The sequence below is a fragment of the Micropterus salmoides genome, unplaced genomic scaffold (assembly GCF_014851395.1).
Source record: "Micropterus salmoides isolate LMB-PRFRI ecotype aquatic unplaced genomic scaffold, ASM1485139v1 Ms_hic_scaffold_14, whole genome shotgun sequence".
NCBI lineage: Eukaryota > Metazoa > Chordata > Actinopteri > Centrarchiformes > Centrarchidae > Micropterus > Micropterus salmoides.
Genome location: NW_024040485.1, coordinates 16,676,602 through 16,732,847, shown reverse-complemented (window position 1 = coordinate 16,732,847; position 56,246 = coordinate 16,676,602). Strand labels below are relative to the sequence as shown.

The following is a 56,246-nucleotide window of genomic DNA, read 5'->3' as shown; positions in this document are numbered from 1 at the left end:
ATATAAATTACATAATTATGTGCATTTTTGTTTAATAAATAAATTAAGTTGTTATAAAAAGAAAAGCTTCACCATAGCTCAACATAAATTCAAAATATTTTTTGTCTCATGCCAATATATTACTTTTTGCCCCTGTTCAGATCTCCTAGTTTTTCATTCAACTAACCGTCATTAGATCTGGTAGGCTATATATCCAGCAATCATAATGTAAATGCATACAGTATGCATGCAGTACTTACAATATGGTCCAGAAACTGGGGTATCACCAACAGTGTAATAGTAGATTATTGCTAGTGATAGAAAAATATACTAATGAGGAAAGAAAAGATAGATAATATGGCAGAAAATCCAGAAGCTGTTGTCTCTTTACTCTGGAGCAGCCAATAAACAGTAAGACCATCATCACCTGGACCCAAACCTCAGATGGGGTGCCTTCTTAGTTTGCATAATTAAAGAAGTGGGATAGGGTGACCTGCACCTGAAAGTATAGCACAATAGCTTTGTGAATGTATGTAGGAGACTTGAACATACTGTAGGCTGGTGGGGAAGGTGTGTTTGTGCTCAAACACCTCCTCACATGCTCAGATGTGTGTCTTAGTGTGTTCACACTTAAGACACAAGATGAGAGTCACGCTACATCCTCGGCTGCCTGACCACCGCTTCCTGTAGTTCTTGTGGCACAGAGATTTGGCTTTGGAGCAACATGGAGTTTTGTATTTTAGGTTGTCTGCCACCAGCAGTTGGTTTCAGTCAAACATTATGTTGCTATAACAACCCTAGTGGGTTGTTATAGCCACATAATCACAGTTTAATAGCAGTCAAGCTAACATTGTTACATCTACCATTTTGTCAGATCTGTGACCAAGCAAATATTGGAGATGGCCATGCTCATGGTAACATAATATAAAGTAAAATAAATACCTACAGCCGACAAATTGATTTGAATTTAATCAAATGTAAGTTTTAGGGAAAATATGCCCCCTATATGGTGTGAAATCACTTTAGTAGGCGCAAATTACAGACGAAATAAACTACAAGTAGCTGGTTAAAAGCAAGGGGAATATGGACATATGTTGTGCAAGTAAACTTGCGTTGCTTTATGTTATTAGCTTTCCAATAATATATTACTTATCAGACTTTTAAATAGTGAGTTTGCTAGGACCTTCATTAGCAGAAAGTCTGAGGTAAAATACGTGCTTGCCAGCTAGCTAGCTAGTTAGAAATGTGAGCATATGTGAGCTTATAACCCCTCAGAATTTTACCTCAAACTTTCTGATAGTGAAGTTTATAGTTGGCTGAAGGGGCTATCCAGTATCTAAATAACATCTAACTTAAAACGATCAACCATAAAGGGTGACTGGGGGTGTGGAGGGGGGACATCTTACCCCAAACACACTAATTTAGCATTTTACTACTGAAAGCAAAAATATCTTTCTCTCTAAACAATTGCATAACTTATCTTAAGGCTCTCCTTAATGTAAATATACACGTTTATAAAGATTTAACACATTTTAAGAAAATGTACAGCTTATTTTAAATATATGAAAAAATTCGATCAACTTAAGACAGAATGGCTTTGATCAAATAACTTCAAAAATTGTGATGAAACAGTGGACATTTTTAGTTCAGTGAGGCTAGGGGAGGCCAGAAGAAATTTTGTGTTTTTTGTTAGAATTACCGTGGGGGCGTCTTACCCCATGTGAGGGACTTTTAGCTAAAATATAAAATTTTCTGCTACCTTAGGCTTCTTCACTACATTTCAGAGGAAAATATTGTACTTTTTACTCCACTATACTTATCTGACAGATATAGTTACTAGCAACTGATTTTACACAAGAAACATCAAATAAGCTTATTAAAAACAACCCATAATTAAAGAATAAACCAGTGGTTCCCAAACATTTTGGCTTGTGGTCACTTAGAAAAAAATCTGTCTGCTTGGGGCCTCTTGTCATGTTTCAGATGTTTATGAGTTGTTAGCATAAAATGTATGTAATTTAAATATTTTTCTGTTTGAGGCCCTCACAGGTCAAATTATCCAAAGAAGCAAAAATAGATTAAGTCCAACAAAAAGAAAACAGATTTTATGTATCAGAGCCAGCAGCGTAACGCAATTGTGAATGGCAATGGTGCAAATATTTTTCTTGTGCCACTTGCCTCAAAAAGCATGTTCGTGTAGCCTATACACGGGCATACAGACCATAGCAGACACACACGCAGGATAAGATGAAGTCGAGACTGTTCTCAAAGTAGGGGGTGGGCTCACCAGGTGGAAGAATAGAGCCTGCGCAGGAGAGCAGATATGACCAAGGGCGAAAAGTGCATATAAAGTAGTAGACCTGATTGTTTAAGGAATAATATCCAAATAAAACATGCAGCCCAAGTGCTAAATGCAAATCTTTCATCCTGTCCTCAACTCAAACCTGCTGTCTCCGACTATCAAACAACTGAAATAGCTTTAGCCAGGCTACAGTAAAAAATCAACATAAAGTAGCTGACACAGTATAACCCCAGAACAAAAAGTAATTAAGAAAAGCACAGCAACTCATTATGCCAGCACAGTATGAATGAACGTATGATGGCATCTGATCACGATCCACATGGCAATTGTTGCTGTCCTTCATGGGCCCTTATCAGCTGGGCCCCGGTGCAATGCAATGCCTTGGTACTTAAGCCACTGATCAGAGCATTGTTTTTTCTTCTTTTCTCTCCTATTAATTGTCTCAGGACCCTCAGATTTATCTGGGGACCCTTTGGAGGGGCCCGAACACTACACTGGAAACAACTGTTGCTAATAACTAAAAATATAATAATGTAAAATAATACATGCACATGGGGCCATTTTTCTGTGGAACAAGTTTATACATTGTATTACTTCTGTACTTTTACTTCAGTAGGATTTTGAATGATGACTTTTAATTGTAATCAAGTACTTCTTTAAAATTGTTGTATTGGTACTTTTACTTCACTAAAAGCTGAGCTCTTCTTCCAACTGCGTGCTTGCAAAACGTAACTATCTTTTTATAATATCTAATTATTATTATTATTAATAATATCTAATTATTATTATTATTATTATTATTATTATTATTATTATTATTATTATCATTATTATTATTATTATATAATTATTTTCTGATGTGTAATCACTATCATTGAATTTGTTGTTTAATACTGTTACTGTAATTTTTTTTTCTTCCATTTAAAAACTTAGATAGCTACAGTAGAAAGATGTATGGAAACAGAAACACAACACATAATTAAATATTCAACATGCATTACATAGAGAAGACCTACACTACCAAACTTATTGTCTATCAATAGCTGTAACCTCAGTGCCTCATGGGGGGTGGCTGCCCCTCACTCAGTCCAGGGCCTTTGTGTCAAGCCCAGTATTTCTGCCTCTGTTATTAAGGGATTAGTCTGACAGGCCCTGCTGCAGATGAGCATATGGTGAGTGCATAATCAATAATGGAAGGCTGCACAACTGTAGAAGAAGTCTCACATACTCACAGTATGCACAAGTTCACCCTGAGCAGTGCAAAATGTTGTCAACCATGAAACAACAGAATTTGGTGACACCATCCATCAACTAGGGATAAGTACATTACCAGGTTTTTCCTGCCTCTGCCTGTGACAGAAGACTTTGTCTGGCAGAGATCTTGCACTTGATTGTGTGCTTGAGTGTATCTGTCTGCAGCTAATCTATTGGATACTGCATACTGCTGACCATCAGCCTAATATTTCTTTTTGCACATTTATGATTGTGCGCTTAAGGACCTCTTGTGGTTGCGGTGATTCACAATTTTGAAAAAACTATTTTATTGACTATGGTGAAGCTTAGATCTTAATTTTTTCAGCAGTATTCACCATTTTACGGTATGCATTACAACCATTGGTGTTTAAAGAGAATTTCGGTGTTATCTTGAACCGGAGCATCTGCTGGTTAATTCCATACATGAAATGTTATGATCCACTGAACAATACGATCGGGCACGATACAAGATTAATAAATCCCCTTTTTTATTGTCTTTGCCGTCATCTTGACTACAAGGGAGCCGAGAGGTACAATTGAATTTGCAAGGGCTGAGGCAGGAGTTTTATTTGTGATGTTACGACAAAATGTTCTAAATAAATATATGATATAAATAACAATGTTATTTATATAGAATAGAATACAATGCAACCTTATTGTCCAGCTGAGGCCGGAAAATCATGTTTGGTCTCAAATAAACATCAATATGTAGGCTAAACGTCCCATTTAATGTTTCCTTGTTTACAGCGAACCCAGGACGCTCGGTTACAATACCATTACACTATTGTATGCATATTAAAGAAAACTGTGCCTATACTATACAAAACACTTTATTAAAACTTTGCATATATCTATATAAAACGGATACTATACTATACAAACCTTTATAGTTGAAGATTCCCAACAGACATGTTTTGAAACATAAAAATACTCTGTTTTGAATACTAATTTGTGTCTGATGGTTTCTCCACAAATAAGATCAATTAATAGACACAGCTAGCTAGTTAGCTGCACATTGTGAGCAGAAAAAACATCTAAGTGAAGAAACAATTAGCAAAAAACATTTTTTAAGTGGTTAACTTGAAGAAAGAAATTCTTCTAAGATGGTGGGAAAGTAGGTGGACAATTTTTTGGCCAAACACAGTGACTTTGTGGAGTCTCTATTAGTTAATATAGCACACAACATCCCATCCTACATATTTAACAAACAAGATGTTACATATTGTTTATTAGTTAGCTTTTGAGGAATGATGAAGGCACTTGCAAATGACAAGGTCATACAATATGTAAACCATACTTATTACCATACTCTATTAAACGCTTCTTTTTTACCTTTAAAACACAAAGAATGCAGGTTCAATTTGCTGGGTCAAAATCTACCTACCATGTTGGTAGGTAGATTTTGTTAAATTTGGAACGAGCCAAGGTAACTGTCCCCATTCCAAGTCTATGTTAAGCTAAGCTGGCCAGTTGTTTACTCTAGCTTCATATTGAACGGACAAAGATGGGAGTGGTATAAATTTTTTCATCTAACTCTCTGCAGCAAAACAAATAAGCGCATTTCCCAAACGTTAACATACTCCTTTAAGGTAAGATCCAAATCAAACGGGTAGAGAACTAGATACTGCAGGCAGAGGCAGAACTTAAATCCAATCATAAGAGAAGATCTGTTTCAAAATTGTCAGCATAAATATTTACTTTTGGACAATCATGTTTTGAAGAATATGTTCCCCGAGGAAGGAAATTGACCCTAATTGATGAAGGCAAATAAAACACATCGCAATAAGATGTTGCATAAGTTTTAACACTCATTTATTTATTCTCCTTATTTTTTTCTTGACAACTTTTGTTGTTACATGTCCACAGACATGAGAGAGAACTCCAGAACACTCAAAAGATAAACGTGAGAACTGAGATTAAGACTTCATCACAGGCTGTTTCTGCTTCTGTCAAGCAGCTCAGAGCAAGAGTGGCAGACCTGGGATTATCTACCCAGTCCATGATGACCGCCTCACCCACACTGAGCTAAAATGTGCAAAACTGATCCCTGATCAGCACTCTTTACTCTGGGGTGAGAACTTGACGAAGCAGCAGGCCAGTTATTCTTATTCATCATGGTATACAGAGGAAGAGAGAGTTAATATCATCTGTGTGATGAGACCCAACACAGAAAATCTCCATTTATATACAAGACAGAGCCAAGAGGAAGGTTTCCAGTTAGTCATTACAAGGATCATGAATGACAATACTTTACAAGCAGCACTTCAGCGGGGAGGGCTGTTGTCATTAGCAAGCGGTAAGGCAGGAAAGAAGGACAGAGTACAGCAGAAGATAAGTGGATCTGCATGCTTCGATCCAGAGCTATGACATTTAAAAAGCAGCCAAATATAAAATAATCAACTCATTTACTTTTCAGTGCAGTTCCAGTGCACTAAAACTGTCTCACAAAGTGTTTTTTAAGGTGATACCCTTGAATTATTAGGGCTGGAAGCATTGCAAGCCATCTGCCAATTGTAAACAAAAAAACCCTAAACAATCAATGCAATTTGATGCAGTGTTGGTGGTTTGATTGCTGAAGCAAAAATGGCACCATTTCAGAATCTAATGTTCTACTCCTTTCAGGACAGGGTCATGATATTAAAACAACAACAAAAAAAAAAACAGTCTTTTCCATACATTCTTAAAACATCATACAAAATCACAGTAAATAAAGATGCTTTTGTGCATGAGTGCAATATATTTTAAGAACATAATCCATCCTTCAAAACCTTATAAATAAAACTTTCCATTTGTCTTCTGTTCCAGCAGGCAACATACAGGATATATCTATAAACATTTTAAAAAACAAATAAAGGTGATTATACCAAGATGACCCAAACACTAATCCCATTTAATTACTTGATAACAGACAGAACATCATTTTAAAAACAGATGAAGCCATAGATAGCAACAAATCTAAAGTGATTTTTTTAAGTATTAGGCTGCATTGCTCAACAGGTTGGTTGGCCTGTGGCGTACAGAGTCCTGAATACTGTTAACTGACTGTAAATTAGGTTTGACAAAAAGTTAGTCATAACCAGTCAAACGAGTGGAAAATGGGAAAGACGAAATGGTTGGCCGACCATGTCTTTGAGATTTACAAAAGAAGAAGGGGCTCTCCTGTAGAGTGAAAACAGATATGGATAGTGATCTTTTAAATGCAAATAATATAATAAACATTCAAAAAAATGTGCAATGTGTCTAGCAAAGGCAAATAATTGTTTAGTTCAATTTAGCTTCCACAGATAATATTGATTTCAAACCAACATTTGGGGTCATCTCAATATAGTGCAAAATAACAGACCGCAGATAAAAGCAACTAGAAACCATTTCTGGACATAAATGTCATAACAACAAGAAGCTAATGATACTCTACTGGTTTCTGACACAAGCATCAGGCTGTCAAATATCTAGCCGCAACAGTACAAAAGCTAAGACGGGGATTACTTTTAAATGGAACATTTACAGTCAGTGATAATGATATACACTGTACTTTACTGTTGTTACAGGCTATACCAACATACTATATAACATCATTGATAATATTCACTCTCCAAAACATAAATCAATATAAAAAAAAGATCCATCTACTTTTACTCTACATAAAAGCTTAATCTTGGACATACATGTAACTAACTATGTCAAAGACAATGCTGAAGGAGGGAGAGAAGAAACAGAGGTGAAAAGAGGGAGGCACTATCTGGTGCATGGACAACGATTTTGTCCACTCAAAGCAACTGCCTTCAATAGATTACAGGTCCATGGTCAATTACAACTTTCCATTTAGCTACTAGACGAGACATAAATATTAAACTTATTTAATATAGCAACTCAGCTGGCCCATAACTACAGACAGAATAAGTGCTTATTTGATTAAAGCAAAACTACCCACATCCTGTACAGCTGTCCTCCTAGTGTATTTAACATCGAAAGTTAATTTACATAATTCATTAGTTTAAAGAAATAGATCAATGTTTTGGAAAAAATTCGTTCACTAGCTTTCTTTCCGAAAGTTACATGTGGAGGTTATGCTTTTAGCAATGCTCCCCGAGGAAGGAAAACACATCAGTATGGTGGCTGCGAGGATGGTGCACTCAGGTTTGTACAAAGAAGACGGTTAGCTTAGTGCAGTATTAAGACCGGAAACAGCAGGCTCTTTTTGAAGTCCGGCTACCAGCACATGAAAAGCTCACCGATTAACACATTATCGCTCACATTTGTACCTTTGTTTGTCCTGGAATTCAATGCGCCTTGTCAAGAAATAGTATGGCACATAACAAAATTTAACTTTGTTACAGATATAGTGTTATTGGTGAGCTTTAGAGCTGCTGGTAAACAGATTTTGTTACATTTTGACAGAGCCAGGCAAGATGTTTTCCCCTGCTTCCGGTATTTATGCTAAGCTAATGGACTGCTGGCCATAGCTTCATTACCATACCGACGGTTCAGTTATCAATCTTCTTATTTAACTCTTTTTTGGGAATAAGTGTATTACCAAAATATTGAACCATTACTTTAACATGCTAAATGTCTGCCAACTGCATAGTGGACAGTGATTTGAAAGAATTAAAACAAGTAATGCTTTGGTTAAAACAACTGAGTAAATGATACATTACATTAACTCAATAAAGACATTAAAGTGCCATGCAACAAAACAGGTGAGTGGCCCTGTCACAAATAAATAAGTACCTACACTAGCAACAATAAATAACATTATTCTTTATGGTTCTATGCACAAGGGATCATGTAAGAAAAAGCACAAAATGCGAACAAAGACATGAGTTATCTCTCCTTATATTGGATTATTTTGCCTTAGTCTAGTCAACAAACTCAGTTTTCAAGGAACCAGTAAAAAAAAAAAAAAAGCAACACAACAACAACCACACACCCTTTTGTCCTAAAAAATCCATCATGCTACTTCAATGTTAAAATGACTGATCCGTTTGCTATCTGAAACCTCTGCAGTGAAACAAATACTCTATGCTGTAGATACTAACTGAGGTAATGTACAGTATATGATGGATGCGTGTGGCGCTATCATCCCTTCACTTACACAGATAAATATCTGGGTTCGATGTTTCCTCTCCCTCATCCAATGCCGTTATTGAGAAATAGATGAATAACTGACTAAAACTGGGACTTATTTTCAGTTATTGTGAATGACCACATACTAACTCTGTACAAGGAACCGGTAGCCTCACAGATGACAGATTTCTACATAAAAACTAATCAAAACTAGCCCAATGCCCAGAAGAGGTAAGTTAATTAACGGGTTTGGGTGGTTAGTTTGGCTTATGTTTCTTCTATAGGAAGGGTGCACGCCATGCAGGGTTTTGAGGTGGCGACTGCAAAAACACAGAAAGGACAGTTTTGTTGGGTTTCAGGATGAGCAATCAATTGATGTTAGGGACTGTGGCGGTCGCCACATAGAAGGTTATTTAAATGGCTGTATGTATAAGTTTGTTCATATGGTCTATGTTCATTAGAGCGGGACGGTGAGCGGAGCTTTTAGATTGTATTTGTTTGTTGTTTCCCACCAGGCCAGTTCATCTCTCACATCCTCTGAGCAGACGGGACCGACTGGACCGACTTTCTCCGGGAGAGCTTTGACCTGAGGAGAGGAGAATAAAGTAGCTTGTAAATCTGTGTATAGCTATATCATGATTTATTTTGCAGGTCCTGTAATTTCCTAATACATTCCCTGGAAATTTCCTGAAAAGAACTACATAAATGGGCACTAGTGAGAAAATAGAGATCATGTTCTGAGGCAGTAGTTTGAGTTCAGTTTATTGTGTTGAATGTATAGGCAGTTATTGATTTCTAGTTGAATATTCATGAAAGATTTTGTCAAATCTGCATATTTTCCATACCATTTTTGACGAATAGCTTGCTCATCTGTGGACATATTTCACATTTTGGGATATTCAGCTGACCTGCTGTACACTGTCTAAAGCACTGTCTAGGCCAGTGTTTCACAACCTGGGGGTCAGGACGCCTCAAGGGAAGAGCAGAAGAAAAATATGGGGGGCCACCAGATACTTCTGTCTAACCAGCTATTGAATATTTCTTTCCGATTTTGCTTTCGTTCTTGTGAAGTACTGTAAATATTCACCTCTTAGGCCTATAAAAATCCTTCAAATGAAACAACCAGATAAAAAATGACCACTCTTTGGTTAATGTGCTCAGACATTATGTTCACACTAAAACCACAACCTGCGATGAGGGGGTCACGGGTAGACACAAGCTAAGAAGGTTGGGAACCACTGCACTGGGTTATGTTAATTGAAAGTCTACCTCCATTTTCCCAAATAAGTACGTGATACTAAATTACAAAGTGCTTTCCAGGAATCTTTCTTATCATTTAGTTACACCTCGGTTTCTTTCTTGGAAAATTTCAGGGGACCTGTATAAGTGTTATGTCTGTGTTGCTAATAGCTGTTTAAAACAGTTTTCCATGATAGTTTAGGTGATGTTTTTCCTTTACAGTTTCTACACCACTCACCTGATGGTGCCGGCTAACAGAGGGTTAAACGCGTACAGCCAGTCGTGCATCTCTTTGTCATTGGTAGCCTGCAGCAGTATTCCACGGTGCTCAGTGCACACAGCAAACGTGTTGGGAGTCTGGACACATGAAATATCATGAGGTTACTTCAGTTCATTTAGATATTATACTAAATACTATTTATTTATCTATCCATCTTCCATCTATCTATTCATCTCATCAAGCTCCGTCGTACCCGCAGTAAGGTCTGTTTGTCTTCACTGTATTCCACCTTCGCAGACGACAGGTTGATGACAGCTCTCTCAACGCTATCCCTCTCACTGCGGTACAGGTAGACGTAGGGCCTGCGCACCACCACGTAACGCTTCACCCAACCACTGGTGTGGGGCTCCAGGAAGTGCAGGTAGCCTTTCTTTGACACAATGGGGCTGCATACGATGAAAGAAATACTAATGTTAGGACAAAATGAATAAAACTTGACCTTTCTTAAAGGCTCGTTGTTCCCTGAATGACAGTAGAGTTTGCACCTGACAAACAATATGGCAACTTTATCCACAGTGACTGAAAATCAAGTATCGTGTGTGTGGTCTGACCTGACACGAATCTCCTGTATGTCAGGAACAAAGGTGCATCCTCTGAGAGCTTTCTTTCTGTCCACTGGGCTGTATGGGTCCAGATCTGGTGTGGAAGCTCCTGAACTGGGTTCAGTGTGTCTACACAACATAAACAACAATGTTCACAATGTGACAAAAGAAACATGCCTGGGCCTGTTCATCTAACTCTTTTTCACTATTCACTACAAAAAATTTATGCTGCTGTATACTTCACTACATTTCAAAGGGATATATTGTACTTTTCACTCCACTACAATATGTTGATGGCTTCACATATTGGTTACTTTGCAGATAAGTTTTCATACAACATGACCAGTTTGTAAGACTAAACTACCAAGTAGCATAAACAATATTAAAATACTGTTCATGTTACTGCATCAGCATTAATTATCCAATATGATATCAGTAATAATAAAACTAATGAGTACTCTTACCTTTGATTCCTGAAGTACATTTGGCTGACAATACTTCTGTACTTTTCCTTAAGTAACATTTTTAATGCATGACCTGAGTGTTTTGACATTGTGATATCGCTACTTTACTTAAGCATATTATCTGAATACTTCTTCTATCCCTGCCACCTTCTCTTGTAAATGTTTGCCATATGATGATATCACCAGTTGACGCCATTCAAGAGTCATTTAGCATATCTGAAACACCAACAACAAATTCTTTATTTATCTTCTCAGGCACAGTGGCGGCAAGTATCTAAAACCTCACAAACCAGTATTAAACTAATCCTCCGCCGAATAACAGCACGTAGTTACATACCTAATGTCATAATGTCCCTCGACGAGTGAGGGGCAGGTAGAGGACGGAGTGAGCGTGCTCAGTCCAGACGAGCAGGAATCTCTCATCAGCGACGCGGACATCTCAGAGAGCTAAAACACACATAACCACACACAGAAACACATCCACAACAAATCACGCACGGAGAAGCACACATGCAAGACAAGAGGGACAAATACAGATACAGACAAAACACACCAGCAAACAATTAAGCACGTACAACACAGACATGCATTCAGAGAACAATTCAATCAGACAATTTGTAATTTCTAGCAATGTACTGTAGAACCATCTCTGTACCATTGTTATACAAAAACCTATTTTCTAAGAGCCCCTTGCTGATTAACATGTTAAAGAGGACATGCAGGAGTAACATCAGGTTAGTGGAAGCCTCGCAGAGTCTAAAGAGGAGGAACAATGAGGGATGAGCACGGGTAAAGGAGGAGGTTGGAAACAAAAATATTTTTAGGTATGGGTTTGGGAAGACAGTGTTAGGAAGTAGACCTGAGTCACTATTATCTCTCATCCAGCTGGTTCAATCAAAGTCTAAGAATTATTTGTGAATAATATTTAACTCATTTATACTGAGTGGAGGTAAAGACCTAAGACATAACATGGGATTAGGTTAAAGACACCTAAAAAAAGAGGAATCTGTTCTGAAATAAATGACTGAATAATGAATGAAAGCAATGGCAGAGAGTGGCTGAAGTGCGGGGCTACAGTATTATGTGGTAAACGCTAAAGGTTCAGAAGGATTAACGGGCCTGGTTAGAGGGCCTAGGCTGGGGCTCACCTTGCTCTCACTGGCACTGCTGCTCACCTGGCTGTACTCTCTGTTGAAGGTGTGCATCAGCAGACGCAGACACTGAAAAGAAGATAGTGAAAGACAATTTTTTTTATAGATAATGTTGAATAAAACCTGTATCTGATCAAAACAACTACAAAACAATAGTTGAGCTGAGACAAACGTCCTGGTGGCCTAAGAGACCAGCAGTCACCTTAGCAGCCAGCTCCCTCTGCCTCTGGTTGGGGCTGTCGGGGGCAGGGCTGCTGCCGGGACTGGGGCTGAGGACGGGGCTCTTTGCAAAATCGCTGATGTCGCTGCTCTTGTAGAGTGCATCCTGTCCTGCCTGCAGAGTGGCCTCCAGCTTCTCCCTCAGCAGCAGGTAATGCCTGGTCTTCTCCACCTGAAAACAGTGGCAGATCCAACTTTAACATCAACCTTTGCGGTCTGGAGGGGCTCAAAGGGTGTTTATTTCTGGTGACATTTCTAACTAGATAAATGCACGAAAGACTCACTTCTTTTGTCTTTGTTCCCAGTTTTCAAATTAAAATATTGCAGTTGTTTTGCAAGTGGTAAATGTCTCTTGGAGTATCTATCAAATGTAGTTTCTGTATATTGTAACATTGAGATTAGGTAGTGCAGTTTCTGAGTCATCCTTTATTTTAGATATACAATACCTGGTTTGAATAGATTTGAAATCATCATCTAATCAAACAATCATAATTTAAGTCAAGTGAAAACCCTGTATCTCCAAATTGGTGATCTTTAATTTTGAGATAAACTGAAAGATTAACTGTTCCTTTATGAGTTAAGAAAATTCCCCTACTTCTTGAGCGGAATAAACCATAAAAACAGCGAATTGACTGTAAAAGCTGCAAATAGAGTTGGCTTTCTCATAAAAAGGTGAAGTTTTGGATATACGTGGTTTTCACAGGACAGCGACAACTTTAGCAAATCTGAGCTGGTCTAAATTTAGATTAACTTTAGATAATCTGCACCTGTCCAGTAAAGACACTTCCCCAGCATATGTTTTCCAGGTGTCACCTCTCTTACAAACTGACCTCCTGCAGTAAACTGAGTTTCTCCAGCTCCCACTGGTGGTCAAGGATGAGGCTGTCACTGCGAGGCCTCCATCCAGCCAGGTTCTCCTCTCCTCGGACATACGCCACTGAGGTGTCCAGTACACGCCTGCGACGACGCTGCATGCCTGAAGAATAAAATTGTCTGTCAATATTGTTGATTAAAATACAACTCCCAGTTGAAGAGGAAATGCTTTTGTTATTTTTTCTGATCATTTTCTTTGATTTTGATCCCACCTGGACTTCCATTGTCCGCCACATGGCAGAGGGTGACTTCGTAGACTCCAGTGACACGGTTGCTGAGAATGACAGGTGAGTTTTCAAAAGTGAATTTGAGAGAGAAGTAATTAATTCAACTACCAATTCAACTGCCTTTTTATTTAACATGACAGAGAGGTTGTGTAGTCCATAATCAGAGTAAGATTCAGACTGTGTGAATCCATGAACCTGTACCTCTCGGAGGGCCGGAGGCAGCCGGTGCTAAAGAGGTTTCTGATGGAGCGAGAGGCCGGCAGCTTCGCATCACGGGAATAAAACACCATGCAGAAATCTTTGGTGATTACTGTTGGCTGAGTGCAGTTCTCCATCTAATTAAAATAGGAAGTAACAAATCAGAACCCATTCCTAACTTGTATTTATGTTCAGCATTGACAGAATGTTGCAGTAGAAGTCTACATAGAACTAATGAATTAAAACCAAAGTCACTAGCATTGCATGTAATCTCCAGTACCTCTAGATAAGCAGAGAGGGTGATGTAGATCTTCTCCCCATAGGGAGTGACTCTGTTCAGAAGCAGAGAGTTGTGCATGGAGCTGTCCCATGCTGCCTCAAATCGATAGAAAGTTCTGCAGCGTGAAAAACAAACAGTTTATCGACTGTATGCATGATTTTTAAAGAAGAAAAGAGTCAACGTGATTAATAGCCTAAGGGGCAAATGGACCTTTTGTTATCAGAAATAATAATTGAAAAGATTAAAATGATTGTCATTTATACCTATGGTCAACTCCCAAGGACACGCTGCCATTTACAAAGAATAAAGAGAAACAGGACACGAGTTAGAAACTTTTAACTGCAGCTGTTAAAAGTTTGAACCCAGCAAATAATACTGATCCATGCACACTAAAAGTGAAGCCAAATAATATTTGACTATAAGAGAAGTGAAGCAATGTTAAAATTACGAATCAAAGCAACTGAACTGCAAGCAACTGACATTGAGGGTCTAAAGATAGAGGGTGTCACATGCTTGTAAAGCCCAAAATCACAAATTTGTGATATTGGGCTATATAAATGAAAATTGACTTGATTTGACTTAATATGTGTATATGATTTAGGTTTATAAATAAATTATAAGAGGAAACTGTTGAATATCATGTAGAAAATACACAGAGAGGGGGGAAAACCACTCAGTAAATTAAAAATCAGATTAAAATTCATACTTGTCATTGTGTTTTGGCCAGAAGTATCCAGAAGACAGGATGTTGAGGGAAAGGATGTTTGGGTCTATGATGGTCTCATCAGCCTCTGGCGTGTTTCGTATACGACCTGGAGTCAAACAAGTCATGCTGAGATTAATAAGCGATAAAGGAGCCATTTTTTAAAACAAAGGAGAAACACTTCTTTGAAGATCCAACGACTTGGTCAAAGATGGTTTTGAATTGTCCTTATTACTCACCAATAACCAGCTCCTTCACCTCTTTCCACTCAATATCATTTCCTGTTTCATGAGCGATGGTTACTGTGATCCTCCTCTGAATGCCCTGTGGAGTCAAGAGAAGAACTAGTTTGTTTACTGGAGTCCCAGCAGAGATAAAACTAAATGTAGATAAAAGAGCTGAATGGATTTGTATTGTATTTTTATTACAGGTTTGTGAAACTTCACTACATCACTAATAAACATGCTGGTTATTTGGCGTGACGCGGTCAGACCTGGTGTAAGAGGAACGTGCCGTGGCAGGGCATCCCACCTCTGTGGTCAACAACAGCTGGGATGTAGCTACAAACAGGGAAATAATCTGTACATTAAATGTAAATACTCAAGTGTTTAACCGAGATTAGGTTCATTTTGACTGCACAAACAGTGAATATGAAGGCCTCGCTTTATGGTGTTACCGTGGAAACACAGTCATAAACATATGACTCACTCTCCGTTTGCTTCCAGTTCACAGATCTCAAAGAAGACCATGAGGTCATATTTGGCGTGACAAGGACCTGCGGTGGAACGGGTCAGAGTGCTGAGCTTTGTGGCCGGCACTGGAGGAAAAAACAGATTCATGTGTGACAGAGAAAGACAGATTGTACTGTAACAAAATATTCTATATATCATGAATATATAACACCTTTTGATATACTCTCAGGACCATAAATGTCACCACTAACCTGGTTTGGATAAGGGCATCACCCTGGGGAACTGCCTCCTGGAAGGTCTCAGTGGACTAAAAGACAAAGAAACCAAACTTGAGGAAACTTTTCTTTCCATCTGGAAACATATCAAATCAACAATTAGTCATCAGCAGGTGAAAAGGTAAAATTTCTCCCTGACCTGATCAGGTCTTTGCAGAGCGGAGGGAAGGGCTGTTTCTGATAGTGGCCGAACACCTCGAAGACGATGGGCTGAGTCTTGATGTACTCCACGAAGGACTTTGTCACTTCCACTGTGATCTAACAAAGAAGAGAGCAAATACAACTCAAATACATAACTAATTCTGTAGATATTTTAAAAGACGTGTAAAAAAACATAGCAGAAGCAGTTATCAGTAATATTTGTTAATAATAGGTCTGAATGTAGTGTTCGGTGTTTACATTCTGAACATGGTAGAAGCCCAGCGGAGGTCCTCGGCCCGTGTTCTTCAGCGGCTCAGTGGAGAAAGCTTCGTCGTGGCGGTGGATGAAGCTGAAATATGTGAAGCCATTATCTAGACTCTTCTTACATTATGTCAACCAAAAACATCTGACTACTACACAAACATTTACAATCAGTGAAAATTTTAATACACATTATTGTTAATTGGAAAATATGGTCAGTCATTTTGTTTAAATCTTGAGCAGCATCTTCAGCAGCCAGGACTCGTTTTGCATCTTGCTTGTTGAGATCATTTTTCTGCAGATTATCTAGTGCCAAAGCAATTTCATATGAGATTTAATAACAACGTACGTCAGTTTAAATTATTTCTTTTGCATTCATTAGACCGTTCACAGAAGAGAGAGAGAGACTGCTGACAAAAACAAGGATGAAACCAGAGGCTTTTAGTGAGACTTGCATATACGGTACAACAACATTAGGACTGACAATATTATTTACAGGACTGTGGTGAAGATACGCTTGAACTTACTTGAACTGGCAGAAGATGTCGGCGTACTCGGCTGAGATGCTGGAGGCCTGTAAGACGGTGACTCTGAAGGTGAAGATGCTGCCAATCTTCAGGTGGGACAGAGCTTTCTCCGGGGAGAGGTCCAGGGGAGATCGAGACCCAGCACTGAACTCTTCGCCGGGCTGGGGGGAGCCTCCAGGGAGGCTGCATGGGACAGGGGAGGAGACACAGAAACACATGTATCTGGTATTTTAGATAATTTTCCTATTCATTTTATGAATTTATTTCAGCACTGGTGTACCATGTACATCAGATGAGTTAACTTTGAAATAAATGAATGTGTGGTGTTTTTCCAGGATCACACTCTTGTAACATAGTAAGACTTGGTTGGCACTGAGGCACTGTAATTGATTTCTGTTTCAAAAATACATAATTTGAAATTCACAGCTATTTGGCATTGAGTTCCTCCCTTAGATCTTTATGAACTGTGAGCACCAACCCAGGAAAAGGTCCAGCAATTGCATTCAACTCTTCCATCATCTTAATTCAAAGTCGTGACCTGCAGACTGTTGGACTGCACAGGTGTCACCTCACCTGGACAGGTGTTGTTGTTGACTTCATCTGCAGAGATTCCCATCTCTGTGTTCTGTCCTTCTCCCTCTACAATTCGCAGCTCCTCCTGGGATGTGTTGGAGTGGGAAAGACCACCAGGACACGACTCAGTCTGGAACTGGGACCAGACAGAAAACAAATCAGCTTGGACCCCATTTACACTGAGCATTAAGAGCAGACATTCGGAGAGAAATTTAGATTGCAACCCTCTTCTTGCTTTTAAATTACATGTCTGATATTCATGACTAATTCTATATCTGCCTTTTATTGGTTGTAGAGGAAACATTCACAGTACACCAGTACAAATAACTACCTTCTCAAATTGTTTGTCTTCAAAGGATATCTTGGCAGTGCCTGACTGCCTCACACCAGAGCCGTAGTCAGGGGCCTCTTCATCGGCTGAAGAGAGGCAAAAAAAGAGGACAAGATGTTGAACTACTGTCAACAATCATTTCTAAACACTAAAAAACTCAAAAGAACAGCATCCGACTGTCATAAGACTTTGTTCGTACCTGAGATGGCCTGCACAGCCACTCTGAGGAAGCCTTTCACCTCTCCTTTCTCACTGACAATGGCCACGCGATGTACCAGGGGCACCGGGTACAGCAGGTTACTCAGGTACACAAAAGCTCTGAGGAGACGGAGGAAGTGATGAGGTGTGTTCAGTTTTTACAAGCATTTATTTATGCAGGATTTAAACCAATAATGCATTAGTTGGTGACGGACCTGCCGACCAGACGGAACCAGGGGAAGCGGTCGTAGAAGGGGTCGCCCCCGGTCAGAGCGTGGTCACAGTCCTCCACGGCGCTGCTGGGGAGCTCTGCCGCTCGGTCGTACATTTCTCTCATCAGGTCCAGCCTCTGCCTGCAGGGCCAGCATAAAAAGAAAAACTTAGCAGTGGGCCTGTCAAAACAAGATATAAAGACGGCGCTGAAATACATGTTAAAGTAAATGAATGGCGCTATTAGAGAATCAAAACAAAACAAAAAATTGTCGTTGCAGAGGGAGATGTTCCTATCGAGTGTGAGGTACAGACTGTACTTTTTACAAGACAACAGGAAATTAGAAATAACAGTCAGAAGTGTTTCAGGGGTGACATGAATTTTAATATTCTTGTATATATATATATATATATATATATATATCTTGTATATAATATTCTTGTACTTTGCATGTGTCAATATCCACATTGCTTTTTTAGTTTTGTGTATTATATTTAATCCTGCCAATACATTATATTTTAAAGGGGTGGTGATGGCGCATAGATAAGTGCAGACCTCAATTCCCACTGCAAGACACTGTAGTAGCAACCTCTGTAATGTATAGCAATTGTAGTAGCTAAATGAATAAATGTAAAAATCAGCACAATATTTGACAAAACCACTTTACCTGAGTTTCTCCAGAGTCCAGTAATGTGTGGCTCCGTTCTTTTGATCTTGTACCTCAACGGCTACGATGGTTTGGGGGAAAGGTCGTCTTTCCCTCTCTGTGGCCACACTGGGGGGCAGCAGGTCGGGAGGCAGGGGGGAGTACAGCGTGTCTGTCAACAGGACAAACTGGAACTGCACCTGAGGAGGACATATGAGGTAAAACATGAGTGACTGTCTGTTTATATCCTCCTGTTTGATATCAGGGGTATCAAACTATATATATATATAAATAATATATTTCTTAAATTAAATAATATGTTTACAAGTAACACAGATGAAACGCTCACCTGTACAACATCAGAAGGATATCTTAGCGGCAATATTCAGAATACAAGTAATTTACTCGATCTTATGCTTTTTATAATACAACATACACTCTGGAGGGCTGGTTGGAGAAAAAAAAAAAAAACTGGGTGCGATATGAATCTGTCAAGTCCAGATAATGCTTATCGTGTGCACCTCTTACTACCTGGATGGTTGGACAGAGCATACAATCAAAATGCAGCACTGTGTCACTGTGATGACTCACCAGACTAAATCATTGTGATAAGTGCAGAATGGCCACTGACACACACTTAATAATCTGCAGTCTTTTTGCAAAAAAACATTTATTGTCCACTACTGAGAAGATTTCACCAAGGCAACAACGAAAGCCAGATTTGAGTTAGTCTTAACAAAGACCATGTATATGGAAATGGTTTGGATTATGTTACTTAGATAAATCTGTCTTATGTTTAGCTAAAACTAACAAAAAAACATAAATACAGCAACAAACACCTTTTTCTTCAGCTCCACACTGATAGCATTGGCCTCTTTGAGGAAGATGGCGTTGCCCCAAAGCAGATCCCTGAGAGATGTGAACTGGTAGAAACGCCACTTTCTGAACGCCCACAGAGCCAACTCAGTCTCTCGCGGTGTCCAAGGCACTGGAGAGCAAGACACATGATCTCTGATTGAGTACACAAATTAAAAGCCTAGTAGAGAAGATAGTTTGATGGGTTAGTAACAGTTAAAAGTGACAGTATCACCTTCCTCTTCAGGCTCCTCTTCTTCCTCGGGAGACTCCAGGTACCGAGAGTCCACTTGTTTCTGAAGAGCCTCCAGTTTACTCTCATAGTCCTGAGAGAAAACATATGATCCAGATCAAAAACAGAACGAGTGCATAGGCGTGATATTTTGCTTCTGTATTCAATAAATACACATTTGAACTGTTATTTTGTTTTTTGTTTTTTTTAAATCAGGCACCTTAAACGTTAAATAATTGTATCAAAGCTTGCTCTCACCAGCCTCTGCTGTTCTAGCAGGTTACTGGCTTCTTCTCTTTCTTTGCGGTACTGATCTTCAAGCTCCTGAAGCCTGAAAGGGATTCAAAACTCAATGTTAAAAAATCATATAATAAAGCAATCCGAATCATCATCGCCAACTTAATATCTTCTCCACGCACCTCTGCTCCATCTCCTGTTTCATGTCGATGCCTTGTTTCTCCAGCAGTTCTCTCTGAGCGAAGGCCCAGTCGACGGGTTCCACCGGCGTCTCAGCGCACGGCGTCCTCTCTCGCTCCAGACGAGCCTGCTCTGGGTCGTTGAAGCGAAACACGTGGCTCTTTCCCATGATGATGCGGTTCCCTAAAAAAGGACACAAGAAGAGTTCAAATGCTTTGCCATTAAAAATCACATTAATTACCAATCAGACTTGTGTGATGATGTTATGATGAACATTTTTATGACTTTATGTCAAAGTGAATTTTATCCAAGACGACTAAGACTTATCTCTTCTTCCATACATTTGCATACATTTCTGTTTATTCTCTGGGTACAGTTGCTTTGTTTTACACCTTTTTAAAACAAAGTAATATGAAGTTTCGCACATACCAGACCGCAGAACTGTGGGGGATGTCACTCTCTTCCCATTGACATATGTCTCTGCCTCCTCACATGGCTCCAGAATGACACATCCTGTTCAAGAAAAGGTTATTATCAAAGTATTAAACACACATACAATATAAGCTAATGGCTGTCCTAATGTTCAATATATATTTATGTTACAACATTTATGTAACATTGTTGCAGCCAGCCTTTACCATCTCCCTGAGGGCCAATGGTGCTGCTGAAGGTGCAGTGTTCATCTCTGATAAAATGGCCGCTGAGAACAATGTCTTGGCGAGTCTTGGCATTTTCACGGCCAACCCTGAGGAGAAGATAAGGTAATCCAATAAAGACAAATTCCCCAAAACAGCACAGTATCTGGAATAAATCTCAAATATATATGTAAAAATTAAAATTAAAAAAAGAACTTACTTGGTGATGCCATCTTTGATGTAATACAGCAGACACTCAGACATCAGCGGGTCTTCGTTCAGGTTCACCAGATGAGGGGTCTAAAAGGACAATCATGACAAATATGGTTAGTGTTTGTGTGACTATTAAAACTAAACAGTTGTCCAACAGTGACAATTGAAAAGCATCATGCCTTTTTTGGGGAGAAGACGCCCAAGGTGCCTCCATCTTCTCTCATGGCAACACCCATCTCAGCCAGCAGGGCCTCTCTACACAATCAATCACACAGTTGGCATCAGAACATACCATTTTACAAACAACAAGATTAGGGCAGAAGTTTTCACAAAGGTATGTATTCAGGATGTTAAGTTAGATGTTTTGCCACTGATATCACACTTTTTAACTCCCACTGTTTGACCCACAACATACAACTGGGACTATTATGAAAAGTTGCATGAATATAAACATGCAATTATGTGTCATTAGATTAGACCATGGCCATTTTCAAAAAGAATGCCCCTTTGAAAAATAACCCAAGAACTAGACCACAACTGAAACCAGACTACGAGTCTAGAGCTATGTTGGCAGTTGTGTGAGGCTGAACTGCGGCACAGCGGTATTTTGAGCTTAGCTAGCTTGACAAGATAACAAGAATGCTAATTTAGGATGGTAGCATGCTAAGATTTGACATACAGCTGAGGCTGATGGCAATGTCATTAGTTTTGCAGGTCATAAACCAAAGTATTGGACAAGTTAAACACTATAAACAGTTATTATAATTAATCCTGAGGGCGACATGAATGCTTACCAATTTTCATAACAACCCATCCAAAAGCTGTTGAGAAATTTCACTAAAACACAAAAATGTCAAACTCATGGTGGCACTAGAGGAAAAGTTAGAGGATCACTAAAATCATTAGCATTCATTCTCTGGGGACACTGAATGTTTGTACAAAATTTCATGGCCATCCATCAAGTGTTGTAGAGCTGTTTCAGTCTGGGCCAGTGTGGTGCACCAACCAGCAGAGAGGCAGCCCAACATTTCCATCCCTAAAGCCATGATGGTAGCATGGCTAAAAATATGGTGTATTCCTACTTCTTAAGTAGTCTGGCAATCCAACAACATGTATCCTTCAAAATGTTACGTTCAAATTAATCTCAAGGACCAAACCATTAAAATAGTTTGTAATATGTTATATACTGTATATATTATATTACTGTATATTATACTGTAAATTTCTTAGGGCAAAATAATCTGACTCAATGCTATGAAACCATGATTAATACATGAATATGTTTGACAAACCTATCCATACGGATGGCCTCAGTACGTCGCAGCTTCTCTTCCCATGTCTCATTGAGCTCTGCAATGATTTTCTCGGTTTCCTGTTGGCAAAATTAAGAAAGATACCTAAAATGTTCTACACTCTAAAACTGTAATTGATAATTTGCTCAATCTTGGATTTATCAAGAGCCGTTCCACTAATTGACTTTGCCTTTTCTTTGATTTTCTCATTCCCATATAACCTCCCATTGCCCAACTATACAGCCTGAACAATTCCACCATCATCCTTCCTACCTTTAGCCGCTCGATGGTCTCTTCACTGGCTGGGCTAAAGATGCGATCATGGAGGTTGCTGATGGACCCAGCACGACTAGACAGGGCTGAGAGTGTTGGGGAGGGACTCATTCCTGTCATGGCATTGGTCACTGTGGAGAGATCACCCCTTTGATTGACAGCCTGGCGATTATTCACAAAGTTCTTGTAATCGCACAGGTCTGCCAGAGAGAGAGGCGTTGCATGGAAGTGAGCAAGGAAGGAAGGAAGGTAGGAGCAGACGCCGGGTAATTAAGGAAAGACATCAGGGATTGAAAGGGACACGCAGAGAAACAGGATAAAAAAGGAAAACAATAGGGGAACAACAGGGAGGAGTACAAAAAAAAGAAGAGAAAGCTCAAATAATGGTTCAAAGAAGCAGAGGTAACTTGCTTACCAAAGCCATCGCAGACAGAGAGAAAAGAGCAACTCAAACTGAACAAAATGCCAAATTGACATTTTTCTGACACTGAAATTACATGTAGGCAAGCTCGCAAGCATGAGAGTGTTATGAGAAAAAAACTAAAAATATATACATCACGACAAAGCATAGAGATTTTCGGATTTTCTAATGTGTTTGCATGTCCTAAAGTCTTTGTTTAGCTCAGCCTTTTTAGCTCAGCCTTTGGTAGCGATGCACCAGACTCATAGCTTCAATTAGGTCCACACACAGAGAACCAGGATGCACAGAAAAGTTGCTCAGCAATCCAAAATGGCGTCCTCCCAGTCAGTCCTTTCTTCCATAAGCACTGATTGCGTAAAAGAAAAAGCATTAAACAGGATGCTTTATGCAAAGCTGGGTTAGCCTTCAGATTCTTCATGAGCTGCTATAGGATCATGGTGCAAAGCTTTTCAGTGAAAAAGAAAATCCCACCAAATTTAAATTTGTGTTACTGGGATGAAAGTATACTGAACAAAATTATAAACGCAACACTTTTGATTTTGCCCCCATTCATCATGAGCTGAACTCAAAGATCTAAGACTCTCTCTATGTACACAAAAGGCCTATTTCTCTCAACTATTGTTCACAGATCTGTCAAAATGTGTTCGTGAGCACTTCTCCTTAGCACATTTTCAAGTGGCCTTTTATTGTGGCCAGCCTAAGGCACACCTGTGCAATACCCATGCTGTCTGATCAGCATCCTGATCAGCATCTTGATATGCCACACCTGTGAGGTGGATGGATTATCTCAGCAAAGGAGAAGTGCTCACTAACACAGATTTTGACAGATTTGTGAACAATATTTGAGAGAAATAGGCCTTTTGTGTACATAGAGAGAGTCTTAGATCTTTGAGTTCAGCTCATGATGAATGGGGGCAAAAACAAAAGTGTTGCGTTTATAATTTTGTTCAGTGTATTAAGAGACTGGACTTCCCAGTTTAAACAAGAGAGGGAAAAGTCCTATTGCCATGGAAAGCAGAACTAATAGATAGGGAAAAGGAGGCCATTTTGCAGAATTCCTGAGAAAAGAGTAACTTAATAAAGCAACATGGTTTAAGTTCATAGAATATTTTTGTGTTGCTCAAAACAAATGATGTATGGTCTAAGTTTGTATGTCTTGTCAGACTTCACATATAGTCTCATGTTTGGATTGTTAGTTAGGTCTCTGGTGTGGTGGAGGAGGAAGGCCGGCTCGGGATTTATTTATTTTAGTGGCAAAGCGCAGGCTTGCTAGAGTTATACACACATTTCAAACCAGTGATGACGGGGCCGGTGCAGCGATACGCTGATAGGACAGAGGAGAGAAGAGAATGAGTGTGAGAGACACCCACACTCTGAGTTAAACTGTCACCCTCTGTCTTCTTAAATAAACAGATGACTAACTGCACAGAAGGTTAAAATTCAGGTTTGTGTTCGCACGTGTGTGTGTGTGTGCCTACATATGTGCGTTTTCTGAGTGATAGTTGGATTTCCTCGTGCGACACTCACTCTCTATGATGTCTCCCAGGCCTTGTGCGTACAGCAGGTCTTTGAGGCGAGCCACCTCCTCTTTCAGCTCCCGCACCAGACGGTTGTTGGGGTCCTCGTTGATCACAGCGTTGCAGCGGATCTGTTTGGCACGATCAGCATACCTGCAGGGAAGGAGGTCATCAAGGTCAAGGAGCCGTTAAGCTGTAAAGCATGATTCCTCAGGCTCTGCATACTGAATTACGCTGACCAACTAATGACAATATGAGGCTAAAATAGAAGCATGTTACTGTCAATTAACTGAGGGGAAACAACTATAGAACTTAGGGTGCATGAATTCATTAAGATGCTACACAGTAAATGCAAAGTGAAGGTAAAGGTCAGCAGGCAAAGGTCCACAAATAATGCAGCACTATTGAGCTGCATTAAGTCTGTTTTTCCTCAATAATATGCAAATGTAGTAGTACATGCAGTACATTTATTCTACTGGTTGAAAATGTGGTGTATGTGTGACATTATCTTCAAAATGCTATCAATAGTGAAAAATGTATGAATGTCAGTTAAACATTTTTCTCACCGGAGGGTACTGAGAGTCTCATCATAGTTAATATCAGCAGGGCTGAGAGCAGCCACCATGGCTGTACGAGAGTTTCCTCCTAAAAGACAGCAAGTGAGACAATTCATGAATAGACAGAGAAAATAATTTTATTCTAGTAAAAACTGAAGTTGATTTTTACGTGTGCATACCCAAGTTCTCCCTAAGAAGCCAAGTCAGAACTGAATCTCTGTAGGGAATGAAACTCTCCACCTTCTTTTTTTTCTTATTCTGTAAACATATTTGACACAATTTACCTGCTAATCACATCAGAAAACTATCAAAAAAATGTTGAATATAAACAGTTTGCTGTTAAAATATGTGATTGTTGGCATTACTGACCTTGTTTGGTGCTGAGTCCTGACAGTTTAAAAGAGAAATGCCAACATTTGTTATTTGGTCAACATAAAATTAGATTAGAATATTTTTGATGAAAAGTTAAAAAAATAAATAAAAAAAGCATACCACTTCAGCTAGAGCAGAAATAACTTTCCCCAGTGTAGTTAGAGATTTGTTGATGTTTGCTCCTTCCTGCAACAACAAAGAAATAAAAGTTGTCAATCTATTTATCAGTACATTTTAATTTGGAGCATTGCTTTCAAACAATCTTTATTTAATGTGTTTTGATCTCCTCCATGTGCGTAGAAATACCAAAAAACAACCATAAAACAGCAACTTCCTCTCACCTTCAGTCTGGTTCCTTTAGCTCCGGTTGAGTCAGCTCTCTCGCTGCCTGCCAAGTCCACCAGACTGATCTTGCTGACCTGTGATGATACCACATATTTTCAAAATAAGATGCTCTGTATGACAAAGATTAATCCACCACAGCTCACGTATTTCACCTGAAATTGCACTGCGAGAGCAGGCAGTAAAGCGTTATTTGGGGTTATCAATCAATACAGCGACACATTTGTCAGACAACACCACCACCACAGCCAGCCTCCACTCAGGTCATAAAAGGTAATAAAATAATTTCTGCCTTGCAGCATCTCCTCTAAGGCTGCTGAGGTGACAAGGTTCACGATAAGAAAATCATTCCTCTTGTTGGTTTGTTTGTTAGAAAAGCAGAAAATCATCTTGTCTTTCAGTCATACAGGGTGATTTCGAAGGCAAAGCCATGAGCTGAGCTTGCTGTCAGAACCTTTTCTGATGTGTTTTCCGACTCCATGTCGTGTTTCTTCTGTGTAAAGATGATGTTGAAGACAGCGTGGGAGCGGCTGCTGGTCTCGTTCATGTTGGTAGCAGCCACAGTCCTGGAAAAGAAAGGGAAACGCTGCATTAGGTGCATAATACTGACTCTTTCTGATTCTCTCTTACATTTTGTTTATCTATCATTATCTGCTCCATCCATCATTTGTTCCAGCCACATTCGTTTATTTAAGCATCTTTTAAGGTCTTTTCCGCCCATCATGCCACGCAGTAATCTAAGGAGTCCATCACTCAGTCTCACTCTCTTACCTGGCCTTGTTTCCAGAGTCCATCAGATCCTGGATGTCGTTGTATGAAGTGACGGCTAGCTTGGACAGATCTTCAACGTAGGGTCCCATCAGAGGGTGCTCTCTGACACGCAAGTTCCCTTTGTTCTTGGGATTCAGCAGGTCACGCACACGCTCACAGTAGATCTCCATGTAACTCACCTGTAAGAGGAAAAAAATGTGTAAAATGTTTTTATGAGTTATTAAGCAGTAATCATTACTACATGGTGGCATCAGGGGCAAGCAAAGATGATTAACCAAGTGAATAAGCTCCCAGATATCTTACAAAAATATAATTATAATACCAGCTGCCCCTCTGAAACATAATTAAACATAAGTCTTTTAATATTCTTAGTTTCAGATGGTTCAGTTTGTATAGACTAAGACAAATTCAAGACTGAGACAAATTGTGAGACACTGTGCAGAGAAAAGCCTCCAAATGTGAATAAAATAGCATACATGAAAAAGTATGAAGGTATGAAGGAGTTTGACATCACTCACCTCCACCGAGTAAGACATGCTGTTATCATTATTGCTGTCACTGATCTTGGTGAAAAGATCCTCACACAGCTAGATAACAAAGAACAGATTGTCATTTCAGATTGCATCTTTGTTTTTTTAAGCACAATTATTGAAGAGCATCAGATGTTTTCTTTGTCAGTAGGATAATTTTTGTGTTTAATTATTGTTCAGAATTTTATTCTGTGTTACCAGAGGGATAATTCCTTGCTGGTCCTTCTCCTGTCGTCCCATCATGGTGTAGCTTTTGCCCGCTCCTGTCTGACCGTATGCAAATATGCACACGTTGTAGCCTTCAAAGGCATGAAGGAGCATCTCCTCTCCGATGTCCTTGTACACCTGTATCTGGGACGCATAGTTGATGTCCTCAGGCTGCAGAAAGAACAAAGGGGAAAAGATGAGCAAGCATGAATTAACTCTAATAGACATCAAAAACACACTTGGTTCTAAAGGCAAATACGTTTTTTACTCCATGAGGCTAAATCCTAACATTTAGATCAATATTTATAATCGTGTATTAGTGACTTGTTCACTAATTTACTAATCTGACTAGTAGGACATTTAGTTGTTGAAAGCAGTAAAAAGTAAGTGATGCAGTGAAACTTACTGTGGTGTGTGACCAATAAGAATAGTCAAAGTTGAAACTCTTGTTTTCTTTTGGCTGTTTGGGGTTCAGGATTGCTAAAATAGAGCAAAATAGATCAGTTAGAGGCATCAGAAACAATTTAATAACCTGTGTCTTCTTTCATTTCAGTCTATTTACTGTCAGTTTTACATCAGCTGGGCGGAAATTAAATTCATACCAAATGGGAATCTACTTCTTTCAATGCAAAACATTCTCTCTCGCACCATTTGTCCCATGTCATGGCCCAACACAAACATTCAATTTAAATTACATTAAATATATATTTTTTAATTTTCTTCATGATCACTTGAGTCCAGTTGTGTCTCATCGTCTTTATTATAGACAGCTCTTGTTGATAGTTTCAAAAGTTTGACACATTGTTAGAAACAGAAGCACAGTTTTGTGAAAAGACAACACAAACAAACAAAACTGTGTTTCCAGCAGGAAATGCACGATCCAAAAGGTGCTGACGGACATTTGGAATCCGCATTCAGTGTCTAAACTTTTGTGTTGTGTTTTCTATGAGTTAGTCGAAAGAAAGAAACATATTTGAAGTTGTGATCACTATATTTGTAGTCTTAGAACACAGTTGACAGAAAAACTGTATTGCTCTTTTATGTGATTATTTCTAGTGGAAATAATTGAACTTGTCTACTAAAACATGTTAATAGAGGGATCGTCGACTACTGATTCAGATTCCACCTCTGTTCCCTCATTGTTCCCTGTCTTCTTCACTACTTTCCACCTTCAAATAACAGCAAAACATGCATAGAAAAAATATATAATCAGTAATGCAATACCGTATTGTTCAATTACAGCATGTATTGCTTAGTTTATTTTTCTTTTCTTTAATTTTATTAGTAACCCATCCTCTACATTATGATTTTGAATTATAGGTACCAGAGTTAAAGCAAATTTACCAGCACATAATGTGCCAAATCATCATCAACAGAGAGATGCACAGCACATAATCTAAACAGAGAAAAGACACACTAGTTGAGAGACGACTTACTATATAACAGTTAGCATCAGAAGCAGCAGTTTTAAATGCAACACTCATCCTTTTTAAAGAGAGGAGGGGTGTACCACAATTGGAATATGAAACAAGAACCGAGCAGGAGCAGATGCTCTTTAACTGTAAACTAAATCCGCTGTGAACAAGTTCAATATAGCTGCAGCAATATCCTGCTGAAACGTGCACTCAGCTAGGAACAACTCAGTGTCCATCCAACAGCTAAACCTGCTTATCATTTAGCGGGCTGCAGGGAGCAGTGTGTTAAATTAGTAAAGTTAATGAGTGGATATAACTCTTGAGGGTCAGTCAATACACTGACAGGCACAACAGACACACACACACACACACACACACACACACACTTGCATCAGCTGACCCCGTGTCTGGGATCAACCAGAACAAGGAGGTCTTTTTGGTCCCCGCAGCTCGTATGATGAGAGAGGAGAGCTGAGGCGGTCGCTACATCCCACACACACAGACACAGAGACAGAGACAGGCTTCAGGCCTGACTGAAGCTTTTGTTTCCTTATCTAGCTGCTAAGATGCCACATGCCTCCCTGCCCCACTCCCTTATTAGTGGAGGGCACAAAGCTGCCTACGAGACAAATAACTTGAGGTGAAATGCTAAACTTGGCTCAGTGTAGGTCACAGGAATGTGATCAAAACAGCAGCAGAACATCGCTGCATCTCTGGGTTTCACACTAAAAACCATCTGTAAGACTTTAAAGGATCCATACCTCATAGGTGACCCTGCAACTGTTCTATCAGCTTGTCGCAATTATTTATATGAACATTATGTGAATCTGGTTAGCTGACAAGAAAATTACCTGATTAAGGGCCTTTTACGAATTTGTCAACACTTTTTGCCTATTTACAATGCATATGTGGGAAATTGGTTATTGCATGTTTACTTTGTAAACTCTCTGTCATCTAGCATACATCATTCAGTGTTTCCCTCAATTATTAATCCCTTACTGGGTGTAAAGACAAAGAATAGTATCAAAGAAAGTGAATATAATATATTTAAAAATGAGGGAACAAATAACTGCGTTTTACAGATACATACAGTACCTCTGTACACATTATCCAGTACATTGCATGTACACGATATACATATTTGTATGATATATATTCCCTGATACATTCATCCAAATTTGCACGTTATTTTACACCCCTGTTTTGAATTTTTATGTTTGTAATGTCTTTCAAAGTATTCTGATGGCAGAAGTTTTTCTTTGCAGAAAAAATAGACAATCCAGGTTAAAGTTCGTTTTATGTGTTGCTTGAAGACCACTAATCCCTGAGACAATGAGACAATGACTTCAGACACGTTTTAAGACATATAAAAAATGTACTGCTTTGAATTAAAAAAAATATTTTATGTCTGATATAGTTTTACCACTTATAAGTTCAATTAATTAGTTTAAAATTCTTAAAATTACATCTACTCCTTCTCCCTCCATGAAAGTTATGGAATCGATAGATGCAAATATTTAACATTTTAAAAGTTGAAATGTTCAACAAGTTGCATAATGAACCATGAACAGCTTCCAAACTTAAATATCACAAAATCATGCTCATACCTACACATCTTTACAACTAAAACAAATAGTCAATTAATTAATTAGTTGATTGACTGGGAATGAAGCTGCAACTATTGAGTCATTTTTCAAGCAAAAATGCTTCTTAAATGTGAGATTTGCTGCTTTCCTTTGGCTTATATAATAGTAAGTTGAATATCTTTGGGTTTTGGACTGTTAGTCAGATACAACAAGCAATCTGAAGACATCAACGTAGGCTCTAGGAAATAAAAAAAAAGCAGTTCTCCACCATATTCTGACAATTTATGAAACAAACACTGAATCAACCAATTGAGAGAATAATAGGCAGACTGAATAGATAATGAAAGTAAATAAGTAGTTGCAGCCCTAAACTAATGTGAGTACAGATAAATGTTTCTTCTACGGAAACTCTGCAGACATCATTCTGCACAAGGAAGCTCAAACATTCATGTGAGGTAACAATATGCAAAACACATTTTCACACAACACAAACACATCAACTTCAAATACACTCAAACTGACTTAAAAACGCATACTGACTTGTGGTGTTTCCTGACATCTGAATGATGCACTTGCTGTCCTTCCCCATCTCTCTGGAGTTGAAGGGTCGGACTCTCACAGCCACCTTCACTGAAGCCCCCGCCATGTTGCAGGTGGGTTTGCAAGTGAGCAGAAGAGCTGAAGATCTGTGTGGTTACACAGACACACGTGGCACCTGCACAGGCAGATGATGAGAGGGTTTTAATACCAGGGCAAACAGAAATACGTAGATGTCTAGTTGTATGAAGCACCACATATTTCATTACTACCTTTAATAAGGATAAGTAGCCTACCTTCAAATAGTTAAAAATTATAATTTGAATCGTCTGTGGCCTGTTGTTGTTATTATCATTGAACATTGTAGACAGGGTCTTGGTAGCCTCAATAAACAGCCAAGACTATGACACAGTCTCTATTTTTGGGCCCTGAATCAGTCTTTTTTGGCTTCAGTCAGAGACAGACAGCTCCTAAAACAAGCTGACTAAATAGCTGGTTCATTATTTGGCAAGAAGATCATCAGCATCCCTGCAACAGTAAAATGGCTGCTTATTCTTCGGGCATCCTCCCCTGGCCTCATCCATCAGGGCTGAAGGCCTTGTGATGAAACCGAATCGCCTCACTGCTTCACCCCAAAGAAAAGAACACACATTCCTAATTTGTGGTGTTTTTTTCACTTCATCTTTACAAAATGCTGTCTTACTTTTGATTTTAAAACCCTTAATGATCGCTTTTACTTTTTCTCCACTGTTGATGACCAGACAATTTAGGTTTATTTTTAACGGTAGCCTACAATTGCTTCAAAGTAGCGCCGCGCACATCCATCTTCTCGGCATTAATCGATGATAAACACAATTCCTTCAGAACATCTTTATAGTAAGCCTTTATCTGTACATGATACATTCTCAGAAAAAGCGAAAAGACATTTGCAAATATTAAATAATAGGCCATGTAAATATTGTCTCCTCCATCTTGCTTTGCCTGCCGCACCTCAAAGACAGGCCGCGTAAACACAAACGGCACCGACCTCAAATCACCAAACACTGCGTCAGAAAGGAGGTCAGCACACATTATTAGAGCTGAAATAACATTTACAGCTGTCACGAGCGCATCTGTTTATATAATTGGGGTACCGGTGGTGTCGTTTATTTAAAGTTTCTTTTTTTTTTTAAAGAACAATTGTTGACAGCAGCGGAATCAAACACCCTGACGCACCGTGCTTATTTATCGCCTCACATGTCCGAAAGGCCTCGCAATCACCGACGCACACACAAAGTCATCACCAAGGCGTGACACTCTTCAGCAGCGATGCTGTGCCGTGAAAAACATCTCGGAAGAGCTGCGTCTTACCTCAGCAACTCAGACGTGACGACCGCAGATTGTGAATTTTCTGTCCATTCAAAACAGATCCACCGGTCTCTCCCTCGTGAAGCTCCTCGGCAGCCTGTATTTTTTAGTCTCTCTCTCTGTCTTTGGTCAGCCTACAGCATCCTTTTCCTTGGCACATCCATACATGGAGAATCCGCCGGGGAAGGAAAGAGGGAATCGGCCTCGGCTTCAGCAGCAGCAGCAGCACTGGGTGGACTGGAGTGTTGAACGCAGCGGTGCGTCAATTAGAAATCAGAGTGGGCGACAGGGGGGAGGGAGGAGCGAGGGCCAGATGGATAATCTGAAAGGATGGGTGCGGGCTGCTCCAGCGGCCCGGCTGTTTGGTCTGTCAGTCAGTCTGGAAGCAGGGAAAATGGCGACGCTGCTGTGCCAGGGATGCTGGGAGGCGGTGGTGACATCAGCATCAGCATCATCGGCAGCCGTGAGGCAGAGCAATGCAGCACAGAGACACAGCGGAGTAGAAGCAGAGGGAGGGGGAGGGCCCAGGGTTGGGCCAAAGAGAGAGACACAAATATGGGCGAAAATGGGAGGTTAGAGGTTTAGAGTGAGAGTAAAACTCAAATAGTCAGGAAAAGAATGGGACAGTCTATCTGTCAAGTCAGACTCTCCATTGTTGTGAGCACCTGTTGGGCTTTTCATCCATGTGTTTTTCAAAGCCAAGTGGGCTAAAACAGGCACCTGTCCCAGGTCCCAGGGGCTCCAGGTTCACTGTGTGTCAGCTGGTTCCTGGTATGTGCACATTTGCACTGCTAAAATACAATATCAGCAAAGGCATATCCTGCATTAGTAGGTAATTTTGTGGCCGTAGAATCATTGTGTCAAAATCTAGTTTTATTATTATATTATATTCAGTTCAGGGAGTAGGTGAACCTTGTGATTGTTTTGCTGAGTTCTAAGTAAAATGTAATGATTGACTGATGATCTGCTGCTCAGATTTAAAAAATGTAATCGCATGGTGAGGACATTATAAAATAAAGATACATTTTATGAGTTCAACTTAAAAAATGTGGATGTTTGCCTGAGAAATGAATACTGGTGTCATCCTAATCCAGCATTTCAATCTATAGCGACCATTATTATTTATTACTATTACTAATACTATTAATTAAACCGATGACTAACAATGTGAAAGAATTTCATATAATAGACCTGCTATGGAAGATAAGATAAGATCAGCCTTTAATTGTCTCACAGGTGAGAAATTTCAACATTACAGCAGCAAGTGGATAGCATGGAATAAAGTAAAGTGATAAGTGACATTAAACATAATGCTAACAATATCAAAAATAAAAAATAAATTAAACAATCCTAAAATTTAAACAAAAAACTATATTTTTACAACTATAAAACAAATTACCAAAAATAAAATAAAACTGAATGTTCACAGGTACTGTGGAGACATGCTTACTCCTGCGAAAGTCCACCAGCTCCCAAGTCTTTGCTGCATTGATAAGGAGGTGGTTTTGATTGCACCAGTCCACAAAGTCCCAATTCAGTTCTCTGTACACTCTGTCATCCCCATTAGAGATGAGACCAACGATGGCAGAGTCATCAGAGAACTTCTGGAGGTAGCAGTCTGAGGTGTTGAAGGTGAAGTCTGCAGTATAGAGAGTAAAAAGGAAGGGTGCCAATACTGTTCCTTGTGGTACCCCGAGCTGCAGACCACCGTGTCAGACTGACAGTCCTTAATCCTCACGAACTGTGGTCTGTTGGTGAGGTAGTCCAGGGTAGTCCAGGTGAAGATCTACTCCAGCGTACTCCAGCTTGTCTCTCAGCAGCGTAGGCTGGATGGTGTTAAAAGCACTGGAGAAATCATAAAACATGACCCTCACAGAGCTTCCAGTTTTTTCCAGGTGGGAGAGGGATCTGTGGAGAAGGTAGGCCTGTAGGCAAACTGCATTGACGGGTTCCCTAAGTTATCAAAGAACGAGTCTTTCAAATGTCTTTCAGATGAGACGTCAGAGCCACCAGTCTGTAGCTGTTCCTGTCCTTACGGTGTGGCGTCTTAGGCACAGGAACCAGACATGATGTTTTCCCGCAGCTGTGGGACTTGCCTCAGCTTCAAGCTCAGGTTGAACATGTACAAGAAACCAATGTATCGGTGAAAGCTGGATGTTCATCCATTCTTATAATATTCTAAAATTCAAGAATTCTAATTAAAAAGAAAATAATTAAAAGCATCTTTATTATTTAAACTAGGATGAGATAGTTTGAATTGGCCAAGTCCTTTTCCATATTTACCTCATTTTGAGGCTGTTTGGCATCACTATTGACTGCCCTCTTTCTCTCTCTTTTTGTCTATACCTCCTCCTGCTTTGTTTGTGTACAATTTTGAGTGTTCAGTCCAGTGCAAAGGCCATTGAGAGATCAACACAGGTCCCATTTATTTACCAGTGGTGTAATTATTTACCCAGCCAGACTCAGAGAGGGGCACCTTAATCCTCCTAGCTAAGAAAATACAGTAAAAAAAAAAGAAAAGCAAAAAATATTCAGTTACAGAGAAAGGGCAAAGAATAAACATAATCTCTTAAGTTTAGCAAAACCTTGCTTTTGTTTCCCATTCAGCTTGTTAAGATATTTATAAAGTAAAGCACTTGATCAGAATAAATCTTTAACATCACAGTAAAAAGTTAATGTGAATGTTTGAACTGAATGGTGTAGGTATACCTATACCCCTTTCCATCTTTAACATCCTTAAAAACACAACTTCAATGATTAATAACTGTTCTTACATTAAAACAAACAACCGGCAGATGTATGTATGATTTACATGATGTTAAACTAAAACGTTTTTGAGCATAAAACTTAAGAATATATCAATGTTTTGGATATTTAGTGACATGTGGTGATCCACAGTAATGCTCACCTCCAGCAGAACTCATCAATGAGAGCATAAACTTGTTTCTGCTCACTCTTCACTGTAATGTTTTGTTTTGAGAATACAGCAACTCTTGCACCATTAAACAATATGGCTTTCTCACTGGGGTTGGACAGCTCTGTACAAACTTGGCACTAAAATGAATCTAGAGTGAAATGATCTCAGCAGAGCAGCTAAAAATACAGATACAAGTCACCCAAACAAGGACACAATAAAATCTGACCAGTCAGAGGTCCTCAAAGCTTGACAACAATGCCTGAAATCAAGGAGTGTTATTGACCATATGGCACCACCTCATCAACTCTGCCATGTGCATTTTCCATACAGGTCCTATCAAAACTTGCAGAAGTTGCTTTTGTTAAATAATTTCCATTATACATCGTACAATACCACCACTGTAATCCTCTTTCTCTTGAGAAAAATGTGTGTGTGTGTGTGTGTGTGTGTGTGGACAACACTTTCCACAAATAAAATGTGATCCATTCTGCAGTTCTGTCTCAGCTAGATCTTTTCACAATCTGTGTTTTCTAGGCAACAAAAGTTTAATCATTAATCAAACTTTTGAGCCCACTGTTAACTTGAAACTTACATCTTACACTTATTATATACTTATAAACTCAACAGAACAAAGTCTGACAGGAAATTACCCAACCTTAACAATAAAGACAATAAGATTGAACCATTTTCCATGATGAGTATTGATTTGCATGCGTGTGTGTCTGTGTGTGTAGGTGGGTGGGTGTGGGTGTGTCTGTCCCCAGATTGGCTCCCTGAGAGGAGACACCTCTTTACAAACCCAATGCTGCTGTGACTGAAGGGGCAGAAAAAATCAATAAACCTGCAAACTAACCTAAACCAGTTCTAAGCTGCCAAGTACACTTTTCCATAAGAGTTGACCCAAGTGCTCTGGATCTAGACCGGTCACAAAAACAGTCCTGGTGGATCCAAACTGTAACAAATACCAACATGCACCGATGAGTCTTTACTTTGGTAAGACTTCTTAAATTCTGGCCTGGAAAAGATTAAAATATCTTGCTTGTCATTTGAAGTGTACTAAATAATTAATTAATTTCCAAATATAGTCTCATCCAAATGGGAAAGAGGCTTTGATAACCACCTGCTCAGAAGCAGTTTGAGTATTTTCTAGTTTTTAAAGTTTTAAAAGTTTTAAACCTTGAAATGCTGTGAAAATACCTGCAGCCATTCATCAAATATTTACAAAATGATACACTTTTTTCCCATAATAACTTCACGTTAAATCCCTTATTGCTAACCCATAAAGAGCAGGGTTGGTAATAAGGGGAGGCACACTGTCACATGGTCAACAGGTCAAAGACCAGTTTGTTTAAATGATCACCCAAAAGTCACAGGTTCAGTCTCTTCATCTGTCGGTGGTGATCTCACTAGCTGCAGGTTTCTCAGGAACCAGTACACCAGCCCTGATGCAGCGGGCTTTGTTCAGCCGGAGCGCGCTGCTCGCCCAGCAGGCAGCAGCGGCCCTTGACAGTCCGCTGGCCGCGAGGAGCGCGCCCCTGCTCCAGCGACTGGAGCGCTCCATGTCCTCCGTCACCATCCCGCCGCCGGCTTGCATGCTCCGGCCGCTGGAAGTTCCACTGCGTCACCTGTTCGGACCAGGACCCTCAAACGTTCCTCCACGTGTCTTAGCTGCAGGGTCCAGGCCGATAATTGGTCACCTGCATCCAGAAATGTATGAGGTAAATGCTCCAATGCTGACTTGTAATATATATTAAATTCTAATTAGGCCTAATCTAAGGTGGAAATAAGCATTTTGGCTCGAGAACTCAACTTTGGCGGCGCAGGTCCATTTTGGTGTCTAATTGTAATCCTAAAACTTGGAATAGGCTACCGAATAATTACTTTTAGTAGTATTACAATAACTTCCCTTATTTTTAGGTAATTTAAACACTTTATTTTTTTATTTATTTTATTAGACTATATTCAACTTTGTACACCAATTATTCATGATATATTTAAAACAAGTCAGTGCTCTAACTTTCTTAAAAAAGATCAATCTTTTGTGCTTAATTGCACAGACCCACTGAAAGCACTGAATGCACTCGGTGACAGACAGGTTAAAACGTTTATTTGACATTTTCGTTGTGTTTCTTAGATCATGAATGACATCAAGCGAGGGATCCGGTATGCCTTTCAGACAGAGAACAACATGACTATAGCTATGAGCGGCTCCGGGCACGCGGCCATGGAGTGCGCGGTGTTCAATACGGTGGAGCCCGGAGAGAGCGTGCTCATTGCTATCAACGGAATCTGGGGAGAGCGCGTTGCAGAAATTGCAGAAAGAATGGGTACGTGTTTACACACGGTTTTAGGCACGCATATATTGGGCGGCCAAAGAAGACTACATGTAGGCTACAATATCTATCTATCTATCTATCTTCAGGTGCCATTGTACATAGAATGGTAAAAACACCTGGAGGACATTTCAGCAATAAGGAAATCGAACAGGTAGGCACAATGTCTCAGAAGCAGCCCATAACTTACCCATAACATTCTCATAGCCCTAACTATGGCTGAACTACTATGATGAATACATAACTGGGAAACACAATCAGTTTCACTGTACTGAGTAATGGGAACATATATGTGATTAAACTCCTTTTAACTCTTTCTGTAGGCCATAGCAAAGCACAAGCCTGTCCTGTTTTTCCTCACACACGGAGAGTCCTCTGCGGGCCTCTGTCACCCAGTGGATGGATCGGAGACATATGCAGAAAGTGAGCCTCAGACACACCACAAGATAAATGGTTTCATGTTATTACCAACTACGTCATATTTCTCACTGCATACTCTCATATCTCACTCAGACATAACTGCCTCTTCCTGGTTGACACGGTCGCATCTCTTGGTGCAGCACCAATTTTTATGGACAAGCAAAGTAAGACAATAATGAAGGATTAAATTCCTGCTGCCGTTTGCTTGTGTCTGATATAATCTGCCTCTCATTGTGCTCTCAGATATTGACATCCTGTACACTGGTTCTCAGAAGGCTCTCAATGCGCCTCCTGGCACAGCACCCATCTCCTTTAATGACAGAGCATGGTAAGAAAGGACCCTGTAGGGGTGTTCCTGCAGGCATGTGTCCATTTAGGAGGCCTAGTTTGACACAACTAAGACCAAAAAGCAATTGAAGAGGGAATCTCACTGTCTCTCTGTTACCCTTCACAGCCACAAGATGTTTAACAGGAAAACAAAACCACTATCCTACCTCTTTGATATGACACATTTGTCCAACTACTGGGGTTGTGATGGCGAACCAGTCAGAGCGTAAGTCCACTACAGCCAACTAATGTATCCTTATTCTCTTCATACCACCTAAACCGTTCTTCAACTGGGATTGTGACTGACTGATGAGAGTAAAATATATTTGTTTTTTATACATTTAAGCTTTGAAAACCTTGTTTAGGGTTGTCATTATGATGGAAAGGTTCATACCAGTCTGTCACAAGAGCATCTATAACATCAGTGTTTGGTATGAGAATATTTTGTAACGTGTGCTCTGGTTTTTAGATACCATCACACTGGTCCAGTGTCTGGATTCTTTGCCCTGAGAGAGAGTCTGGCAATTGTTGCTGAGAAGGTAAATGGACATTTCATCACTTTGCTTTACTGAAAGACATTCACAACTTTTAGAATTAGTATCTTTGTTTATGTTGTCTTTATACATTTGCACTATATTTGTCTAAACCTTTTTTATGCCAGGACCTTCTGCAATCAGTCTTTATTTTACAGCAGGGAGTTTGTGACAGGAACAAAATGTGGCCTGTGCCTTTAATTATGGAAATCATTTTTATTGCCAGCAATGCATCAACTTCTCTGTTCAAACCACTATCACATCCCAAGTGAGGAAAAAGCGGTTTTCATTGTGCTAGAAAATGGACATAACTTTCTGAATTTGCCTCTTAACATTGCAGTAGTTTTGAGTTGGGAGCAGCCCTTGTCTAACTTCTTGTCTGATTGATCTTTGTCTCCCTCTAGGGACTGGAGGAGTGTTGGAAGAAACACAAGGAGGTGGCAGCCTATCTGTACAGAGGACTGGAGGACTTGGGTCTCAAGCTCTTCATCCCTGAGCGGGTGAGGTGGACATTAGTGCCGCAACTAATGATGATTTTCATTATCAATTAATCAGTCAATTATTTTCTCGATGAATCAATTAGTTATCAGGTCCAGAAAATTGTGATAAATGTTGATAATTTTTTCCCAAAGCCCAAGGAGACGTCCTCAAATGTCTTCTTTTGTCCACAACCCAAATATATTCAGTTTACTGTTATAGAGAAGTAAAGAAACTAGAAAATATTCACATTTGAGAAGCTGAAATCAGAGAATTTGGATGTGTTTGGGATTAATCGATTATCAAAATAGTTGGTGATTAATTTAAGGGTGCAGCTCAAACGGACATAAAACAAAATACTATGCTAGGTAATGTAGTGTTTTGTGCAGAAGAATAACTAACAACAACAACACTGTACAAGAACTTCCACATTTAATACACACTAATAATCAGTATTACAGTATCCTTGCATATCAAATCTCTTAGATACAGGACTGTTTATGTTACACTACAACTGACTGACAGGTTATTGTGACAGCATACCTCATTAGTGTTGCCCTGGTTGTGACCACAGTCATTTTGTGACATGTCTGTCTTGCAGGACTTAAGGCTTCCCTCCGTCACCACCATTGCCATCCCCGATGGCTATGAGTGGAAAGAGTTGCTTGCCTACATCATGAAACACCACCAGATGGAGATGACTGGAGGCCTGGGCCCTTCCATCGGCATGGTGAGTTGCTGCTGGTACTTCAAACCTGTACAGTGGACAAATCCATGCCTTTAGTACTGTAGTCATGGTCATCAGCTGACCTTCATTGTAGCTATTCAAGATCAGTCTTAGCATCTTAGCAGCAGTGGGTAATGTTTAAAAAAATAATGTGGGGTGGAGATGGCGCATAGATAAGATGCTTGCCTTTGGTGTGGGAGACCAGGGTTTGATTCCCACAGTGAGACATCCACCATTGTGTCCCTGAGCAAGACACTTAACCCCTCGTTGCTCCAGAGGCGTGCGACCTCTATAGCAATTGTAAGTCGGATAAAAGCGTCACCTAAATGTAAAGTAATTTCCCCTAAAATAAACACTGAACAAAGGGAAATCGTCCTGGATAGAATAATGCGTTTCCATGAGAAATATTAGTCACCTTTATTTCCACTACAACACTACTTAAACCGGACTGACGAAACCCATTTCAAGTTATAACAAGAGCAATGTCATTGGTTTGGTGTCTTTACAGTTTTCTGAATCATGATGCTGAGTCACTGCAGGCTCTAGTGCAATTTACTTTCACTCTCTCTTTTCATTAGGTGATGAGGATCGGATTGATGGGATACAACTGCGAGAAGACTAATGCTGACTTGGCACTGCATGCCCTGGCAGACGCTCTCAAGAACTGCAAAAGGAGCAGGGCTTAAGAGACAAGTGCATTCATTTCAGGAATTTCTATGTGCTTTGGACTGCAGCGATATTATAAAACACAGGCCATGTACATTTCTTGTATAAGTAGGCTAGTTTTTAAATAAAGGACCAGATAAATGTCATATGATTCATTCAAGTGTCAATAAAGTGTGCTTTATATGATCAAACACTTCTCCTGCCTTAATGTGTGGTAACAGTAAGAAATAATAATTTTTAAAAAATGTTAGCCCCACTTACTCAAGTTTTTTGACACAGCCTATCTTAAGTACCTAACCATCTAAACTACATTTCCCAAGATCCCCTGCTGCGACTTGGCTGTCCAATTCAACTACGTCATACTAACTAGATCAACGCCGTCGCAGTGTAACTATAACGTTATATGATCAATTTAGTGGCATTTTGTAGTTCCGTCTGATTTTATGCATTTGTACTGATCTGACTGCAGTTTCATTTCTTAAATGGCGTGTCCTGTAAATCACACAGGTAGGATGATTGTTAACAATTAAGAATAAGATACAAGAAACAATGTCAAATGTAACATTACTAGCTATTAGCTACAATGTCATGGTGACCAAAGGCTAACTACCGACTCTGTTGGTTTATAATAGCGTTACTTATAAAGTAAAGTTATAGCAGTAAAACAATTCACTGAAAATTATTCGAAGCTCTTTTCATTTAATTTAGCGTTAGCTGTGAAAACGACCGTAGGTTAGCTAACTTTAGCCTCCATGAAAGTAAACAAATTGAAACCACCGGACAGTCTGAGCTGTTTGTAACGTTGTGCTGTTTGACCTTTGCATATCAAAGAGTGAGTCCTAGTATGCTGCCTGTGATGACTGCGTCATGTTTGCAAAGTTTCGATTGTATATATGCGATTTAAAACAGTCACCTTCCTCTGTATTTTGCGCAGAATCGTCTTCTTCTGCTTTCTGTCACATTTCGAGCAGACCGTAGCATTAGTGCCTCCTACTGTTAACAGAGGAGACCAGCAATCACAGCAAATTTAGATTTTAGATACCATCCATCGATTTATCATTTACTTCCCCCGCTGCTATAAGAATATGTACGTTTAGGGGATAATATGTACACTTGGTAGCTTCAGACTCTCACTGTCATGGCTTACTGGGACACTGAGCAATTGTTAATGTTATTAGTAATACCTGTGCTTTTCCTGCTACGACAAGTCAAAATGCGAAAGAAATACCTCAAATATTAATCTTCAGTCATACATTCGACGTATTAATGTAAAGTAATATCAATCAAAATTTGTGGCAACAGCACCTCGAACAGAATATTGTTTCTCTGTTGTCATGATAATGCAGCATAAACTGCATGTGTTTGTGTGTTTTACCATCAGTGGAGTTGAACCCAGCCCTCCTCCCTCTAGACTGGCTTCTTGGTACCTGGGAGTCTGATGAACCTGGGGAGGGCTGTTTTCCCACCATAAAACCTTTCCGCTACACGGAGAAACTGAACTTCAGCCATGTGGGACAACCAGTCATCAACTTCACGTAGGTTATTCTGTGAGCAATCAGACTTTAAAGATTCACTTGAAGGAGCTGGAAGTGACATTCACTGCCACTAAAGTGCCACACACTAGAGTGCCAGCATCTCAGACCAAAACAAATGGGTGCTACTGTCCACCAGACCATTGAGAAAACCACCAACCAAGTCATTTTACCTTGCAGATCATAAAACACATTCAGACATCTTCATTAGTCTTTCCACTTCCAACAATCACCAACTCTGGTTTAGTCTAAATAAACCCTTAATTTACCGAAATATTCTGGCTCTACTTGTCAGCCAGCAACCAACCTACGTTAACATTATGGAAACATTATGGAAAGGATCCCAACAGAGATATACTTTTATGGTTAACAGTAAGATCTTTTTTGTTTAGTCTTTCTCTGCTCAGGATGCCATTATTCCACTATAGTTAGAAAATCATTGTTTGCTGCTAAATTATTGTGCAGAATCTCATACACAGAACCTTTACACCAGCATTCAATCCTGTTCCACCTCCAACCCCACCCAGAACGTATGAGATGAACTTTGTTGCACTTGTAACCACACCCGAGCTAAGAAGTTAAGGTGCTGGAGGTCAGATAAACAAGATTTGCAGCAGTGTTACTCACAAAAAGTTCTAGCAACTGTGTTAGATACATTCTTTAAGAGGGTGGATCCTTGCTTTAACATTTTCAGACAAGGCACCTGAGCTTCTCTCCTGTGATTTAAAAGAGTGTGAGGCTTGGGATTAGTAACAGAAACATTATGTTTGGTATTACCTATGACTATACTAGGGTGACTAGGCTGTATTAGTCAACCTGATCCCCAATATGTTGAAGTGTTAAATTGACTGTTGGGCTTTTCTGTCAGTACTAAAGTAAAACCTGCTCCTGATTCCTGTTGTTACTGTGTTTGACAGGTTCAATGCCTTCCATGCTGAGTCCAAGAAGCCTCTGCACAGAGAATGTGGCTTTATTCGAATGCAGCCGGGATCCAACAGAGTGGCGTTCATCATCGCACAGAACTCAGGTAGTTTGTTTGTTTTTAACCAGGCCCCACCTTGTATTTCTGGAATATGCTGTAAAGTTGACAGGCTCATTCCAGATGTGCAAAGGCTCAGTCACTTAATGTGAATAGACTGAAAGTATTTTGCTTAGATTAGACTTCACTCAGGGCCATTGAGCAAAAATATTCCAGACAAAAATGATGCATACACATGAATACGTATCATTTACACACACCACTTTGTTTGCCTTTGCTGTCTTTAGTTGTGCATTATAGGTAATAAATTATTCTCATAAATTAATTTTTATTATTAGTTTACCAGTATAAAATTTAATTGGAATTAGAGTGTGAATATAATGAGTTCTTAATGGCTAATTTACAGTATTGTCCACACAAACACACATGCTCTTCACACATGTTTTGAGTCCAGATTGGGTTTATTTATTTATTTATTTTTTGGTGCAGGTCTAGTGGAGATTGAGGAGGGAGAGCTGACAGCGCAGCAGCTGAACCTGCAGAGCCAGGCTCTGGCCAGAACATCTTTTGCCAGGGAGCCGCATGTACAGAAGGTAAAATTGATTTTATTGATCAATATTAATGACTTCATTTATACATTAGAATCAAATCCATGTAAAATAACTGACCACACAGTCCATAAAACATCAGCAGCTCTCCTTTGGAACTTACTTTAATCAGTCTGTCCTTACCTGCTCGTTCCCATCTCTCAGATTTCGAGAGTGTTTCAGCTCCGACCAGATGGGAGGTTGGAGCAGACGGTTTCCATGGCAACAGACAACCAGGCACTGATGCAGCACTTGCACATCACCTACAGTCGTTCATCTTGACCCAACAGGCTGGCAGGCTTCTTTTACATAGATATACTTTAGTCAGGAGAGATGCTGCTAAAAAAGGCCTGATCAATAATCAGTTGAGTCAGATAATCATGTAAACAAATCTACAGCTACACGATGGTATAATCCTATAATGTGAGAGTACCTGTTAAATGAATATAATTTAATCAACTCAAACTTAACCATTAAGTAAATCTTACAATACATGCGTACAGTAATAACTGGGCTTTTACAGTGGGAGAGACGTACCAAGAGTTTAAAGGTACAGTCGAATTAAAAAATGTAATATTCCCCTATGGAGGTTTCGTGTAAACAAACAAAAGTGATGTTTACATTCAGTGTTTCGTCACTAAATACATTGTGTGTGTAAGGTCTAACAGTGTATTTCCTTCCTCGTCCCCCCCAAAGTATTTTAAATCCTGTATTGTTTACATGCATGTGTATTGGCTCGCAGTCTCTTTCTCTCCTGCCTTTGCTGGCACATTGCAGAAAATCTCACACGCTGATTAAAAAAAACGAGACCTACTTAGAAAAACAGCTCCGTGGCGCTACTGGAGATCTAAAACTCCAAAGGCAACCTCTTAATCTAACAAAATAAAGATTTCATATAGCATTTCCATTAGGTTGGAGTATGGGTGCTTGCTATAGTTTATCTTAATATTTATTGTCCAAATATAAGATTTTGGTGCTTTAAAGCTTAGAAAGTGCTGATGAATTAATGCCAAGTACAGTGTCCTGTTATCTTTATCTTTCATTGCACTATTATAAGATTGAAAGCTAAAGTAATGTCTGTCGTGGAGTCAATGCACTGTGTTTGGAGTGTTTTTTGAGTATACAATTCGGAGTCACAGAGAGTTGTTCTTACACTGGGTGTTGTTTGTGGTTGTGGTGTAAGCCAATAAGCACGACCCTTTGAGATACAAAGAGTTTGTCATGTCCTTTCAGGTATACAGGTTGTTATACGGACTACATTAAAATAAATTGAAGCTATTTCACCTATTTGTCTTCAGTTATTTTAATATCTTTATTTTTCAAACTTCTTGTTCTGTCCTTATGGATTACCGTCCAGTTGTTGGTTGCCATTGTTTTATTTTAGTTACCTAAAAGGAAAAGTCTTAAAAAAAACTTTAAACTGTCAAGATCTCATAGTAAAGTGGGATAAAGCGTCATAAAATAATAGTACATGTGTGAAGATTGTTAAGTTTATTATAGATTTTTTAAAAATGTTCACACGCATTTATAAACAAAAAGGGACAACCATCATTCATACCATACAATCATCCTGTCTGTATACTGTAGTGGCTTCAATTGTTGAAGTCTTAATCAAAATCTTAAAAATAAAAAACATAAATGAACTATTTACAGATTTAAAAGCAAATCCGTACCACCAATATATATGGATGCAGTACAAACCATTCCTCTGTCTTTACGTTCTTTGGCCAAAAATGGGCAAAATGAGACCCAACATTTCTAAGTGTGTAGAACTGCAGCAGAAAGTTAGGTCACAACATTTTGGATCATATATGGAAAGAGACAGTTTGTGCTTTGGTAAAGTACAATAGTGTGAATCAAAAGTGTCAGCAGTTGATACCATCTGATATCGCGCTTAGGTGTAAACCCATGAGTGAGTGAAACAATGTCGCTCCTTTTCAGACTCAGGAGGATTCATAAAACTAACAAGACCCAGCCAGCTGAGCATCACTTTTCATTACCGTCACCCTCATTATTCCTTCAGGTGTATTTCCAGAGACAAACATCACATGACAGTTTTGCTCAGGAGTGCAAACAGCCTCCCATTGCTCACATTCAGCCCCAACACCATCATACATTACAGTTACAACACTGGAGAAGCTGGTTTACTGCACTGGTGTAAGCAGTGTAACAATATCTAGAAGAGGTCGAGTGACACAAACTTGTTCCATCACTGTTTATGATCTTAAATATCACCACGACTACCCTTTGAATGAAGGGTAATCAGACTTATCTGACACAGAGATAACAAACATGATGCAGATGAAACGTGTTGATGGCAAGATATCGGCTGGCAGGCTCAGTCCCTCCCATCCAGTACAACGACCAACTCCACTCCATCATGAATTGACAAGATTTGAAGTGAGATTCTCACATCAAACAGTGATGATAACTTCGGTACGCTGTGTCTCGGCTGTTCATTGTTCTTTCATGATGTAGATGTACATTGTAGTGAGGAAGTACTTCAAGGACTCGATGGCAGAGGACAGCCAGTGGTGTTCAAGGTTGAGATCCCTCTTCACCACACATTTTGTGATCTCTGCCTAATAAAAGGACATTCAAATTGATATAGTTACAGAGTTGAAGTTAGTAGCTTTGCCTATAAAAATCATTGTTTCCCAAAACCAAAATGGCAGCACTTCAGTGGTAAAAATAAGACTCTACATCCATGCTAGAGTCTGTGAGGTTGGCACAGCAGTGCTTTGAGCTAAATGGTATTGTTACCTATGTTACAATGATACTTGCTGATATTTAATGTTTACCATGTTTGCCATCTTAGATTAGCGTGTTAGCATGCTAACCATTACAAATTAGCACTAAACACAAAGTACAGCTGATGTTGATGGATATGTCATTGGTTTGCAGGTATTTGGTCATAAACCAAAGTAACTGTCTGCACCAAATCTCAAGAAAATCAAAGTAGCTGTTGAGATGTTTCAGTCTCGAACAATTTGGTGCACTAACCAACCGTTGACATTGCCACCCATAGGCTATGCCACTAGATTGGCTAACCACCTCTGGTCTTGATCATATTTTTGAATTTAACATATAATATTGTATGCTCTAATGAAAGCTTCACGAGGAAATTATTCTGTAGATTTATTGGTATATCAGCTGTAAATTTAGAGTCACTAAAATGTTGAGGACATTAGGTTGTTATTTCTCTTCTTTTTTTTCAAATCACTGCAGTGCCACCTTTGTTCTGAATTTGTCTGAGTGACAATTATATATTAAAAATTATTATTTGAGTCCAGCAGAACTTGACTAAGTGCTCCACCTTAAACACATTATTTTCACAGATACATTACCATTGCAAATCTTTGCATCAGGTTAGACAACAGGAAGTATGAGTATGTTAGAAGGAGCTTTCTGAGTGAGCTACCATCAGATTTTATGCAAGTCCCCTCTAACTCTATCTATCAGAGCTTATGAAAGCAAACTGAGCTCTGATCCATAAACAAGATAAAATGAATTAGTCATCTAACTTGAGCATAAGCAATCTAGGAGTGCTGCCAGTTTAAAACTCCAGAGAAACATGACACAAGCAGTCTTTTTTCCTCTTACTGACTCAAATGTCAACTTGTTTAAATGTAATTTTTCCCCAAAATATCTCAAAAACACTAATCATGCAGCAGCATTAATCATATAAAAAATAAACAATGAAAAACAAAACATGAAAAACATGATTTAGCCTAGTTAGTGCGAATGGGAAAATTCCCTAAAATGAAACATGTAACATTTCTTCACAATGCTGCTCATGTTTCAGGACCTTATTAATCATGAGTATCTGCATGTACAGCAGTGGTCACTTACCCATCCTCCCCGTCTCTTCAGCCAGGGAACCAGAAACTTGCGGACAAAATGTCCCAGACTGTCCACTAAGATGTGAACGGTGGTTGGATGGCCTTGTCTGACACAATCTACAGCCAGGGCTCCGGCTACTGCATACAGGGATACCACCTTTCCCCATGTTATACCTGCAGCCAGAAAAACAGACATCACTTGATTATGTTTGATATCTATATTTGTGTCTATAGATAGATGTGCATGCCCTGATGCTGATCATTAATTTATTGTTATTTTCCAAGTCCCACTCCACTCAGAAGTGTGCTTTGCTTATTATTACTTCTCTTGGATGTTTGAGCTTCACTGTGCAGAAAAGGTATGTCAAAAGTCGGTTTCAAATTCCTCTGCTGAAAGGGGAAGGTTCTGCTGTGTTTAGAGCTTCAGTGATTAGTGATTCACTGATTGGTAAATAGGCCCAAACAAAAAATGAATCTATTATCAAACTAAATCTGAGCATTTTGTTAAGAAAAAGATGCCAAAGATTCTCTGGTTCCAGCTTCTCAAATGTGAATATTGTCTGTTTATATCTTGGGCAAGCTTGGGCTTTGGAAAACTGCAATGAGCATTTTTCACATTAATAAGATTTAGAGATAATGAAAATAATTGTATGTTGTAGTTCAGGCTGTGTATAAGACATGTACATACGATTTTGCAATGTCAAAACTAAATTGGAGCCAATCATGGTTCAGTATGCAACTTACACAAATATGAAGCTGAAACTTAAAACCTCCAGTGACACTGGGAATGGACTTCTCAGTGAAGCAGGAGAAATATTGTGTCCAACAGATTAACTTCTAAAACTCGGTCATTTATCAATGACCGAGAAGGAAAATTTTTGATTAGGTACAGATGAATATATTTAATCAAAACAGAGTATTTTCATACGTTTGAAAACATATCTGGAGGGGATCTAAGCATCAGCAAAACAAGCTGATATTGATTCTGTCATGCAGTCACACAGCAGTTGTTTGATAAGTGAGAAGCAAAAATCGCACTTTATCCAGAAAAGCTGATCCTCAAACCTCCACTGTGGCAGAATTTCCTGACCGGAATCGATCAAACTGCCACATTTATCTCGGCATAAACACTCGTTTCCTGTTCACATGGGTGCCAACCCCGAGGCATGCCAAGCTTCAGCACCCATCTCCTCTATGGTTTCTCTTTCCTCAAAGTCTGTCACATTTGGGGCAGTCTGTGGACCTTGCACTGAAATAAACTGTAAATACCAGGTTTAAGTCAACAAACCAGCACATTTCTGTTAATGCAGCTGATAAGACGCCTTAGCGTGCTAGCTGTAAATTAAAAAGGGTGAGACAGTGTTGCCTTTGCCCAGAGGTGGGTGAACATTGATGTAGTATTCTTCTGTGAGGATGTCATCAGGTTCATAAAATTATTTTACTACGAAGAAGCAATCGAGAGTCATAAAGCTGAAAAGATCAAATTCTTTGTCCTCCTTTGTATCTAAACAATCCAGTCTGATAATTAAGGGCATCCAGCCATTTCTAGGTACAGTTTCCAAGGCAGCAGGGATAGTTATAATGACTGTTGGTGATGCAGTGCAGGACCTAATGGCATTAGCCTCTTTATGCCCGCTTGCATTGTCATGACTGTTCGTCAGAGCTGCCCTACAGTCTGACTGTGGCTATAAGGAGATAGAGCTCTGGGCAAGCTTAAATCTGTCCATGGAAGCTGCCCGAGTACGTCACATGTCACTCCTTACTGAGAAGCAGGCCAAGAATAGAGAAAAGATTGTCAGGGATAAAGCTGGAGGAGAGCAGGGCGGAAAGAAAAAGAACAGTGGTGGGAGGCAGGCAAATATAGATGCAGGAGAGACAAGGCATGTTGATTTTACTGAGGGAGACCACAGTACAGATGGTCGCGAAAACGTTTCGAAAAGAATATCTGGTTTTGATACGTAGATTTACTGGACATCTCATTTCTTTGTGGTCTCTAGATTCATGTTAAGCACTTGGGTGCAAAATAAAGAATGGCAAAAAGCAAAATAGGTTGTTATAAAAAGATTTTCCAGATAGCAGGAAAAACAATCTTCGATGCATTTTTCTATTTATATTCAGCTTTCGACCCGTCCCGGAAGGCTAGGGCAGCCTGGGTTCACCAGTTTGTTATTCTTCAGAAGGAATCCCACGCTGTTTCCAAAAATTGCTCCCTCGTGACGTCAAAACAAGACCAAGCTTTGCCAGAACACAGGCATGAAAATGATATAAAGCAAGTCCATTTTTGATCTTTTCTATAAACCAGACCATCTCATCTATCCCAAAGGCTCATACGGAGGACATAAAGTCGCTCTTTTTATTTGGATTCTTTAAAATGTCAGAGCCGCTTTGAATAGTGTGAAAAGCAACACAAACAAGTTCAAGTCTAGACCTGCAGTCTACAGAGGATTTACACCAGTCAAGTGAAATCAAGACATAGCGAAACTGACAAAACAAAATTCCTCTCTCTAGACCAAGACTTAGCAAAGACTTGAAACTATTTAATACATATTTATTCCGTAATGTTATTCATTGATAAATCACTCAGGACAATACATGCAAATGTGAAATGAATAGGAAATGACATTGCTATTCTGAGGTAGTGAGCATAGCGTAAATTAAAGTTTGCTGAAGTTACTGTATCTTAACTGAGAAATGTTGGATCCCTTCCTCCACTTTAGGTCACCTTTCATAAACTGTAGCACCTCAGGATAGATCTTTAATCATGATCTTTATATCTGCCATGCTAGCAGCTCTGTGAGGCTGTATTTAAGCACATGGGGGCTCTAGCTAAATGCTAACATCAGCATCATAAATGCTCACAATGACAAAATAACATGGAGATGTTCAACGGGTATAATGTTTACCTTGTTCACCATCTTAGTTTAGTGTTAGAATGCAAACATTAGCTTATTAGCACTAAACATTACAGTACAGCTGAGACTGATATTTATTCAAATTCAAATTATTGGATGAGGTGACATTTGGACCTGATAATGGCAAGAGATGAAAATCTAAGGGACCAAATTCAATGGCGATCCATCCAATAGTTAGAGACATTTCACTCAAAAACAGATGTCAACCTCATGGTGGTGCCAGAACAAAAGCCAGGGGATCATTAAAGTCAGTGGGTTTCATCCTCTGGTAACCACGCATGTCTGTACAAAATTTCATGGCAATCCATCCAACGGTTGTTGAGATATTTTAGTGTGGCCCAAAGTGATGGACCAACAGACCGACATCGCTGTCCCAAGACACACTAGTATGGCTAAAAAAAACAACACCTTTCAAAAAAACCCAAGTGGCCTTGGTTACAACATAGCACAATAAGGGCTAAACCTACAAGAAGACACTGAGACCTGATTCAAGACAAAGACTGGGCTGAAGACAGATCAGACAGCCTGGTCTGAAGATATTTATTTGTAGCAGCCGTAAGATTAAGACATTTGGGATTGGGACGTTTGTGATTCAAAAAGGATGATAAAGAACACCAACATCACAATTTATCAAAGAATGACATAATATGACATGATTGGCAATTAGCTTCACTGGAAATGTTATTTTCAAGTTATTGCTTGGGCCATAATGCCTGAATTCAAAACCACTATTTAACTACAATAAACAAATCAGTGCTATCTGTTAAGGAAGCACCAGTGTGTCTACACATAGTCAATCTAAATGGCTGTGGGAACAATTATGCGTTGTAGATGAAGTCTCACTCTAACTACTTATTATTCACACCCACTCACTCTCACTGAAAGCACCTCTCAGCCAAAAGGAAACCTGTTTAATCACAGTAACTGCCTTCACCAGCAGCCTGAGACTCTGTGGAAGTGTAAATTAGTTCCTGTGCTGGCAAATCTCCTTTTGTTTGAAGACTACATGGTTAGTTTCCACCTTGGACAGCATACAGTGTGTTGCATCATCATCATCAGCTTCATCAACAGCTGCGTACCTGTTGAAAAGATTTCTGTCGCCACACCGATGAAGGCATCCGAGACCATGTTCTCCATGGCAACAGAAATGTTGAGCTGCCGCGCCACGTTCCTGTACAAACTGGGCTGTATACACTCCAGCTCGTCGCCTAGATAACAGAGGGAGAGCACAGAGAAAAAGAGAGAGAGAGACATAAAGGAAAAAAACTGTTAATCTGGGTGAATGAGACAGAAACCTAAACACAGATTCAGTTTAAGGCAATTATTTAAACACTCTGGGTTATACAAACTATTATACAATTCAACTGATTCAAAGTGTTTACTCTGCTAGAGGAGGTCCACTCAGCTGCCAGGATGTTCAAGTAAAACATGTACGTCTCTGCTGGCATTGCTTAAAAAAGACGCTGGGCACAGCTTCTGTCTTAAGTGACTCAAGTACTCCAGATGTAATCACTGGCTTCAAGCTTTCACACATTCCTTAACTCAAGATCTGCCTCAAGCATCATAGCTTGAAATACACATTATAGTATGTGGACATCAAGTACAAAGTTATTCAGTCTAGTTTCTTACGTGTTCTGTTGCATCAATTATCTCTTCCAGCTCTCTTGAGTCATCTCAGTTCTCAGCCTACTGTATCTAAAAGTAGATCAGAACGAAGCAACTCTGTTTTTTAGATCCGAGAACAGTGATCATATCACTTCTTCCAGCTGTGGTCACGTCTCCATAATGACAATTTATTTATTTGCTTTGAAATCAGTCAATATCATGTTAGATCACATAGTGTTCCATTTCCAGTATACAGAACTCAAATCTTTCATTTTGTCTTGAAATAAAAATTTAGGTTTAACCTTAATCTGTCCTTGTCTTTGCTTTTCTCACTAGCCTGTGAGTACTGCTTCATGGAATCTGCATTTTGCCATGAAGAGTCAAACATGCTTTGGCAAAGTCTCAAATCCAATTTCATTGATTGTAACTGATAGTGTCCTGCTCCTCTTATTTTATTGTCTGTTGCAACAGTTATTGCCTCTACCAAGGAGGTTATGTTTTCTGGTCCATCTGCTTTAAGTAAGATATTTCAAGAACCTATTAGCATATTTCAATGAAACTTGATTGAACGTTAAGTTGTGATCAGTTTTTGGCACAGATTTAAAATATTTAATATTACAAGATGGTGAAAATATGCAAAAACACCATCTTACCACATGAACTACTGCATTAAAAACATGAAAACCATCTGGCAAATGTATTCCATAACTGTCCATCACTAAATGTATATTTGATACCCAGACCCAAAAGAATAATACAGAGCAGATAAAATCATCTACCACATTTTCTATCATTATCTTTCTATCAAGAAATTAAGTAGGGGATTAAGACATGGACAACAAACCTAAACGTCCTCTGGTCGAGACCTTTGTTGCATCTCTCTCCCTCATTTCCCATCATCTCTCTACTGTCTATACAAAAGTTATAAAAACAGTATAAAAATGCGCCCAAAATACTTTAAAAAATAAATAAAATCTGAGGCCTGTGTCTGAGGGGTATGCACTATGTGCCTGAGTTTTATCTAGTTAAAATAATTAGGTATAACTATTTTTATGTTAAGCTTTATTTTACATATTAAGACTGAAATTATTTCTCAGTAGTACACCAGTGGCAACTGTCATAACTTTAAATAGCAAACACGGGCAAACTGAAAGATATCAAAGAACAAACTGTAATGTGGCCACTTCATCTTACTTGACCTATCCTTTCCCGAATGTATGAGGTTTAAAGTGTACAAGGAAATAACGACCATGGCCTCGAATGTTCATACATGTTGCTATAAGACAACGTTTTACCCCTTTAAGTTTCTTATTTAACTGTTTGTTCAGGTTTCTCTTACCAAGACAGAGAAGCACCAAAGACACATCAGTGAGTGCTGCGTTCGAGGGAGAGAGGTTGAGTTCAGTTTTGGACCATCCCAGTCCATTCTGGTTGAGTCTGGACATTATGTAGTCTCTGCACAAGGCCTTAGACTGGGACACCAGCTCCTTCTCAGTCAACGACCGGTCAAACACATCCAGGACCTCTGCTGCAAACACAGAGGACCGCCGCAGGACCTCCATGTCCTCCTGCAAGAGGTATAGGTCAGTGTGCGCCTGACCTCTTCGGATCAGTTGACTCTCAGTGTGTCCCCTCTTTTATCCCAGAGGACATTTAACAGCATAGACAATATGGCAGCTGTGAGGAAAGAAAACCCTTATTTAGATGTAGCTAGCGATAACTGGTCAGTTTTGACTTAATCTTCAAATGTCAGACACAGTGAGAGAGAGAGAGACTTGTGCCATAAAAGTAAAAGCAGCTTCAGTGATTAAATTAACAATCACTACAGTTCCTGCTGTCACTACACATTTTGTCTTTTACATTTACAAGGACTGTGGGTCTAAACAGACTTCCAGAATCTAAATCAGACCAGAAACTTACATAAGAATATGATGGAGGCGTTATTGTTGTGAGTCACGTGGGGGGACAGTTAAGATATTGCTACACTTCTTGGATTATGCAACAACCAAGCAGATACAACAAGATTAAACTTTTGCCACTGGGGCAGCCACATCCCTATCTTGATTTGAGATTATTTTTTTAAATGCATAAAGCAACCGTTTTTTAGTGCAACCTGAAGTAACCTGATAAAGAGTGGAACATTATATGAAAATATAGACGAATTAACTGTTTAGGTTGTTCCACGCATAGAACAATGCAGGCTTACCCTCAACGCTGTGTCCACATTGAGATGTCCACTGCAATTAATCAATCACAAAACCTGTCAGTGTTTGTCTGTAGTGTTTCCCAGCCAATAAATCTGAAAGGCGCAAGCCAGCTCGTCTGCTCTCAAAAGAAACAGGTTGAGACTATTAAGGAACCACCGGGAGAAGTTCTGTCTCCGGAGCTCGAGCTGTTGTCTGTCCACTTGTTTCTCCAAAAAGCACCGAGTGAGCCGAAGGGACGCAGTTACAGGACGCCTACCTGTTGTTCCACATTCCCATTGGCGCTCAATGCACGCCTTGGTTTTACAGTCAGTGAATGCCCGGAGGAGGAGGAGGAGGAGGAGGAGAGTTTGACGCCTGCCTCCCAGCCACTAAACATGTCAACCCTGACTACGGCGGACAGAGGGAGACAAATCAACTGCATCTACATTTTCATTCACAAATCTGACCGGGTTAGGCTACTTAAATTAACTAGTTTTCTTAGAGTGTGTCCATTCCTGTGCGTAAAAGACACACGCTTTCCATACTTTTATAGGAGTCGAGTCAGGTTTAAAACATTTCATACTGATACAATCTCACATGAGAGTAATTAAAATGGAGTTCCCTAGCACGGATGTAGGCTACAGGTGAACGGGTGTGTCAGTCAACAGCGGATCTCCTGCAAGAGTTTATGTAAGTGTTCCTCGCCGAGGGCAAAAGTGTTGCCCTTTAATCCCGTTCCGCAGGTAAATATAGGTGTACCACCATAGTGTTACTATCAGCATCGAGACTGAGTTTATTAGGCTTTATGTTTTCTTTGTAGTTTTTGTATTGTTGTTTTTTTTATTATATGAAAATACATAGTTACATCCACGCGCTATAGATCTTATTTAAAACATTTAAAACATTTAATTTTCTTATTTAAAAAGTGTCAGAGGAGAGAGACCAGTCCCTGTTTAAGGACTCATTCCAAGTAACAAATTAATTTATAAGTTAATTTGTGTTACCTGGCATTTGATTATAACAAGCAAAAATCTATTTCACATTTTCATCTTTCAAACTGTCACACTATTAGCGTTTGTCCAAATACAACAAGCAGAAACAAACTGGTTGCAGGCATTGTGGTTGTTTATTGGAGGAAATGTGTTTACTTTTAATATTAATTTCTTTGTCTCAGCTACATCTTAGGCTAAATGTTATAGTTAACTGTTTGGCCGCTGGGTGTCGCTGTTACTCACTCTCTACAGAGATCAACATCCATAGGGGTTCAAGCAAAAATAAAATGAGAGGGTGATATTTACATTTCTGAGTTGATGTGGTCATGTCTTGTGTCAGTGGTTTGTCCCCTGGGACAATTTGAGCCCCATAGCAACAAATAAATAAATAACAACACAATAACGTTTGCAAGTAGTGTTGATAATAGCTTTATTTTAATATAGTCTGATCCTTGTCAATAATCCTGATCAGATTCATACAGATTATGAAAAACAGAGGAATAAAGTAATCGTAGGTTTTAAGGCTGTTATGTAAGTATGTATGTATATGTTAATAAGAGAGAAACTTTTTCCTTTATACTTTTAGTCTAATTGCAGCAGTGTCTAAATTAGAGGATGAAATCCTTGTTCTTGGCCATATGTTCAGCCTACATACTGTAATTAATATGTAATATGTAAGTTCAAAATGTATTATTATTATTATTATTAATCTGTGTCGAAACTCAGGTGAATCATTGTGGCTTTTACTGAAAATAGCATTGTTAATGTCAATAAAATAAGAGTTTGGGATGGTCCATCTATTAATAAGGTCGCCAGATCCAAAGTGAAAAACTTTAGTCAGGGATATAGGCTGTTGTTTTACATGTTTTTCAGTCAGATACAGTTAAAACTATAATACTATGTTATGAAACACAATTCTGAGCTCATGGAGTCTAATTTAGTCTGGTGACAAATGACACGAAGAGAGATCGAGATTTAAAAAATTTCACAAATGCCACTGTCACTGGAAAATTAATGTATGAGCTGTGTGACTCTTGTGTTTGGCACTCTTAACTTACTTCA

The 56,246-nt window shown here is 39.3% G+C and overlaps 4 protein-coding genes across 5 annotated transcripts; 2 read left to right on the top strand and 2 right to left on the bottom strand.

The window, feature by feature from the left end:
* Window positions 1–6,497: 6,497 nt before the first annotated feature.
* On the bottom strand, window positions 6,498–32,726 carry kif1ab (kinesin family member 1Ab). Its single transcript, XM_038718050.1, has 48 exons — window positions 32,153–32,726; window positions 30,806–30,980; window positions 27,671–27,744; window positions 27,256–27,435; window positions 27,046–27,114; window positions 26,528–26,706; window positions 26,211–26,322; window positions 25,756–25,833; window positions 25,535–25,600; window positions 25,412–25,429; window positions 25,222–25,300; window positions 25,052–25,130; window positions 24,496–24,638; window positions 22,548–22,747; window positions 22,275–22,354; window positions 21,162–21,237; window positions 20,990–21,069; window positions 20,773–20,879; window positions 20,564–20,647; window positions 20,137–20,317; window positions 19,976–20,048; window positions 19,721–19,811; window positions 19,470–19,618; window positions 18,652–18,830; window positions 17,989–18,126; window positions 17,775–17,893; window positions 17,576–17,661; window positions 17,245–17,380; window positions 16,672–16,843; window positions 16,142–16,232; window positions 15,882–16,000; window positions 15,719–15,774; window positions 15,484–15,592; window positions 15,269–15,335; window positions 15,015–15,099; window positions 14,779–14,884; window positions 14,336–14,359; window positions 14,073–14,187; window positions 13,796–13,929; window positions 13,580–13,641; window positions 13,325–13,470; window positions 12,478–12,666; window positions 12,273–12,344; window positions 11,462–11,571; window positions 10,670–10,789; window positions 10,312–10,504; window positions 10,077–10,195; window positions 6,498–9,185 (listed from the first exon to the last, which is right to left on the bottom strand). Exons 2-48 carry the CDS (start codon window positions 30,909–30,911, stop codon window positions 9,128–9,130), a joined length of 5,109 nt encoding a protein of 1,702 aa, XP_038573978.1. The 5' UTR covers window positions 30,912–30,980; window positions 32,153–32,726; the 3' UTR covers window positions 6,498–9,127.
* A 3,198-nt stretch (window positions 32,727–35,924) lies between these two features.
* On the top strand, window positions 35,925–40,693 carry agxtb (alanine--glyoxylate and serine--pyruvate aminotransferase b). Its single transcript, XM_038718046.1, is given in 13 exon segments — window positions 35,925–36,059; window positions 36,477–36,784; window positions 37,201–37,393; window positions 37,489–37,553; window positions 37,723–37,801; window positions 37,804–37,822; window positions 37,913–37,983; window positions 38,063–38,147; window positions 38,274–38,372; window positions 38,616–38,685; window positions 39,084–39,179; window positions 39,758–39,886; window positions 40,462–40,693. Coding segments are annotated over 13 exon segments (1,338 nt in total). The 5' UTR covers window positions 35,925–36,043; the 3' UTR covers window positions 40,570–40,693.
* Window positions 40,694–40,837: 144 nt separating this feature from the next.
* thap4 (THAP domain containing 4) lies at window positions 40,838–44,934 on the top strand. The gene is made up of 5 exons (XM_038718049.1): window positions 40,838–41,056; window positions 41,931–42,084; window positions 42,999–43,108; window positions 43,550–43,653; window positions 43,813–44,934. Exons 1-5 carry the CDS (start codon window positions 41,032–41,034, stop codon window positions 43,927–43,929), a joined length of 510 nt encoding a protein of 169 aa, XP_038573977.1. The 5' UTR covers window positions 40,838–41,031; the 3' UTR covers window positions 43,930–44,934.
* Window positions 44,935–45,123: 189 nt separating this feature from the next.
* On the bottom strand, window positions 45,124–54,493 carry bokb (BCL2 family apoptosis regulator BOK b). Of its 2 annotated transcripts, none has more exons than XM_038718047.1 (5): window positions 54,213–54,493; window positions 53,346–53,683; window positions 51,481–51,609; window positions 47,500–47,663; window positions 45,124–46,229 (listed from the first exon to the last, which is right to left on the bottom strand). In XM_038718047.1, the coding sequence occupies exons 2-5, from the start codon at window positions 53,566–53,568 to the stop codon at window positions 46,104–46,106; spliced, it is 642 nt and encodes a 213-aa protein (XP_038573975.1). In that variant the 5' UTR covers window positions 53,569–53,683; window positions 54,213–54,493; the 3' UTR covers window positions 45,124–46,103. The 2 variants fall into 2 exon arrangements, with proteins under 2 accessions (XP_038573975.1, XP_038573976.1); XM_038718048.1 differs by having other exon boundaries at window positions 53,346–53,574.
* Between the last annotated feature and the right edge of the window lie 1,753 nt (window positions 54,494–56,246).

What these genes read in the sequence shown, in the direction of transcription:
- thap4 (XM_038718049.1), top strand. Translation starts at nt 41,032, where the DNA reads ATGGCGTGTCCTGTAAATCACACAG. An exon ending in GTGTCCTGTAAATCACACAG is followed by an intron (nt 41,057 to 41,930) that starts GTAGGATGATTG and finishes TTTTACCATCAG; the next exon opens with TGGAGTTGAACCCAGCCCTC. An exon ending in CATCATCGCACAGAACTCAG is followed by an intron (nt 43,109 to 43,549) that starts GTAGTTTGTTTG and finishes TTTTTGGTGCAG; the next exon opens with GTCTAGTGGAGATTGAGGAG.
- kif1ab (XM_038718050.1), bottom strand. Translation starts at nt 30,911, where the DNA reads ATGGCGGGGGCTTCAGTGAAGGTGGCTGTGAGAGTCCGACCCTTCAAC. An exon ending in GCGTCTTCTCCCCAAAAAAG is followed by an intron (nt 21,070 to 21,161) that starts GCATGATGCTTT and finishes TTGTCCTTTTAG; the next exon opens with ACCCCTCATCTGGTGAACCT. An exon ending in CCCCACAGTTCTGCGGTCTG is followed by an intron (nt 20,318 to 20,563) that starts GTATGTGCGAAA and finishes GTCCTTTTTTAG; the next exon opens with GGAACCGCATCATCATGGGA.
- bokb (XM_038718047.1), bottom strand. Translation starts at nt 53,568, where the DNA reads ATGGAGGTCCTGCGGCGGTCCTCTGTGTTTGCAGCAGAGGTCCTGGAT. An exon ending in TTTGGTGCTTCTCTGTCTTG is followed by an intron (nt 51,610 to 53,345) that starts GTAAGAGAAACC and finishes TCTGTTATCTAG; the next exon opens with GCGACGAGCTGGAGTGTATA. An exon ending in TGAAGAGACGGGGAGGATGG is followed by an intron (nt 46,230 to 47,499) that starts GTAAGTGACCAC and finishes TCCTTTTATTAG; the next exon opens with GCAGAGATCACAAAATGTGT.